Source organism: Zingiber officinale, chromosome 2B (genome assembly GCF_018446385.1).
Source record: "Zingiber officinale cultivar Zhangliang chromosome 2B, Zo_v1.1, whole genome shotgun sequence".
In the NCBI taxonomy this organism is placed as follows: domain Eukaryota; kingdom Viridiplantae; phylum Streptophyta; class Magnoliopsida; order Zingiberales; family Zingiberaceae; genus Zingiber; species Zingiber officinale.
The window spans coordinates 5,222,637-5,293,052 of NC_055989.1; the positions used below are offsets into that span (position 1 = coordinate 5,222,637).

At 42.1% G+C, this 70,416-nt stretch overlaps 5 protein-coding genes and 1 pseudogene across 10 annotated transcripts in view; 3 read left to right on the forward strand and 3 right to left on the reverse strand.

The window, feature by feature from the left end:
• Positions 1–393: 393 nt before the first annotated feature.
• LOC122045169 (AP2-like ethylene-responsive transcription factor ANT) lies at positions 394–4,133 on the reverse strand. The gene is made up of 9 exons (XM_042605269.1): positions 2,904–4,133; positions 2,210–2,789; positions 2,054–2,136; positions 1,942–1,950; positions 1,770–1,858; positions 1,627–1,700; positions 1,500–1,550; positions 1,357–1,433; positions 394–1,271 (listed from the first exon to the last, which is right to left on the reverse strand). Exons 1-9 carry the CDS (start codon positions 3,181–3,183, stop codon positions 694–696), a joined length of 1,821 nt encoding a protein of 606 aa, XP_042461203.1. The 5' UTR covers positions 3,184–4,133; the 3' UTR covers positions 394–693.
• A 25,089-nt stretch (positions 4,134–29,222) lies between these two features.
• Positions 29,223–32,131, forward strand: LOC122048114 (annotated as a pseudogene).
• A 116-nt stretch (positions 32,132–32,247) lies between these two features.
• Positions 32,248–33,933, reverse strand: LOC122048951 (probable transcription factor KAN4). Its single transcript, XM_042610456.1, has 5 exons — positions 33,209–33,933; positions 33,045–33,121; positions 32,924–32,972; positions 32,718–32,856; positions 32,248–32,621 (listed from the first exon to the last, which is right to left on the reverse strand). Exons 1-5 carry the CDS (start codon positions 33,612–33,614, stop codon positions 32,390–32,392), a joined length of 903 nt encoding a protein of 300 aa, XP_042466390.1. The 5' UTR covers positions 33,615–33,933; the 3' UTR covers positions 32,248–32,389.
• A 6,284-nt stretch (positions 33,934–40,217) lies between these two features.
• LOC122048952 (B3 domain-containing protein Os12g0592300-like) lies at positions 40,218–41,683 on the reverse strand. Of its 3 annotated transcripts, none has more exons than XM_042610459.1 (4): positions 41,523–41,683; positions 41,052–41,439; positions 40,795–40,985; positions 40,218–40,687 (listed from the first exon to the last, which is right to left on the reverse strand). In XM_042610459.1, the coding sequence occupies exons 1-4, from the start codon at positions 41,637–41,639 to the stop codon at positions 40,442–40,444; spliced, it is 942 nt and encodes a 313-aa protein (XP_042466393.1). In that variant the 5' UTR covers positions 41,640–41,683; the 3' UTR covers positions 40,218–40,441. The 3 variants fall into 3 exon arrangements, with proteins under 3 accessions (XP_042466393.1, XP_042466394.1, XP_042466391.1); XM_042610460.1 differs by having other exon boundaries at positions 40,218–40,673; positions 40,756–40,985; positions 41,523–41,682; XM_042610457.1 differs by having other exon boundaries at positions 40,235–40,687; positions 40,756–40,985; positions 41,523–41,681.
• A 3,888-nt stretch (positions 41,684–45,571) lies between these two features.
• LOC122045170 (nuclear pore complex protein NUP58-like) lies at positions 45,572–49,876 on the forward strand. Of its 2 annotated transcripts, none has more exons than XM_042605271.1 (6): positions 45,572–46,130; positions 46,484–46,598; positions 47,862–48,323; positions 48,502–49,042; positions 49,491–49,531; positions 49,625–49,876. In XM_042605271.1, exons 1-6 carry the CDS (start codon positions 45,796–45,798, stop codon positions 49,661–49,663), a joined length of 1,533 nt encoding a protein of 510 aa, XP_042461205.1. In that variant the 5' UTR covers positions 45,572–45,795; the 3' UTR covers positions 49,664–49,876. The 2 variants fall into 2 exon arrangements, with proteins under 2 accessions (XP_042461205.1, XP_042461206.1); XM_042605272.1 differs by having other exon boundaries at positions 49,497–49,531.
• Positions 49,877–68,720: 18,844 nt separating this feature from the next.
• Positions 68,721–70,416, forward strand: part of LOC122045171 (calcium-transporting ATPase 10, plasma membrane-type-like) — a 13,987-nt gene continuing 12,291 nt past the window's right edge. For all 3 annotated transcript variants that reach the window (XR_006129902.1, XM_042605274.1, XM_042605273.1), the window contains exons 1-3: positions 68,721–69,157; positions 69,587–69,641; positions 69,748–70,416. The exon at positions 69,748–70,416 is cut by the window's right edge and continues 1,280 nt beyond it. Coding sequence is in view for 2 of the 3 variants with exons in the window: in XM_042605274.1 (XP_042461208.1) it covers positions 68,981–69,157; positions 69,587–69,641; positions 69,748–70,416 (901 nt within the window). In the remaining variant the exon portion in view is untranslated. The remainder of the gene's footprint in view (positions 69,158–69,586; positions 69,642–69,747) is intronic.

Here is a 70,416-nt window from a genome sequence, read left to right on the forward strand (position 1 = left end):
TTTGTGCTCATGTAGCTAGGCAGTGGCCCAAGTGCAGCAATTCCTTGTCAGTTTTTAACTTTCAGCCGCTCAAATCGATCATTGAGTTGACCGAGTTAGTCGAGGCGAGTACGAGGCTTAACTCGCCGATGTCCCTAGACCAATCCATCTCTTGGGTGTGGTCCGTTTGGACATTGGTTTGGACATTGGTTAGCCGTAAAGAGAGTCAAATAAATGAACTAGATATGCAATTCATCTCACCTAAATCTATCAATTTGGTAGTTTCCAAACATGTAATGATAAAAAAAGCATAAGATTTAATTCCCAAATCGGAATGAAATGAGATAAAACCCTAACCATTAAAGAGTTTGTAAGGCATAAACCCTAAACCCTAATAATAATGAGAGACAAATATGGAAGAACCATAGCACACGCCAAATGTAAAAGATTGAACAATAATAGGGTTAGAAATTCACTAGCACTAAACAATGCAGTAGCTAATCTACCAGCTCCAAAGCCCCTGTAGTGCAAAATCCTTGCCCAAGTGACCCAAAAGAAATAATAGATCAAAAAAAAAAAACACTCTGTGAGCCACAAGAGAAGAACAGAGGCCAGGTCTCAGGGAATGATGCCATTCCCTCAACTACAAACAAGCTTGATTACTAACTAATGTTTGGTGCTACTGCTGCTGCTCTTGCAAGGCATGGAAGGTGCTCAGGCGTCTGCCCAAGCGGCAAACATTGGGAGGTGATCGAAGGACAGTCCCGGCCTTAGCTGGGTGGCCGGCATCCATGAGTTCACCGGGCTAGGACTGAGCTTCGGCGGGGTCTTGGCAAAGAACACGGAGATGTCGGCCCTATCAGGACTCCCTTCTCGAGAGTTGCTCAAGTCGGTAATCAGCGACAGCGAATGCATTCCTATTACAGTGCTCAGGTTCCCTGAATTCCCCGAATCATCGCCGATACTTTGCATCGAGCTACCGTCCATGCCTCCTCCGACTAGGCTGTGAAGATGGTTTGCAAAGGGCTCATCATTTTGGTACTCGGAGCTACTCGTGTTGTTGTTTCCGGCATTCAAATTGAGCTCTTGGTTGCTGCCACTCTGAGCTACCGGAGCCGCACTCCGGCGCTCCACGCTCTTGTTTCTTTTTGCGAGTTCGCCGGCCAGAAGGGTGCCGCTCGACAAGATCTTCTCCACATCGTACCTTGAGATGTCGAAGTTGGTAACAGCATTCAAACCGCGGAACTTGATCGCGGCAATGTCATATGCTTCGGCTGCCTCCTCTTGAGTACCTTAAGAAGAGGAAGAATGTTAGCTTTTGCTTCGACTTTTCGATTTAAAGATCAAGATCAAGATCGATCAACAACATGAACTTACTGAAGGTTCCAAGGTAAAGATCCTTGTTCCCTGAAACCCTTCCGATTCGAGCCTGCCACCTTCCATGCTGGTGATGCCTGCAGAAATCTCCACGAGTGTCTTTTAAACAAGAAACACAATCAAGGAGATCGAAAACAACAGACCTAGTCACGCCACGGTACATCGATGCTCCTCGCGAAAAGCCGCTGCTTTTCCTGTGAAGGAGACAAGTTCACATTGTAGATCATGTTGGAATTAAGAAACAGAGGGTTTCGAGTTTCGAGTTTCGACCTTCTTAGGTGAGCAACGTATTCCTGCCTCGTCATGTTCTTCATTTCTTCAATCTCGTTTCGGTAATCTTCCAGCTGATCCAAATCATCGATCGATCATCACACAGAAACATGTGTTTTTTGGGCGAATCTTCGACGGCTTACCTGGAAGTTGATGTGCGTGTTTACTCCCCAGTACTTCAACGCAGCCAAGTCATAGGCTCTTGCAGCTTTCTCTTCCATGTCGTAACCCCCTGCGATACACAAGGATCGAAAGGATGAATAGAATAGAGACTTGATCTCTTGAAATGGTAGAGAATGAGTGATGAGAGCTTACCCAAGTAAACTGGTTCCGACAAGTTCGCCATTAACGGAAGCATGCCCAACCAAGAAATCAACAGTTAGATTGTGGAATGGAAATAACAAGGTGTTTGGATGTGTGAACTGACCTTGCCTCCCTTTCCTGGTTTGCCCTTCCTTCTTGCAAGTATTATCCCAGAGATGAGCTTCGTATCTGCCAGTCCACCGGTGCCTGTGGCGAGTTCACCGTTCATAGCCATGAATATCGATCAAGAAGAACTGAGAATGAAAACTTGGGCACTGACCTTGTGACGCCCCTGTACTGGGACGTCCGCTGCCCGAATGTGTCAATCGACTTGCGATGAACAGGCTGCTTCCTGCCTCCTCCTATAGACGCTCGCTTTTTACAAGGTTCGGAGATGGCGTACTCGCCGGCAGTGGCCGGAGAGGCATGTTGCGGAGCGGTGACGCAGCTTGACTGCGAAACAGGGCTCATGGACAAGCTCAGGGATTGCAAGTCTCCGTAGCTCATCATTACACCGCCGTGAACCAAATCTTTGATCCTGCCGGAGGCTTCCTCGGCAAGCGGCGGCTGATACATCTCGTGGCTGGTGAGCAGAGAAAAGATGCCGTCTTGGAAGGGCGGCAAGTGGCCGTGGATGATGTCCGAGGGAGGGTGAGGGTGAGGGTGAGGGTGGGAGTGACGACCTCCTCCGCTGCCGTCTGCCTCTGCTTTGTGCCGGTGGTACGCGGTGCAGTCCAAACTTAAAGCCATCGCTGCCCCCCTGCTTCTGCCATTGCTGCCCCCGTACTGATGGGTCCCCATGTCTGGACCACAGCCTAAGAAGTCCTCGAGCTTGGGAGACGGAGATGATGCCGCCATTGCTTCATTTGCATGAATGCAACGATCCATGAAAAAGGAAGGTGGCACCTTGGCCTTTCAGATCCTTGTGGAATGAAGCTAAATAAAGAAAGAGGAGCCAGATTTTTGAGACAGACCTTGTTGTGATCTGGCGAGGGCTTCCATCAGGCAAAATGACCCACTGGACTTGAGTGGAATGGAGGCTAACTGAGAATAGTCGTGTCCTCCTCCTCCTCCTCCATTCTCGCTGACGCCATACATGAAACCAGAGCTGGTTAGTGGAGGAGAGATGAAGAAGCTACCAGGAGCCGAGCGAGATTGATCCGCAGCAGTAGCTGCCTCCATTTGAGGGGAAAGAGAGAAGCCCAACCAAGCACCGCAGTCGTTGCTCGTGTTCGTGCTGTATATGGACTTCATCTTCTTCGATTGCACCAGGGGCGAGGCAACTCAATCATCGAGCAGTACACAGCGTAATCACCCGACTCCAAGCTAAGTTAAGAAGCTCCATGGCCGAGACAAGTAGAAGTGATAGCAGGGAAGCAGGGAGGGTCTTAAAATAAGCAAAAAGAATGAGTCCAACGAGCAAATGGCGGATAAATTCCGGTGTTCCTCATAGGGATCTGTGTTCTGAGGGCCATTGCTTTACCTTTTCTTCCTTTCCCCTTTCTCTCTCTCTCTCTCTCTTTCTTAACACCCTGCTGAAATCTCTGCTTAAGGAAGGGGGCTTTGGTTTTCCGAGGAGAGGCACGTCGGAGCCTGCCATGCCTAAGCTACGAGCTTTGGGAAACACAGAAAATTAAACTGGGGTTTTGCTTTTTGCCGCTCTTGCTCTGCTTCTGTAGCCACGAGAGAGAGATGGAGAGGGAGAGGAAGGACTCCAAACATGTCACTTCGCCCCAGCTCTATTGAGCTCTCTGTCCTGCTATTTTGCGAATTCAAAGTGCATGCATCAAAAAGGATTTTCCTGCTTTAAGCACCTCAGCAGATCACCAAAAGATCTGCTCGGACAAAGAGGTGATTGAAGAAAGAGAATGGAAAACGTCGTCCAGTCCATAGGTTGCGATTAATTATAAAAGTAAGCACACTCGAAACTCCCTCTCAGAAATAAATTGATTGGTGTAATGATGATCCAGACCAGCAACTAGGAGCTGAGGAAGAAGGGACTCGTTCGATCGGGTCAAACGATTCTGCCCCCTCGTTCAATGTTTCAGTTAATGCTCATTATGCCGGCGTACAGTGCGACATTCTTGAAGGTCTTCCCGAGTCAACGATCGCAATGTTGTTACAAAACCGGACTCGACTTGGATCCTGCAGAGGCCGATTAAACAATCTCCAGATACTCAAAAAGAAACTCTCATGTCACTCACTCCTAACGCTGCATATCGAAATGGTGCACAAAATAGGGTTGCTGCCTTCTCTGAGCACTAGAAGGTCTCAGGCAGAAGCAGCAGCAGTAGCTAGCATCAAGTCCATAACGTAATTGGCAGACATTGTGATAGGGCTGTCTTGTGAGGAGCAAGGGCATGTGTAGAGAGGAGGGAAAGGCCGAGCTCATCTGTCCCCTCTAATACTGAGCAGATATGTTGGTGTTGTGACTGCAGAGATGGCATTGATATCAGACGTGTGCATGGACATATGAGGGCCCCAGGACTTCCACACTGCCACCTATGACATTATCATTCAATGTATCACCAGCTGCTCTCTTGTTTGCATGTCAAAAAAAACTTGGGTCTATATAAAAAGACAGACCGAGAGAGAGACTTAAGCAATCAACAGAATGTGCATCATGCTATATGCTAAGTTATCGACTCCTCCACAAATATAATTTAATTGTATGCCTCATAAATGATTCTTTCTGCTAGAATCAAAACTCATTTAACACAATTTAAAAAAAAAAAATTAACAAACTGAGCATTTTGCTGTCCCTTGTCAGAGTCCAAAATGCTTAAATAAGGGCCACGTTTGTCTGCTTATGGTCAGGTCAGCTACAATAAGGCACGTGAGTATCTAATGCAAGAACATGCAAAGTGCTAGATACTAATTTTCATAACAATAACAATAACAAAATGGGAAACTTATTTAGATATCACTAATATGTTGTTAAGGAAAAGTTCTTAGTGTGTTGAGTATAAGAATGTTTAGTTCCAAACTTAAAAGGAAAAGTTTAAAGAAAATCTAGCATTTTGGTCGGATCATGTGAGGAGGCAGATATCTTCTGCTTACCCCTTTACTTTGTGCCTTATTGCGGCACAGTAAAAACTAAAGACCAGGACAGGCAAATAAACATTGCGGTATATGGACTGACATGGTAAAAGGGAGAAAAAAGTTTAAGAGAAATAAAGCAAAAGCTCATTCCATTCAAGCCTTCTGAAGCAATGCAGAAGCTCAGTGACAAAGGACTTAAATGCTGGTTCTATCTTTCACGAGGGAACGAAACACAAGATCCGAACAAAATCCAAGCTAATTGCCAAACAAAGTGTGCAAAGGCCTAAAAGGGAAAGCTGGGTAAAGAGCCCCTCGACGGGAACTAAACAAGCATCAAAACAGCTGAAAAAAAACAGTAGAGAGAGAGAGAGTAGGAGGAGGAGGAGGAGGACCTGTAGCTTGGTCACATGGCACAACTCTCATTCTGCTCCCTATTGAAGGTCCCAATTAATTCTCCCTCCTTTCTCCCTCTGAACTAACCCTGTACACAATCAGATGTCGGTTAGTGCTTTTACCACCCTAAAACAATCTGTCACTGTTCATGAGCAGTCAACATCCAACGAGGGTTCAGTCGTGTGTGCAGATTAAGACTTGTCTCTAATCTTTTCATAAAAAAGCAACTAAGGATGCATATTAAATTTCCAAAGCAGCCAAGGGCAGGTTCCTGTAGTTGGAACAAGTTCAAAAGGAGATAACATGAATGCCAAGGCTAATGACTGGATGGTGGGGGCCCACTCTAAAGTTCAAGCTTGTTCATGCCCCTGCAACATTCTCGCCTGTCCTGTAATCAGGATTTAGCAGTGGTGTGGGAAGAAAGAGAGAGAGAGAGAGCTATCAGCGCAAAAAAGCTTCTCCAGAGCTCTGCTTTCTTTTTGTGTTTTTTTCTTTGTCATGTAGCAACAGCAGGCAAGCAGCTATAAATTTAGGACCTGCAAAGTTAATAACATGCGCAAAACAGTTTTGCCAAAATCATGCAATGGTCTTCAGGAAGCCGTAAATTTGAGTTCAGAATTGAACTAATAGGTGTTTCTTTATAGAAGACCAAACATCAGTTTGATGATCTTGAGAGTTGCAAAAATATTGAGCCTCCATGGCCAACATGCTATCAGATCATTCATGCATGGATGAGACAAGAGAGGACGAGAAGAGTGTCATTCCATGCGATCCTATGCAAATCTTTTTTTCATTGGATTTGGATTGGACTCCATTGTGGCAGAAACTTTATGACTGATGGGTTAATGGAGATGGATTGACATAGATGTGAGATGGTAAAATATATAACAGGAAAAAAGAAAGAAATGGAGAAGACCTATATATATTTCGTGTCCATCACATCACATCTGTCCCTGTGTTTGAATTTATGGAGCGAAGAAGACACGAACAATGAATGAGCTCTCCCAAGATAAACTGAAAAAGGATTTCTTTAGGCACAAATCCTACTAGTTAGAAAAGCAGAGGATTAAGACCTAAACACTGAGAAATCACTATGATGTCAGGATGAAAAAAATAAAGAAACGAAAAGAAAAGTATTACTTTAGCTTCAAATAAATCAGTTTCCATGTGAGAATGAATTTGAGAAATTTTATAAAAGGAATTGGAGAAATAAGATGAGGCTTGCTGAATGATGGCAAGGATACCCGTTAGCAAAACTCATTTGTGTCAACAAAAGTACTTCTTCAAGTCTTTGCAATTTTTGTTTTTTGTTTTCTGTTTTGAAGAGTTTTTTTTTTTTTTTGTCTTTGATTTTAATATAGTAGAATATTCATTTTACTTCTAAAATCATCTTCATATTTCAAGTACGCGAAGATAGTGCAGTGGTTAGAAGAGTTTTCCATTCAAGCAGTGGTAAAGTTAATCATATCATCACTTTTATCAAAATCAAAATTTAAATTTGACCTCATTGCATCATTTGCCAATTTGAAACAGTGAGCATGAAATAGAGATGGCTTCCCAGAATGTAGAAAACAAATTGAGATCAGTTGAATTTTTCCCACCTATTTACATATACGCTATTCCTAAATCTTGTTTAAATCGAACTAAATTGAGTTTGTTTCAGTCTAGAAATTTATTTGATTTGAAGTTTCCCTGAGACCAGTCAACCTAACTGTGGATAGATCTCATTGCAATTGGTCTGTAGTGACAATAAGACTATTTCCTGCAGCACAAATACATAAATAGCCCACAGTCCCACTGACAGAAAAGTCTTCATATTTATAAAGAAGAAAACACTTACGTATGCATGAAGCCTTACACCAAGAACAACTTAAAGAATGATTATAATTATTGTAGACCTGATGATAGCTCAACAGATAATAAAAGACAGTCATGATAATTCAATATTGGCCTCTTTATGATGGAGTTTACAATGAATCCCTCCCATCTTTGGGAATAATAATGAATGTTTGGTTCAGATTAAATATACAAAATCGATTGACTTCGTATACCAACAACTCTAGCTATATTCAAATTTGATTGGATGTTCCTTGCCTTAACTAAGCAAGGTTCATTTTTCGTCAAAGAAATAATTATGATAAATTTGAGTCTGACGGACAATTTCCTGTGGAGGGGAGGTAATGGAAGAAAATATGCCTTGAGAAAAGCTTCCCTAGCTAGGCAACATTCCCAGTCATTTTCTAGGATCGAAGCAGAGGGAGGGAGGGAGGGAAGGAAGAGGATGGAGTAATGTTTTTCTAATTATTGTTCATGCAATTGGCAAGGAAATTCAGCCAACATAATAATCTATGTAATTAAACAGTTTGTTTTAATTAATTTAGGTACTAAACTCGGGCCACGACGAAAATTTGATCATGGTCGGTTTTAAACCAGGATAAAAGAGAAAGATTACATTAAATTGTCATGTTAAATTATAAATTAGAAGGAAAAAAATCCTATCCTTTTCACTTTTCTTCCCTAGCTTATTTCACCTCTCAGAGTGGCCCCTAATAGTAGGGGAAAGGGCCACTGCTTTTAATCTGAGGTAGGAAGTTGTGGCCTATTGATTGGGAATTTCCAAGTTCAGATAAATATATTCTAAACTTTGGTGAGACGATTGGAAAAGAAAAACTTTAAACGAGATTGTGGAGCAATCTCACCAAGCAAGAACAATTTTGAAGATATATAAGGACCTTAGGTCATTATGAATAGATAAACTCCTAAAGAAGGGGTCATTTGAACCCAAATTAAGGACATATTGGTGGTTAAGGAATGAGAGATTTTGTTGGAGGAAATAATCGGTTGTCAGAGATTTATTGGATATTAACTGAATTTAAATTATACTGAACTAAATTCACTTATCTGCCGAGAAGATCTGAGCAGATAATCTCAGACTGTCAGCTGGGGTTGATTTCTGTCAAGTGTCAAACATAGACTGCGCAGTATCTGAGTGAGCTAAACGGGCGAGCGGGCAAAGCACCCGAGCGAGCAGAGGCCGAGTGATCGAGTGAACTGAGCGAGCGGTTGAGCGAATGACCATCCGAGCAAACCGAGCGAGCGGCCAGGCGTGTGAGCGGACGGGCCTACGACCGAGCGGACAAAGAGGCCGAGCGAGCGAATAGTCGAGCGAATGAGGGCCGATCGAATAAGCGGTCGGACGGGCGCGCAATCGATCGGACAAAAAAGGCCGACCGAGTGACCGACCGAGCGAGCGTGCAGCCAATCGAACAAAAAGGGCAACCAAGTTATCGGTCGAGCGAATGCAGAGACTGGGCGGAATTTCGTCGAGAGAAGGATTCAGCCGAGCAGAATTTCGCCCAACAGAGTGGCTGAACGGGCTATGAGGTCGGACGGGCGATGAGGTCGGGCAGGCGATGAGGCCAGGAGGGCGCTGCAACCGGGTGACCGATGCGAGCGGCCGCATGTGTGAACCAAGGCCCGCGATACGCAGTTTCCTTGAAACAAATTCGCCCCACCTCCGGCTGTGTTTCGAGGTTTCCTAAGGTCGTCTATTTCCCATGATACAACAATGAACCGTGATTCCCACCAAGTACTAATGGTCACGACGAATTAAGAGGTACCCGACTGCTATAAGGGCACTCCGCTGAGCAAGAGATGCATGACAAAGGAAAAGGGGAACACAGGTGAAGAGCTTCAACTTTTTGAGCATGTAACCTTTTGCCTATGTACACTGCCTCCTTATATAAGAGCTCAGAGCAATGAGCAGCGTTAATGATCGTTTAATGATCATTATTCGCCAGTTGTGAAACGCCAACGTTTCGCTCGGCTTCATTAATATTTCTTCAATGCATCTGTTACATAAGCAGCAAAAAGGTTTATGTGGTAAAATGTTAGTTGCTCCACTTGGACAAATTTTACCTCAATCGGTCTAGCATTCGGCACGCGCAGGTCATGCTCACACACGAGTCAAGTTGGTTCTGTGCAATCCAGGTCCAGATTTAATTTACACCCCCTGCGTACCCACGTGTGAGAGAGAGCATCTCCCCATGCATTTATTCACGTCATCAAATCATGTGAATCAATATAAACCAACCAAAATGTCTTAAAACTCCAAATGTATGACTAAAGTCTCATTCACATTGGAGTTTCTTCCCTCTTTCACCTCTTCTCCATTCACATATATGTAGGTCCCTTTGGAGGCCGGCAAGAGGGGAGGGGTGAATTGCCCTACAAAATAAAACCAAAAACCCTTCTCGGATATTCAACTAACTTAAAAGAACTTGTAATTTAAAAGGCAGAGACTAATTAAAACATAAAATAGACACAGAGGAATTACTTGGTTTGCAATCAGAGTATTGCTAATCCAAGGCAAAGAAAACGCACTAATTGATTCTCCTCTGGGCGGAGTAGCCTCTTACAGCGTTGAAAGCACAGAACGAAATAACACAAATGAAAGCTCTGGATTACAAGTAGTTGTTCTTAATTGATTATTGCTTCTGGACCAAGGCTATATTTATAGTCTTGGTCCGGGCGCCTGGAAGGGTTCCGGGCGCCCTGGGGGGATAAATTTTATCCCCCAACGGTCGGATCGAGTCAAAACTCGATCCTGTTGAAAAGTCGATTCCGGGCGCCCCGGTCGGTTCCGGACTCCCGGAATGGTTCCGGGCGCCCGGAATGGTTCCGGGCGCCCGGAGCCCTAAGGTCAACTTAAATTGACTTTTCGACTCCGGTTCAGCTCGTCTCGATCCAGCTCATCTCGGTCCGGGTCTGTTCGCTCCGGCTCCGTTTGCTTGGGTGATCTCGGTCTTCCGGAATAGGGCTCACCCGAACCCATGTTCCGGCCTTCTCCTCGAGCAGCCTTCCTTCCCGGTTTCTCGTCCCTCGAACGCCGCGCACGTTCTTCTCGTCCGCCGGTGTACTCTTCCGCGGTCACCTCGTCCCTCGGACGCACCGAGCCCGTCGGCCCTCTCCCCGTGCCGTCCTTCTCGTTAGCCGCGTCTTCCGCTCGACTTCCTGTGTTCCTAAGCTCCTGCACACTTAGACACAAGGGTTAAACAACGCAGGACCTAGCTTAACTTATTTGATCACATCAAAACACCTCGGGGTTCCAACAATCTCCCCCTTTTTGATGTGAGCAACCCAAGTTAAGCTAGGGTAAAACAGATGCAATAAAAACAATTTATTTGCAATTAAGTCCAAAGATATTTCATAAAAAAAATATTTATATACCTCCCCCTAGACTTAACATTCTTCTCCCCCTTTGATCACATTAAAAATAGGGGTTCTTTAAACAAGTCTAAGGTAAACAAAATTTTAAGGGAATTTTCATAAAAAAATTTCTAAGGCAATTAATATTAATTTGTAAGGCAATGTTTCAAAAGAGAATATCTAGTTTTTTAAAAAAAATTCTAAGTCAATATTAAGAAAAAATTTTAAGTTATTTTTTTTTTAAAAGATTTCTAAGGCGATTTTTTTAAAAAAATATATAAGACAATATTCATAGAAAAACTTCTAAGTTAATTAAAAAAATATCTAAGTCAATAATTTTCAGAAAATTTCTAAAAAAAAAAAAAAATTCCAAAAAAAATTATTATTATATAAATTAATTTTAAGTATTTTCTAACACAAATTGAATAACTCTTTTAAAGCATTAGGTAAATTAAATTAATGTTTTTTCAGTTAGTCAATTAAACTTTTCATTTCGATACTTGGCTTCCAGGTCGTGGCGAGGCACTAGGCCTTCTTGGTTATTGGAGCAACAACTACTTCCTTAGACAAAGCCTCATAAAAAAATTAGTTGTTTAATTTCCTTGCTGAAAATGCTAAGTCTGATTTTAATTTTAAATTAAATAGGTTTTTGGAACCCAGTAGAGGTTCCTACCTACAACAAGTATTTTCTAGGTATATAGATTTTTGATATATTTCTAATTTGACTTTGATGAAATCTATAATACCAATTTAAACCTCTATAATTTCTAAAAGTTGAAATATTTGAACCATTGGATTTTTTCAATCTTTCTATTTCTTCTTTTAGTTTTTCATTTTCAATTTTCAATTTTTCAAAATCCTCTATAAGACATGATTTTGCCAAAATTCTCTTTGTTTCTAAAATTTCATTTTCTAATTTGGCATTTCTATTTTCTAATTTATACATGGATTTAGTCATAGCTTTGATACCAAAGTAAAGTTCATCAGGGGGTAAGAGGCATACCTCACTTACCATATCAGACTTGAAGCCTGAATCTCCCCCTGCTTCGCTACTTCCATCTGACGTCGCTCCCCCTTCATCGATGCTGGGTTCTGATGTGCTTTGTCTTTCGTGGCTTGCCATCAGTGCAATCCCCGCATATTCTTGAGCTTCTAATTCAGATGAAGAAGTGTCATCCCAAGTTGCTTTTAGGTTGTGTTTCTTAGGTGTCTTCATTTTGACCTTCTTGAGTTCTGGGCACTCTTCCCTTAGGTATCCCTCCTTCTGACACTGGTAGCACCGTACCTTTCTTCTACCTTTTTGATTCTTTTGATTCTGCATTTTAAATTTATTAGATCTAAAAAACTTTTTAAAATTTCTTACCATGTATGCTTCTTGATCGTCTTCGGAGTCTGACTCGAGTTCATCCTTCTGGGTTGCGTTCAGCGCCATAGTCTGGGTTGTATCCTTTGTCGTTCCTGCACACCTGGTTCCATGCAATTCAAGAGTAGAAAACAACTCTTCTAAAGTACTTACCTCCAGGTCTTTTGAGATGTAGTAGGCGTCGACGATTGATGTCCACTCCGGAGTTCTTGGAAACGCGTTGAGCGCGTAGCGTATAGTGTCCCGGTTTGTTACCGTTTCACCAAGGTTTTCGAGACAAGTAACTAGTTCTTTTACCTTCGCATGTAGACCAGCTACTTTCTCACCTTTCTCCAGACGGATGTTCATCAGTTTGTTGCGGAGGATGTCCCTTCTAGCGAGCTTCGCTTCGGACGTGCCTTCGTGGAGTTCCAAGAACTTCTCCCAAAGTTCTTTAGCAGATAAATAGTTTTCGATGCGGTTGACCTCTTGAGGCGGTAACACGCTCAGCAGGTGATGTTCCGCACGGCTGTTTGCTACCGACTCATTCTGCTCCTTCTTTGTCCAATCGCTCTCTTCTTTTTCTTTTCCATCCTTATCTATTGGAGCTACAAAACCATATTTCATGATAAACCGAATTTCAAAATCTGTTTTTAGGAATACCTCCATACGACGCTTCCAGTCTGCGAAGTTCCCCTCGAATTTTGGTGGAACAATGCTTGGTCTGGCCATCTTTGTTGCTTCGATCGGCGGTTAGTCCTCCTGAAGCGCCTTGCTCTGATACCACTTGTAGGTCCCTTTGGAGGTCGGCAAGAGGGGAGGGGTGAATTGCCCTATAAAATAAAATCAAAAACTCTTCTCGGATATTCAACTAACTTAAAAGAACTTGTAATTAAAAAGGCAAAGACTAATTAAAACAGAAAATAGACACAGAGGAATTACTTGGTTTGCAATCAGAGGATTGCTAATCCAAGGCAAAGAAAACGCACTAATTGATTCTCCTCTGGGCGGAGTAGCCTCTTACAGCGTTGAAAGCACAGAACGAAATAACACAAATGAAAGCTCTGGATTACAAGTAGTTGTTCTTAATTGATTATTGCTTCTGGACCAAGGCTATATTTATAGTCTTGGTCCGAGCGCCTGGAAAGGTTCCCGGTGCCCTGGGGGGATAAATTTTATCCCCCAACAGTCGGATCGAGTCAAAACTCGATCCTGTTGAAAAGTCGATTCCGGGCGCCCGGAAGGGTTCCGGGCGCCCCGGTCGGTTCCAGGCGCCCGGAGCCCTAAGGTCAACTTAAATTGACTTTTCGACTCCGGTTCAGCTCGTCTCGATCCAGCTCATCTCGGTCCGGGTCTGTTCGCTCCGGCTCCGTTTGCTTGGGTGATCTCGGCCTTCCGGAATAGGGCTTACCCGAACCCATGTTCCGGCTTTCTCCTCGAGCAGCCTTCCTTCCCGGTTTCTCGTCCCTCGAACGCCGCGCACATTCTTCTCGTCCGCCGGTGTACTCTTCCGCGGTCACCTCGTCCCTCGGACGCACCGAGCCCGTCGGCTCTCTCCCCGTGCCGTCCTTCTCGTTAGCCGCGTCTTCCGCTCGACTTCCTGTGTTCCTAAGCTCCTGCACACTTAGACACAAGGGTTAAACAACGCAGGACCTAGCTTAACTTATTTGATCACATCAAAACACCTCGGGGTTCCAACAATATATCCAGCAATCCCCTACATGAATGGAGATAGGGTATGTGATAACATTCAGCAGTTGAGTCCAGTATAGAACGAGTAGATTTTACCCTTTAAACCTTCCCTTGTGAAGATCTGTTTGTTTACTACTAACAGTAGACACGATGTCCTTGAACTGTTTTGTCATATTCTATGTAAGCATTGACATATCTCACTCAAGACTCTCCCTGATACAACTCAATTTTCATGAGTGTGCTCATTCTTGGCCATGAATATGTCTGGTTCTATGAGAAGTTCTAAGAATTATGCCTCCAATTATTTTCGAAGCAGCCCCACTTCATTTTCACATAGTGATCTCTTAAGAGTATTCCACATTACTCTTCTTAGATCATTAAAAGTTGTGTGCTTATCCTACATCCTTCACTGATTTATTGGGTCGTTCCCCCACAATGACCAGTTTTGTCGGTACAATTAGGTTGCCCCTTTGAACCTAATTCTTGGGATCTCTAGCCTACATTGGTTGGGTTTTCTTTACACCAACATTTCTTATCGGGATCAAACTCATCACACGCGATGAGCTTGCAACTAACTCTCGGTTTAACCCCTTGGTTAGCAGATCCGCTAGGTTATCCTTTGACTTCACATAGTCAAGATAACTCCCATTGAGAGTAGTTGTCTAATGTTATTATGTCTACAATGCATATGCCTAGACTTACCATTATACGAATGGCTCTGTGCCCAACCGATTGTTGATTGACTATCGCAATGTATGCAAATTGTCGGCATAGGTTTCGGTCATCTCGGAATATCATCTAAGAATTATCGTAGACATTCAGCCTATTCACCACATTTGTCAAGAGCTACAAACTCAGATTCCATCGTGGATTTGGTTATTACCGTTTGCTTAGAAGATTTCCAAGAAATGGTTACACCTCCCAGAGTTAATATATATCCACTAGTAGACTTAGAGTTTTTTATATCAGATATCTAACTTACTTCTTTGTATCCTTCAACACAGTAGGATATCTCGTATAGTGCAGTTCATATTCATGAATATACCTTAAGTACCTCAGTACTCAACACTAGGATTACTCGTGTATCTACTCAGTTTACTTACTACATAGGCCAAGTCTAGTTGTGTACAACTCATCAAGTACATCAGACTTCCAATCACTCGAGAGTACTCTATCTGAGAGATACTTTCACCTTGATTTTTTAATAAATGTTTACTCATATCTATCGGTATTCGTGCCAACGTAGTATCACCTTTGGTAAATTTCTCAAGAATCTTGTCCGCGTAATGAGACTGACTAAAAACAAATCCTTATGTTGTTCTAATAATTTTAATTCCTAGAATCACATCAGCTAGGTTCATATCTTTCATGTCAAATCTTGAGTTCAACATATCTTTAGTGGATTTGACTATCTTATCATTACTTTTAATGATAAGTATGTCATCTACATATATGCACAAGATGACATAGTCATTCTCTGTGGTTTTCATTAATCTTGAATCCACATTACTTCATGGCATTATCAAAATTTTCATATCACTGCTGTGGTGCTTGTTTCAAGTCATATAATGACTTCACCAATCTACAAACCTTCTTTTTCTCTCTTGACACAGAAAATCCTTCAGGTTGCTCCATGTAGATTTTCTCTTCTAAATCTCCGTTTAGAAAGGTTGTCTTTACATCCATCTGATGTATTTCGAGATTCCCTAGAGCGACAATAGCCAGCAATATTCTAATGGAAGTTATCATCGAAACTGGAGAATATGTATCAAAGTAATCGAGGCTTTCTTGTTGTCAGTATCCTTTAATTACCAATCTAACCTTATACTTATCAATTATGTCATCTAACTTTATTTTCTTCTTGAAGATCCACTTGCAACCTAGTGTTTTACTTCCAGGAGGAAGATTCACAAGTTTTCAAGTGTGATTTTACAAGATAGAGTAGTGTATCTCATATGCAATTGTCTCTCTCTAGTGAGGTCCATCAGAAGAGCTTACAATTTCTGAGTAATTTCGCGGCTCACTTTCCAACATGAAAATAATAAAATCTGATTCATAGGATTTCTGTACTCGAGTTCTTTTGCTCCTTCTAAACTCAACCTCTACTGGTTCCTCATCATCATCTTCACTTTGTGTTTCATATGTCCGATTTGAGGAGCTAGCATCCTCTCGAGTCTTATACGGAAACACATGCTCGAAGAACAAAGTATTTCTCGATTCTATTATCGAGTTCTTATGTATCTCTGGTATTTGTGATTCATGCACAAAAAACTGATACACGTTGTTGTTCTATGCATATCTAATAAATATGCAATCAACGATCTTTGGTCTTATCCTAATCCTTTCCAGATCGGGCGCTAACACTTTGACAAGACACCTCCACATTCGTAAATATTTGTAGGACGGTTGTCTTCTATTCACAACTCACAAGGGCTCTTATCTATTTTTTTCGGAGCACCTTATTTAAAAGGTAATTAACTGTTAATACAGCTCTCCCCCCCCCACATGAACTCTGGCAGTCCAGAGCTCAATAGAAGAGTATTCATCATCTTCTTTAAAGTTTGATTCTTTCGCTCAACAACTCCATTTTGTTGAGGAATATAAGGAGTAGTAATTTCATATATGATCTCATGTTCAGCACACAACTCAGCGAATGGTGATATATATTCATCATCTTGGTCACTTCGAATCACCTTAGTTTTTCTATTAAGCTGGTTTTCAACCTCATTCTTATAAAGTGCAAATTTTTCTATAACTTCATCTTTACTTTTAAGAAGATACACATAACAGTATTTTGTATTATCATTTACAAAAATGATGAAGTATGTATTTCCACCATGTGTTGGTATACATTTGAGGTCGCACACGTCGGTGTGAATTAACCCGAGTGGTTTGTTGCTTCTTTCAATATGCTGAAAGGATGGCCTTATCATTTTTGTTTCAACACAAATCTCACACTTGTGTTTCAGGTCAAGGTGGAATGCATGTATGCTTTGCATATTTATTAATCTACGCAATATATCATAGTTAATATATCCTAGTTTACCAAGCCACAAACATAAAGACTCAAGCATATAAGTGAAAGAGCTTTCATTTTTATTTATCTTAGGCCTAATGGTCATTACATTAAGCTTAGACAGCTCATCAGATACATATTCCTTTCTTACAAACATTCCATTTTTGGACAATACAACTCTATTAGACTTAAAAATAATACGAAAGTCATGCTCGCTTAACAGTGATCCAGACACTAGATTTTTCCGAATCTTCGAAACATATAGCACATTGTTTATAGTAAGATCTTTGTCCGAAGTCATCTTCAGCACCACTTTTCCTTGGCTCATGATGTTTGAGGTTGTCGAGTGCCACATAAATCCTTTCACTCGACATCCATTACAACAAATAGCAAAAAGGTCCAACATTCGGTGTGGGCAGGTCGTGCCGCACACGAGTCAACTTGGTTTTGTGCAATTCAGGCATGGATTTGCACCCTCCCCCCTCCCCCACGCATCCACGTGTGAAAGAGAATTTCTCTCCATGCATTTGTTCGCATCTACCAAATCATATGAATCAATATAACTAATTAAAATGTCTTAAAATTCTTAATGTGGGACCAAAGTCTCATTCACAATAAAACTTCTTCCCTTTTCTATCTTTTTTTCATTCACATATATCCAACCGATTCCATACCACCGTCAGTTAACGCTTCACTACTTTATTTTTTTAGCTCAATATATACTTGGAAGTTAATGGGCTAATTTTCTCTTTAAATTTGAACGAGATAGTGATCGTGGCAAAATTGCAAAAGAAGACACTATATATTAGATACGATGAATTTTAGATGAACATGTGCAGAACTAATCATCAGAATTAGGAATAATAAATAAATAAAATGATGATTTCATAAAAAGAGATAATACTAAAGCAATTATTAGGATACATGAGGAATCACCAACCATGCATCCGTCGATGACAGGATTGGTGTCTTTGAGCGGGCGTCGATGATGGTCTTTCATCACCGTCGCTTCAACGAAGCCGAACTTTCCGAAGTGCGTCCCTAGGTCTCCGCCCTCATGTCCGAGTAAATTCCGCCGACGTAGAGCTTCTCCCTCCCGCGACTACAGGAATCAACGAAGGTGGCGGACGGATGACCCAAGGCGTCAGGCGGCGGAGGCGTTGACGGTGATGCGAGCTGCAAATCTGTTGCTCGGCCGGCAGGGATGGAATTAACGTATTTATGAATAATTTATTTATAATATATATTTATGAATATTAATTAATAAATTGAATATATCAGATAAACATAAATAAATATTTTTTAACCATAATAACCTGCTTCGCATCTACCGGAATGTGCTAATTGATATGAAGTATTATGATCTCCACGGATGGTGTGGCACCTAAAGTAAAAGTGAAATGATAGTTAGAGCGCTGTCCTTAACTGGGCCTAATTCCTAACTCAACTTCAGGGAAAGAGCTATATATGTCTTTCACCTCCATATGAAATTCTTAGCTTCGTCCTTATTCAACGCCACTCTCAACTGGGCCTAATTTCTCACAAAGTGCTAAGGCTTTTGATATAGGACGACCAGTCCAAGAGTTGGACAGACTTAAAGAACCTAGTGCTCCACTTGTAAATAGCCGGTCAGTATAAAGGTTGAGTGGACTTTCAATGCTACGGTACTCAGTATACAATTAGTTAGTCTTATAATATCTTAGTATATAACCGGTCGGCCCAATAATTGATCGGACTTCTGAGAATATAGCAAGTCAATTATAACAACGGTTGAGTGCACGAGACCAAGCTTCCCATTTTTGCAATATCACTCAGCTTACAAATTGTTAGGCATACAGTACAACCTTTAGTATAACTCCTGCTAGCCGACAGACGGTCAAACTTACAGAGTTGAGCTCCCTATTCTTCGAGAGTCAATCTCTCATTATACAATCGGTCGGTCCTAGCGTTGATCAGACCTACACGACTTATCTTCTCATTAGTTATTAGATTTTTAACATCAAGGCCTATAGGCATATATATATATATATATATATATATATATAGTCAACCGACCCTATGGTCGATCAAATTTATGGGATTCAGCTCCCCATTCAAAGGTACAAAACTCCTATTACATGAGGCCGGTTGAGTTTATAAGGCTATGTTCTCATCTCATATATGTATGTATACTCAAGGTAAGGGCATAAAGTCATTCTCATTACAAATCCAGTCATACATAGATCTAAGCAGGTCTCCAAATTCTAAAGCATTTCAGGGGCAAGTCTCATAACATGAGGCCGATCAGTCCAAGGGCCGACACAGATATCCCAGGGCTCGGATCCCCACTCTGCTAAGACATACATCACAGTATATAACTGGTCGGCTAAAGATGTGGCCAGGCTACCTCGTTTGGCTAAAGATTTGGTCGGACTATATCTAGGAGACAACATTGTCAGAGAATCGCAATAATTTTTCAGAAAATAATAACTATTCACAGGGAATATTTTGATATCTAACATATATATGTGACAGAACCTTCTTATGAAGGCGGCTATACAATTTCTATTATTATTGTAGAGGTTACAAAAGACTATGCATATACATATAATGAAAGATTCATTGAAGGAAGACTGTACACTTTCTATTATCCGATATCTTTTGACACCGAATATTTCTTGTCGACTCATTATGCCAGAGGTTATAAGAGATAATATAAAAAAAGATTCTCTTTATTGTCAGGTACGTTCTCACACGTACATCCACATATTTACTATATAACTACTCTTTATCTTCTCCAACTTTCACTCAGTCACGGTACTGACTTGAATGTCGAAGGATCTGCACGAGAAACCTCTTCTCTGATCTTTACTATAACATTCTCTTTAGTGTGTGCACAGAGAAAGGAAGTATCCAGTCTTTTTTGCTCCGATTCACGATCTTTTCTCTAGTTTAGAGTATTCTAGTACCATCTACCTAGCATATACCTAGCGTGTCATCTTTTTCAACCAAGATCATTGATGAACACTTGAATGCATTGATGAGACATTCACGGACATAGTTAGCTGAGGTGATAAGTAGCTGATTCTTTGCCATATGTGATTTTGAGGTTGCATCTAAGGCAGAGGCCGATGGAACTCAAATTTCTGCATTTACTCATAAAGCTTAATATTTATCACTTCAAATTCGCTCTATTTAAACATTTGAGTGTGTTCATGGAACACAACCACATGTGTATTTCTTGTATGAATAAAGAGGGCTATATATTATATATAACAATATATATTTTTCATGTTGAACCAGGAGCACGAAGTAGATCTGCCCAGGACGCAGCTCTTCCGGCGCTCGCACCTCCGGCACCGACCCCTTCGATCTCCATATCACCCGGCGACGCGCACGAGGAATCGCACTCCAATCCGCCCCGCGCCCCCTCCCCCAACGCGCGCGGGTACTCGCGGGCGGAGGCGGCCGTCAGGGAGAATCAGTGCAATCGCCGTCGCATTTCCGGACATCGCGGCCGCCGCATCGCCTCCGGGAGGGTGCCAGGAGCCAGGCGATGATCCGGAGGGGTAATTTGATAAATTAGTTGTGAGATATGTCGTGTAGCAATGATAAAAGGGGTAATTTGGTAAATTAGTTTCAACAGTGAGTGCTTTGCCTGATAGACTGACAGTGACGACCAGGTTGGCATCAGCATCTCAACCACGAGGAACTGATGTTATTGCTTAATTTACCTCGTCTACAACCATATGTATAATCGTATTACAACACTGTGCATACACTAATTATCTATCTGATCAGGGGAAGGCGAAGCCAGCGTCGAGCCACGAGTAGCACGGCGCCCCCTCGACGGCGTTCCCCTTCGCCTCCCTGCCTGCGGAGGAGGGTGGCGCCGCCGGCTTCAGCAGAGTCTGAAGAGAGTTCCGGAGCCAGTAGACGCGCTTCCGCCTGCGGATCCGCCGAAGCACCGCCTCCCTGTCGAGCGACCTCTTTTCGCCAGCCGCCGCCTTGAGGTAGAGGCACATGCTCACTGCCGCGGTCGGAAGACTGAGCTTGCTCTCGCCGCTGTCAGGGGAGGGAGGGGGCTTGTGGGTGGTTAAGGCAGCCATGGTTTAGATTTATAACGACGATTAGCGGAATTAATTGGGGTTAGGAGAGTGAGCGAGCGGATGGACCGGGTTTATATAGAGAAGAGGAAGTGTTTGTGGGCAGTGAAAACCGGGTTCGGGAGCACGTGGTTTTTTTTTACTTTGCTAGGCGCACAAAGTATTGGTTGACGGATTATGCAAATCCGTTAACCCGTTTCTCAGTTTTCAAGACCCGATATTAAATTTTGGATCTTGTCTAGCGAATCAACCTTTCCGTGGAGAGAAAAAAAATTGATTAATCAGGTTGGGTAACGTCTAGTTTGGGGTGATCGGTTTGGTCCCACAGAAATTTTTCATTGGTCATCAGGATAAATCGGGAAGCGCTCGTAATGGGCAGTGCAGGAGCTCAACATCATTTAGTTGTGTGTCTCATTTGGAGGAAAAATTCTTATAAATTTGTCATAGCTGGGGCTCAAACCGTGAATACTTGGATGACAATCTAGATGCTCTGCCGCTGCACCATAACCCCGGGGTAACCTTTCCATATGGAGAAGCACGACGGTGTCAAGGAGTTAGGGCAAAATATCAATATGATTTCTCTCACAGAATGGATCGTTAGGTAAATGCGCCTTGTAATTTATCCTTTTTCATAAAAAATGGGTTCATGAAGATGATTGTTCCGACTAAATTATTATGGATGATTGAGCCGGTCAATAGATAAGCTGAGGTGTGCTTGTTCCGAAGATTGTCATTGAAGGAGATGAACATTCTTGAAATATACTTTCAAAAGAGGGTTAGACGCTCAAGTTAGGATTTTATCTAAATAACACGTAAAAAGTAAGATAGGAGAAATGAGATAGAACTTGGTAGAATTTCTAATAAAGATGTAACATCCCTTTGTTTTTTTTTTCCTTCGTGAGTGCTTGTATGCTCCTTCGAAGAACTTCTCCATGTCAGTCGGAATATCATCACAGGGTCAAAGAGGATATTAGATCCGACAATCGTTGATCGCACCCACTCACACAACATCATGTGTTAGCTAGGTGAACATCTAGGAGATCGAGTTTGACAATCTCGTAATTACCAGGTAATTTTTCGAATGTCACATGTCTGAGAATATTGTCCTGTCATTCTTAGGATGCTGTGTGTTCCTGTCGGGAATCTAAGAAGACGAAACTGCCGGAACGGCGTGTCTGGAATGTTGACTGTATTTCCATGACATAGATGGTGAGCTGTCTTCTGTGTTGACCGAGTCGCCAGAAGTCTTTCGGTCAACAATACCTGCAGCCAGCGACCGGGTTGCCCCGGTCCTTGGTACCCCGATGCTCGAGGCGGGTCCCACAAATGTATAAGCAGACGAATAATAGCAGAACAATGAAATAAATATAAGATGAGTACAATGGCGTACCCTGGCCTCAAGGGGGTGCTGGCCCCAAGGGGCCCTCGGATGGATCGGTGAGTTGGTCGCGATGTTGATCTAGTCGTCGTGATCCGGAAGGGTAGATGAACGTGTCAGCTGAGAAGCTGGATCTACCTGGAGCCGAGCGCGACTCGGGTATGGAGCATGACACGCCGGCCGAGAGATAGTAGCGACATGTAGGTCGAGAGATGACGTCGACATGCAAGCGGGGAGATGACATCGACGTGCAGGCCGGGATATAATATCGGCACGCAGGCCGAAGCACAACAACAGTGGCTCGAAGGCTAGATCAGTGCCGAAAGCGCCCGTCGACGTGGATCAGATACCGGCTCGGCGTCAAAACTATATGGCAGTGCGGATCGTAGGAAGACAACAGCTGTGAAATCAACAGGGGCGGTGGATCGGTCGATGGATGCCACTAGACGCGACGGCCGAGAGGGGGACGAGGACGAGAAACACAATCTGGCAGCTGGCAAATGCAGCGGAGTGGCTAGCCGGGAGCGGTGCCGATGGTCGGAGGTTGCTCGCCGGAGGCTGTAGAGAGGACGACAGCGCTGGGAGGCAGGGGTGTGGTCAGCGGTGGCGCCCGCTGGCAGTGCCCACTGAAGGTGGGGGCGGAGGTGCCTACTGGAGGTGTTGCCCACTGAAGGTGACAGCCGCGGGGGTGCCTACTAGAGGTGCTGCCCGTTGAAGGTGACGGTCGTGGGGGGCGCTAGCCACTGGAGGCGGCGGCGACAACCGCGGGAGGAGGTGGCAGCGGCTGTGAGGGGCAGAGGCACAGTGGGTAGAGGAAGCTCACGTTGGCACAGAGCGCGAAGGCGCCGTAGCCATGGAACGCGAGGCGATGGATGAGGAACTCCTCGGCGACGGCGAACACCCACGATGAACCAGTCGAAGACGACACCGTCGGGGGCGGAGCTCGGCGAAGGCACGGCAGAAGGAATCTTCCAGCACGTATATTCCCTCAAAGTAGGTCGTGTACTGGCGGAAATCGGCGTTGGCGAGGCTCCCATGGCCAGGTGGGAGGCCGACGGCGGCGGACGGGAAATGGATGAGGCGGAGGTTGATGGAGACGCCGTCGACGGCGAGTTGGAGGAGAAGGAGGGGAGTTGGTGGCGCTAGCACCCCCCCCCCCCCCCCCCCAAGCTTGCCCCTTTTTGGTCGGCGGCGACGGAAAACAGAGGCACCGGAAAAAACCTCTCCTGCGTTCATGAACAGTGTCACCTTTTAACACAAAACCCTACTCATGCCAAAAGACCAAACTACCCCTCTCCCTTCTCCTAATTACTCCTATGCCATTAGCTACCTCCGCATCACAAGCCTCCCCCTCAAGTCTAGTCGAAGGAGGCGCAAGTTCGATTGACTAGATAGTCCATCGCAAAGGGCTGAACCACTCTCGATATCAAAGTCAAATCACTGAACCCATCGTATAATGACACGCGAGCGGTTGCTGTCGTAATGGTGTCGCACGGGAGATGGCAACGATGCTGAGCAAACTATGAAAAAATAGTACCGAGTTACACAACCGGCCACGTGCCGAGTGGGCGGCACAATGTCAAGTGCGATGAGTAAAATGATAGTCGACCGAGCGACACGTGAGATGCCGAGCAGACCGAGCGCGCGACCACGAAGATGCCGACCGAACGATCGGAAAATGAGCCCCGAAAAATGTCGGCCGTGTAGGACCGTTGGGCCGGCTAGAAGGGTTGGTAAATAACCTGTCAATTAAAAACAGACAACCCTTCCTCGAACGATTAAGCTAACACTTGTAAAATGAATTAAGCAGATAAATAAAAGCATAAAAGAAAAGACGAGGCACCAGATGTTTACTTGGTTACAACCGATGTGGTTGTTAATCCAAGGAAGATTAAGCTCAAAAACTCCTTCAGGCGGAGAAGCATCTTACAGCGTTTAGGCACAGAAAACAGAAGCTTAACTACAACTAAAGCATACAAGTGTTTGGAAATAGAATGATCGTGATTGTTGAAAAGCTTATGGACCAAGGCTATATTTATAGCCTTGGTCGGGGCGCCTGGAAGGGTTCCGGGCGCCCTGGGGGGGATAAAATTTATCCCCCAACTGTTGGATCGAGTCAAAGCTCGATCCTGTGAAAAAGTTACTTCCGGGCGCCCCGGATAGCTCCGGGCGCCCCGGACAGCTCCGGGCGCCCCGGACAGTTCCGAGCGCCCTGGAGCCAAAAGTCAACCCAGTTGACTTTTGGTTCGTGCTCTCTTCTCATGTTCAGCTCACCTTTGGTCCGAGTCTTTCTGCTCCGGCTCCGCTTACTTGGGTGATCTCTGACATCCGGAATAGGGCTCACCCGAACCCATCTTCCGGTCTTCGAGTGTGCTTCCCTCCGGCTTATCGTCCCTCGGAATTGTCGGGTGTCCCTTCTCGTCCACCAGCGTACTCATCCACAAACTTCGTCCCTCGGTCGCACCCCGTGCCGACCTTCGCGCTAGCTGCGTCTCTTGCTCCTCGAGCAATCTTTCACTCCGGCTTTCGTACCTCGGAACCACCGCGTGCACTTCCTTCTCGTCCGCCGGTGTACTCTTCCGCAACACCTCGTCCCTCGGACGCACCGCGTGCCGTCCTTCTCGCTAGCTGCGTCTTTCGCTCGAGTACCTGTGCTCCTAAACTCCTGCACACTTAGACACAAGGTTAGAAACAACGCAGGACCTTACTTAACTTGTTGATCACACCAAAACAACATTGGGGTTCCAACAGGCCGGATGGCTGTAAAATGTGATCGGGCGATCTCGAAATGCAGACACGGTGACCGTAAAATGCCGACCGGGCGACCATAAGGATGTGTGATGATACAAGCGAGTAGCTAAGTAGACGGTTGAGCGAGGGATTGGGCGGCCACGAAATAATCGCCCGAGCGGCAGAGAGAATGTCAATCGTTTACTCGAGTAGTTCAAACGTGTGGTCGAGCGATCGACCAAGCGATACCAGTCGGACGACTACGAGAGTGCTGATCGAGCAGCCCAGAGAATAGCCAACGGACGATCGTAAAATGCTGATCGGATTGTCGTAAAATGCGATCGGGTGATCGAAAAATGTCAACCAGGTGACCATAAAATGCTGACCTGACGACCATCAAGATGTAGGGCAAAACAAGCGCGTGGCTAAGTGGACGATCGGGCGTAGAATCAGGCGGCCCAGAGAATGTTGACCAAGCAATGAAAAATAGGGTCGAGCGGTTGTCAGGCAAGTTATCGGGTGAACGTCAAGTGAGCGCCTGGACAAATACCGAGCGAGAGACGAAGCAGTGCTGGGCAGGAGTGGAGCCCGAAAACTGAGCAGGAGCATAGCCCGTGAAATCGAGTGCGCAGAGACGAAAGTCGTGAGCCGAACGGACGCAACACACGTGAACTGGAGTGTACCCCATGAGTCAAAGGCGCATGGAAGCAAAAGTCATGAGCCAAACGGTTGCAACACACGTGAACTTAACTGGAGTGTAGCCCATGAGTCGAAGGCTCATGGAAGCGACAGCCGTGAGCCGAACGGGCGCAGAACCTATGAGATATCCTGATCCGAAACCAGTGGAGATACTCTTATCCGTGACCATCGTTGATAGCTCGACCCCGAACGGGGGAGATAGATGCTCTGATAAGCTGGTCGGTGAAGATACAGATTTAAGGTCGCCGCTCGACTGCTGGTGGAGACCTGGGTTTAACGTCGTCGCTCGACGGTCTTCTAAGGTGGGGGTTTAAGGTCGCCGCTCGACGGTCTTCACAGGGAATTATAGTTGACGCTCGACTTTAGGGTTTAACGTCGCCGCTTGACGGTCTTCACAAGGGTTTATAGTCGTCGCTCGACTCTGGGGTTTAACGTCGCTGCTCGACAGTCTTCTAATATAACTCAAACTTGACCGATCGACACGGGAGTCTTCAACGATGAGCTCATGACTCAGATAATATACACCCGGCCGATCGACATGGGAGTCTTCATCAATGAGCTCGTGGCTCAGATAATATACACTCAATCGATCGACACGGGAGTCTTCGTCAATGAGCTTGTAGCTCAGATAATATACACTCGGTTGATTGCCACGGGAGTCTTCGTCAGGGAGCTTGTGGCTCAGATAATATACACCCGGTCGATCGGCACGAGAGTCTTCGTCAATGATCTCGTGGCTCAGATAATATACACTTAGTCGATCAACATGGGAGTCCTCGCTCAGGAAACTATGATAGACTCTATGACCGAAAAAAAATATAATGGAAAAACTGACCTGCTGACCAGCAGAGAATCTGACTCAATTTCTCGACTCCCGAATACCCATGGAGTAAGGAGAATATGATATACTTGTCGAAACCCATCAAGGTTATGAATACGGTAGAATTTTCCAACGTCGTCCATCTTCACGTTCCAGATCAGGTGTGTTCCCACAGACGCCACCAATTATGTTCCTGTCGAGAATCTGACTCAATTTCTCGACTCCCGAATACCCATGGAGTAAGGAGAATATGATATACTTGTCGAAACCCATCAAGGTTATGAATACGGTAGAATTTTCCAACGTCGTTCATCTTCACGTTCCAGATCAGGTGTGTTCCCACAGACGCCACCAATTATGTTCCTGTCGAGAATCTAAGAAGACTGAACTGCCGGAACGATGTGTCTGGAATGTTGACCGCATCTCCATGACCCGGATGGTGAGCTGTCTTCTATGTTGACCGAGTCGCCAGAAGTCCTTCGGTTAACAATGTCAATACCTGCAGCCAGCGACCGGGTTGCCCCGGTCCCTGGTACCCCTATGCTCGAGGCGGGTCCCACAAATGTATAAACAGTCGAATAATAGCAAAACAATGAAATAAATATAAGATCAGTACAGTGACGTACCCTGACCCCGTGGGGGGGGGGGGGGCGCCCTCGGATGGATCGGTGTGCTGGTTGCGATGCTAATCTAGTCGTTGTGATCCGGAAGGGTAGATGAACGTGTCAGCTGAGAAGCTGGATCTACCTGGAGCTGAGCGCGACCCAAGTCCGGAGCATGACACGTCGACCGAGAGATAGTAGTGACACGTAGGTTGAGAGGTGACGTCGACATGCAAGCCGGGAGATGACATTAGCGCGCAGGTCGGGATATATTATCGACACACAGGCCGAAGCATAACAACGGTGGCTCGAAGGCCAGATCAGTGCCGAAAGCGCCCGTCGGCGTGGATCAAATACCGGCTTGGCGTCAAAACTATATGGCAGCACGGATCGTAGGATGACAACAATTGTGACGACAGGGGCGGTGGATCGATCGATGGATGCCACTGGACGCGATGGCCGAGAGGGGGACGAGGACGAGAAACACAATCTGGCACCCGACAAAGGTGACGGAGTGGCTAGCCGGGAGCGGTGCCGATGATCGGAGGTTGCTCGCAGGAGGCTGTAGAGAGGACGATAGCGCTGGGAGGCAGGGGTGTGGCCGGCGGCGACGCCAGCTGGCGGTGCCCACTGAAGGTGGGGGCGGAGGTGCCTACTGGAGGTACTGCCCGCTGAAGGTGACGACCGCGGGGGTGCCTACTGGAGGTGTTGTTCGCTGAAGGTGACGACCGCGGGGGGCACCAGCCACTGGAGGCGGCGGCGAAAGTCGCGGGTAGAGGCGGCAGCGGCTGTGAGGAGCATAGGCACGGCGGGTAGAGGAGGCTCGCGTTGGCGCAGAGCGCGAAGGCGCCGTAGCCATGGAACGCGAGGTGATGGATTAGGAACTCCTCGGCGACAGCGAACGTCCACGGCAGGAACCAGTCGAAGACGACAGCGTCGGGGCGGAGCTCGGAGAAGGCACGGCGGAAGGGATCTTCCAGCACGTATATGCCCTCGAAGTAGGCCGTGTGCTAGCGGAAGTCGGCGTTGGCGGGCCGACGACGGCGAGTTGGAGGAGAAGGAGGGGAGTTGGCGGAGCTCGCACCTCCCAAGCTTGCCCCTTTTGGGGCGGCGGCGGCGGAAAACAGAGGCACCAGAAAAAACCCCTCCTGCGTTCATGAACAGTGTCACCTTTTAACACAAAATCTTACTCATGCCAAAAGATCAAACTAATTACTCCTATGGCATTAGCTACCTCCACGTCACTGTGTTTTTGGAATATAGTTATCGCTAATGAGTTGATACAGAAGGTAAATATATTGTGAGGGTAGAGAAAGTTATATTAGTACGAAGTGATCTTAAAGAAGATGGATTATAACTTCACTTGAAAAGGAAGTTGTCGGCAGTTGAGGCTAAGGTAAAGTTGTCACCTGGGGCTACAAGATAGACTGAGATGACGTTTGATGTCGAGGTGGAGCTTGACGTCGAGATGGAATCTGAGATTAAAATAGAGTCTTTGATCAAGATGGAGCTTGAGATCAAGATGAAATTCAGGATAAAGATAACGTCTGATCTAAGATGGAATTCAAAATCTAATTCAAATTAGGTTGGCCTATAAAAAAATTAGATTCGGATTGTATATTTTTATGTTCAGATTGGATTCAAGTTGGATTTAGATTGATCCAGATTTTGATCCGAATTTAGGTTTTAATAGATTTTTTAAGATTAAATTAAATTTTATTTTAAAAATTAAGTTATTTTTATATATATTAATATAATGTTAGTATGATAATAATAAAATATTAAAATAAAAATGAAGAATTTTAAGAAAAATAAGTTAAAAAATTAAATTAGATTCCGAATTATTCAGATTAGATTTGAATGGATCAAATTTAGAAGTTTCGTATTGAACTCTGATTGATACGGGTCATATTCGAATTGAATTAAAAAAAAAAAAAATCCAATTCGATCTGAATATGATTCAATCCATTCGCCCACCCTCGTCGTTAACTCAAGCGACCAAAGTGGCTCTCACCTCTTCCCCTCTTCTCTGCTCTTGCCCCTCTGTCTCACTCTCGCGCGTGTACCCGAAGGTGACTGCCGCCTTCTACCCTTCCTCTCCTCTTCGCTTGATCCGCCGACTGATTCGAGGCCAGGGTTAGGGTTCCGCTGCGCTACGGTCATGCTCCACCATCCCCGGCGCCCTCCGCAGTTCGATTCCCTCCTTTCCGCTCCTGCAATGGCCTGCCGAATCATCAAGGCGCCGCTGCCTGCCGTCGAGTAAAAGGGTCGCCCCGTACCCTATGACCTCCCCCGCTCTTTCCCCATCGTCCATCCACGTCAACTTCATTCCCCTCGCCGCTGTCTCCCCGCTTTCTGCCGCACTTCCGGATCTTCCCATCGTTCGCCCGCTTCCCTCCCCTTCATCTCCCATTGCGAAGCCGCCTCAGTTACTGCCGCAGCGGACGGAACCCGCCATTTGAGCCGCTTCCTCCGTCTCTGTCGTTGAGATTCGTCCGGTTTGGTCGACCCTTCCTCGACTCAGACTTCCGACGTCGTCGACAGCTCTGGCGCTGTTGGATTCTCCGACGAGTTCGGCTCACGACATGGTGCCAGTCTACTATCAGCATGGAGTTTGGCTTCCAGTCGTCTGCCTCCGAAGACGAGAAGGATGAGGTGGTCTCTGTGCAAGCGAAAAAGACGTTGTTTGTGTCCTTTCAGGAATCAGGTCAGTCCAGTTGTTCATTGTCCGCGACAATCGTAGACTGTCCTCAAGCAAGGTCGGAGGAAATGGAGGTAAAAATTTAAAAAAAAAAAAAAAATCGCTTGCTGTAAGTGTTTGAAAGGAGAAAGAATTTTGCTTGGTCTGCAATGCTAAGTACTGCAGTGGATGCGTGTTGAGAGCCATGGGATCCATGCCCGAAGGGAGGAAGTGCATTGCCTGCATTGGTTCTCCAATCCTGGAATCGAATATGGAAAGACTGGGAAAGAATTTCCGCGTGTTGAAGAAGTTGCTCAGTTCCCGGGAATTTCAGCAATTGATGAAGATTGAATAGAGCTGTGAGGCAAACCAGCTACGGCCAGAAGATATTTGTGTCAATGGAAAGAAACTCTGCATGGGCGAGATGATCCTCTTGCAGAGCTTCCGTTACCCTCCAAAGTTGGAACCTGGATTCTATTGGTACGACAAAGTATCTGGTTATTGGGGCAAGGTACTTTTTAAATTATGCTCTAGATGCAGCTCTGTTTGTTTATGGAAATCTTTTTGCTTTCATTTTTTTCATACTATCATGCATTTTGAAGCTACATCCACTCGCTCCTGATCATTGCATTTTAAATTTTATTCTTAACTAAGAATTCCACAAATCCATTTTAGCATATACATCTCTGCTAGCATTATTTTTTTTCATGCATTGTTTACTAACAATCCGACACTCTTAACTTCCATTATAGCCCCAGGGACTCAATATCAACGAGGCATGTTGATCATTATAATTTATGATTTAAATCTTTACATTGAAGAATTTCAAATTGTATACAAATATTGAGAAAATCTGAAACCATATTTACAGTCAATGCAGTTCAAAGAGATTTCTTCTATTCAGTATAATGGGCAAAAACTTCAGTCTTATGTTTGACAAATGAATATGCTATTAATCTTATGAGATTGAATAGAGAGCAACACAAGAAATTTCATTGGAAGCTAGAATAATTAATCAAATGAAGAAATTTTCATTAGGGCCGCGAGTAACTTGTTGAGGATGTCAATTCAGCAGAAGCTTAGTAGGAAAGTTTGAGTCTATTATACCCATCTTAATGTGAATGTTGAATACTATAGGATGTACTTTTGTCCTTGTATTCTGAATGGCAATACAACAAAGAGAACCCAAACCACCCTTTTTGTGGCATGCTGGAAGTTGTGTTAGGGACCAATTTTAACTTCATAGTCAATGTTCAATTTATTAGTAATGATGGTGCTGGGAATTCTTCAGGTTGTTGGTACGTCAAGAGTTGATTTCAAGCCCTCTGATACTGATATCTTCTATGCTGCTGGAATAACTTCCTCCAATGGATTAATGTACATGGACTTCCAGTTTCCTCCATCAGCTTATGCTGGAAGTGGTCTTGATGATGACGAACAGCAAGAAACCTTGTCAAGGTCAGTACCAACTGCATTGGCTGTTGCAAGTATAACCATGTAAGGTAATCAAGATATTTAAAATTAATTTCCATAGCACTTGGTAAGAAAATTATGGGCACATAATGTAAGGGAAGAAGAGGTAGTTTTAGGGTCTAATTGCTGGTTGAAAGATTATGAGAGAGGAGGCAATGTGATAAAAACAATACATAAATGATGCAGCTCCTATGTATTCTCCGCTTTCTCTTATATTTTTCATTACATTGTATGGGGAAACAAGTTTTCTGACAAAATTAGATGAAGCAATAAAGATGTTTTCTATCACCTTATTTCCTCCTGGGCTTGTTTCCCTCATAAGAAACACACTTTGTCTGAATTTTCAAACCGTCCTACAATTGTGTTTATGATGGTTCCTTTCTTGCACTTGTTTTGTGTGTGTGTGTGTGTGTGTATGTGTTTTTTATAAATAGTTAGTCCTCTTAGAGTATGTTTAGAACAACTATTGTCTCACAAGCTTTTGCCATAACTCCACATCCGCTGTAGGTGCCAACTGATCAGAATTCACACCAAAGGCCTCGGAGAAAACTGCAAGTGTCTTGGCATGTTTGAAGATGTTCACATTGTCATTTTCTCTATTGCTATAACAGACTACAATGAATACCATGAAGACACTGACGGCATGATCATGGACCGGATGATGGAGAGTAAAAGGCTCTTTGAATGCATTGCCAGTCATCCATCATTTCAACATACATATTCCCTTTTTATACTTAGTAAATTGATTTGCTTGAGCAGAAGTTAGACACAGCACCTCGCTGGGCATAAACCCTACAGCACTTGAGTATGCCAAAGAGATCATCAATTGGGAAGATGAAAGTATGGCACATGGCACATCAGAATCCATGTATAGCACAGAGTTAAACTCCTATTCTTACTGATACTTGCAGGAAATGTAGCTGTAAATACATGGCCTGCTCCATTTTTTTCCTCCCTTTATCATGTTGATCTAAAATGTCTTCCACTGTATGTAAGATTCATTATTCTTAATAGTTCTTCCAAGGAAAAGAGAGCTCTCTGGGCTGGTATGCAGAAAATAAAAACTCAGTTGGCACAGGTATCTACTAAATCTGTCCATTGATTGCTCTACAATTCTGAATAGGAGGTTGTTAAGATTCATGGGGAGGAGTTATTTTCTTATCAGTCCCAAAGAGTTAATCATCATAAAATCATGAGTACAAATGCATACACCATACAAAAATTTAATCTCTAGCCAGATTTTGTCAGGACTAGATTTTACATGTACAAACTCTAACTCCCCAAATGCAACCCTAACTCTTCAAACATTCCAAGTAATGCTATTTCTGTGACTTGATAGGCACTTGAGAAGGGTCCTCTCTTCAGATACATCCTCATGCTGCATTTGCCAACTCTGTCTGCCTAATGTTATTTCAAGGTCAGGAAATGCTCTTCCACCATCTACTGCAGCAGAGAAAGTGTCGATATTTGCCTCCTCTTCCCTCTGCACCTGTCTGTCACTCTTCAGCCAATGATCCCTTCTCAACTCAGCACTGACAATCAATTAATGCCCAATATTAAACTACATGCAGCTCTTAAATCGCATCTACAGGCCAATAATAATTTTTTAAGGAGAGAAGACAGGAGACCTAGAAGAGCAGTGGCAATGGCTGATCTGATCGTATTGCCCAGCTTTATCATATGCCTGCAGTTGTCCTCCCTCCACTTCTAGTTCTGCTGCTTCCACCTCTCTTCCACTCCTCTGAGCAACACTATTCATCCCCATTTCTGCACCTCGACCATTAATATATATATATTAAGGAATTAATTTGTTGATTATGGAGAATCCAAATACCTCCTAATTGTGCTCCTCCTCTGTCAGTGCTCTTCACTGTTCTATACATCTGCATCATTAATGGACAGCAATTAACCACTCTAATTAGTCTTTAGGCTTAATCTCTGTGTGTGATTTGTACCTGGAGATGGCTCTTGACGTGAGCTAGGGTTAGATCCTTGACGTTCATGAGTTCCAGAACCGATTTCGGGGTTGCTCCTGCAGCAGCATGCAATCGGTTACCATGCGATGAATGGAAATTAATATATATTATTTGAGACCATGTGGATCTCCAACTGTGCTTACTCTCATGGCCGCCGAGGAGTTCGACGGCATGGACAAAATGGGCGTGGAGTGTGGTGGTCCACCTCATTCTCGGAGCTCTGATGCTCCTCTTCCTCGCATGGCCGGCCGGCGTGCGCTTGAACCCGTGCGCCGCCTGCCGGTGACTGAGACGGCGCAGGAGTTGATCATGGTTGATGCTGTCGTACTGGTCGAGCCCAAGGTGCAGCGTCGGCTCGCAGCCGCCGTGCCGGACTCGATGATGGTGATGAAACGCCTTCAGTCGTTGCTGTTCTCGCACAAGGAGGTCATGGCTCAACTCGCTCCCGCTGCTGCCACTGGAGTTGGATGCCACCGCCGCTGCCGACACCGCCAGGGCGGCCGACGGCGGACAGATGTGGAGTGAAAGATCAGGGTAGACGGTCGCCATTTGATCGATCCACCTCCACTCCAATCCCAGCTCAAGATCAAGATCAAGATCAAGATCAAGCTAAGCTTGCAGTTGCCTTTCTGGAGGAAGGAGAAAAAGCTAAGTGCATCTAGAAAAGCAAAGGAAGGAGAGAGATAAATAGAAGTGCTGGAGTGATTAGGTCATGAGTAGGTTATGATTTCTCTGGGTGCATAATAAAGAATAATAATAATTAAGGAGGAGAATAAATGGTAAATTGCAGTGCCTGTGGTCAGGCATATTGACTGGAAGGGAGGTTATATGTTTTGAGGAAGATGAGGAATAACACCTAGAGAGAGAGAGAGTCGAAGAATAATAATGTAGCATCTCTTTCCTCTTCCATGAAAGGGTAAGGAGATTTAAGGGCACTGTCCCTGACCCTGTTCATGACTGCAGCATGCATGGACAGGAGCAGGAAGAAAGTGAGAGGAATAGGCAGGAGTACTGTTTAATTTATTTGGCACACTGATTCATTCAGACCGAGCCTTGTGTGAGCTGGTGCACTTGCGTTGGAGCTAGTGAGGAAGCTGCCATGCAAATGAACAGTTGAAAAAGAAAAAAGAAGAGAAGAAGAAGAAAGAGTAATAGTCGTCAAGTAATTAATTATAATGGATTAACTAAAGAGTTTCTTTGAGCTAGATATCTGAGGATCGAAACATTTGATTAATTAGGGCAGAAGAAAGAAAGAAAGAAAGAAAGAAAGAAATATGCATGGAGATGGTGTAGCTGATTGGTCCCCTGCTGCCTGGCCCTCACAATGTGACAGCTTACAGGGACATGGCTCCTACTAGTTTCTCCTTTCAAGCTTATCGAGACTGCTTTTAACAACTATGCATATGTCATGTCGCATTTCTACTTGGGCCATTTACTCTTTGAAAAGTCATTTTTTGAGTCGTAAAAATAGTTACTTATAATGTAAAATAGATAAAATTATATACAGTGGACTCAATGATCTAATCTAAGACGTGTAAATAACTTCTCTTGTCATTTTATATTGTTCTCGAATGACTAAAGACTAGTGTGCACTTGCTAATTATCACCTCTTGAAAATTTAGGTAGTGTTTAGGGATTAAGGAATAAGTTTCGTTGATAGGAATGAAACTAAAATTTTGAAATGGAACCTAAAAATTTGGGTATTGATAAAATTCACCTCCTCCATTAGATTTTGCTGGGAATGAAAATGAGAATTAAGTTTTTGACAGAAATATCTTTAATATATTTGTTCAATTTCTTTTTCATGACATACTTTTTCTCTTCTTATTTTATAATCATACTTTCTCTTTTCTTATGTTATCTCATCATACTTTCTCTCTCTTTATCTATCATCACACTTTCTCTCTACCGTACATTATCTCCCATAATATTTTCTCTGATCTCCTTATGCTTTCTTTGATTCTCCCATCACACTCTCTTTCTTCATTTTTTTTTCATCACACTTTTTCTTTCATCATAATTTCTCTCTTCTCAATCTCTCCCATCACACACACTTTCTCCTCATTTTCTCTCATCACCCTTTCTCTCTTCATTCTCTCTCATCACACTTTCTCTCCAATCACATTTTCTCTCTCATCATCTTCTCTCACAATGTTCTCTCAAATCATACTCTCTTTTTCTCATTCTCTCATCACATTTTCCCTCTCTTTATTCTTTCTCATCACACATTCTCTCTCATCGTATTTTTTTTTTCATATTTAATTTTTTTCTCTTATTTTCTTCTAAGAATAAAAAAAATAAAAGTTTAGTTTATTCTGATAAAAAATAATTTATTAAATATTATTTTTAAGAATGATATCTATACTCATATCTATTACCATTCCATAATACTATAATTCTCATTTTTATTTTAATTCCTATAAAAAAACCAAACAACATAGTTAGTTGATAAAAAAAAAATATATCATTTGAATCTTTTGTGAATTCTAAATGAAGTGATCCTTTTACACCAACTTTGAACCTTTTAAGGGTTATATATAATATAATTATTAAACATATAAAAAATAATAAAAAATTGATAAACATGTGGTTTAATTACAATTAGTGACTGACACGGTGGTCAGCATGTCCGGGAACACCGGAGCCGGGCGCCCACGTGCATGGGATTGGGCGCATCCTGGCCCCACGTTGGGCGCAACCGACGGCTACCATTTGTCGGCTTCCCTAGATGTACACCAACGCCACTTAATTCCCTCCGTGTCCAAATATTCTCGAGCCCCTCGAGGCCACGTGGCGCACAGTCAGCTAGTTTCCGGGCTCCTCCACGTGCTCCTCTCACGTGACCATTCATTTATTAATTCTCCTTCTTTTTCTTTTTCCTTTTTAAAAAATATTATTAATAATAATTATATGGCTTGATGTAGTTTATTCATTTATGGAATATTACTCGATCTAAATGCATTTAAATTCTTCATTCTACCATTTCAAGAATTTGACTTATCACCCGATCGACCTAACTCCCCCCTCAGAATAATATTTTCTTTTTAAAAGATTTCTCATACTTAATTTCACCTTATGCTTTTTAATTACTTTTCTTCTATATTTCATGTTCTAATCATTGAGCAACAAAATTCAAAATTCACTTATGGCATCTCCAATGATTAAAACTTCATATAAAATTTTTTTAGTCTTCTATATGTCACTTTAATATCACATCAAAAATATAAAAATCTATCATTATTTCCATTATAAAAAAAATCTCCTTATATTTTTTTTTGTGAATCCTATATTATTAATATTTTTATACATCATTAATTACTGGTCTCACCCGTATTGTTAATTTTAAGGTGAAAAATAAAGTTTAAAATTTCACTACCACTCTTAAGTACAAATCACAAACCTTACATTCATAATAATTAAAACTTTTTTTCTTCAATTAGGCTCACTAGCCGTTTAAGTTAGGCAATCAATAAGGACATCTTGAAACCCTAAACAATTCTTCAATGATTAGTGCTAAATATTTTTAAGGTTTGGAGTTTTAGTTTGTTAAAAATATTTTTTTTGAAAATGATATCCATTATAGCATATTTTTTTTTAGTCTATTGTGGGTTCTTTGTAACATTGTGAGTCTTTCTATATATTTTTTCATTTTTTTCCAATTTTAACTAGCTTGTTTCTATATAATAAAATTAATATATGAATTTAAAGTAGATGTTCCCAAGAGCATTTTAAGTTGTTTATGCCTTTATTTTTTAATTTTAATAAATTTAAATATATATATATATAGTAGTTTTGATTAAAAAAATCTATTGTATAGATGTAAACCATTAAATTTTAAAAATGATAAACTTAGTGTGTTCCTTAAAACCTCAAAATTATTATTATTATTATTATTATATTATGAATCCCTTAATTAATCAAATTTCAAAATTGACACTTCTAGAACCGTACCTTTAAAGTCCTAACTTTTTCAAGTAATTCTCATGAGCTTTAAAAACATTATCTCCCTCTCTTGCCGACAAAAAGAAATTACAACTGAAAAGTTTGATTGATGGTGAAGAAACAAACCACAATGCAAAAGCTTCACCAAAAGTAAATCTAGAGCATTATTGACACTTGTCACCAACTTGCTTGCACCTTTTATATTTATTTTTCACTTTTATCTATTGTGTTTAAACTCCATATATCCAAGAGTATTAAAAAATTTTCTCCAATATTTATTATTTCTCTCTTCTAATTATCAAAAAAAAAAAAACTAAACTTTATAATATATCAGATATAATAAACTTTTTTTGCCTTGGGAATGCATGCATGGTGTAAGTAGGTGGCTAGATTTATTTATTTAATTAATTAAGTCCAATTCTTTTAGTGGAAGAGAAGTCAGCGGAAGCAGACAAGAAGAGGAAGAAATTAAGGAACATTTCGAGCAGAGTGGCAAGGTTTAACTAATCAATTAACCCACTAATTAATACTCTAATTAAACTGTTCATGGATTCCTCCAACACCTTTTACCTCCTTTTCCTCTTTATTATCACTGTTTTTTATTTCAACTAATTCAGGAGACGCTTATTATTATGCACATTCGACAATGAAGTACCCACCTCTACAATATTTATTTATTTTGAATCTTGATTCTTTGAGTATTTTTACGAGTGTTTTAAATTACCACATCATTAATTATGGCGTCTCGCTGGCTTCCTTCTCCTCGAATGAGATGTTTTTAAAGAGATTTTGTGAGATGAAAAATTGTAGGAAAAAAAAACCTCTAACTATTATGAATACTTTGAGATTTGAAATAGGGAAAGATGGTGCGCGAGTTGGTGACTCTGATATTAGCTATGAGAAGACTATGAGCTAAAAGTTGAAGGCTCTGAACTATCATGTGTGTCAAAAAGAAAAATAGGGAGAAAAAAATGTCAGCAATCATATCAGGGAAGGGTCCCGACACAGACATTCTGATGCTCAAATTAAACAGGTGGCTGAGAGGAAAAAAATATGTAATGAACAATAGTGAAGAAAAGCGAGCTCTGAGTGTGTAATGTTGACCCCTTATATAGTGTTAGTTTTCCTATCTGCACGAATCTCAATGCATTATCAAAAAAGATTAAACCTTTTGATATTCTGACAGCATTCCGAAAATGGATCCACCATCTTTGTGATTTGTATAGTAGAAGCTTCCTTTATAAAGAATGCACAGGGAATATTTCTTTGACAACTATTACACAAAACATCAAAAGATAATATTAGGTCGTTGGGTTGATGGACCCTTAATATGTTTCGCTGGCAAGCCGACCGAATCCCCTGTATAGTCTAATCAGATCTTGTTTATAAACGCGGTTGGGCCGACTTAAGGAATAATGCCACTTTTTGACGATTCAGCCTCCGCTCGGTCTGTTCACTTGACCAAAGAGTCTACTCCGATCGAGTCGCGTGCCTAGCATGTCCGATCGGACCTATGATTCAATCGGCCAAACCACTCGGCAGAGATATTGACTCGGCTCTGAATGACACTAATGCAACTCGAGGTTTCATCGGTTCTGAGAGACTCATAATCCAATCGAATCAACAGTCCGATCGGCTAGACCACTCTATCGAAATAAGTGACCGTATTAGTCCTAAGTGTTATCTCTTCTTTAACTTTGATCGCCATCTCAACCGACTTCTCTAACTTTGACCCTAATTTCAAAGGCCCTACCCCTACATTATTGATCGTATAATATATTTGAGACTAAAAAATCATATAACTTCTAATAATAATAATTATTATTATTATTATTGGAGATGCCCTAATTAATTTTTCATGGATTCCGAAGCCGCAGCCAGCAGCGGCAGACGCCGTGATTCCCAAGGGGAATTCCATCCCTTTTTGCTTTTTTTTTTTTACTCTTTATTATCACTTTCTTCCAACCGACAACGTCCTTGTGTTTTTTCAACAATTTATCAAACCACACACACATATTTCCTACTCAACATTCTTATTTATTAAGTAACATAATAATTTTCAATTATATCTCTATTTTAATCAGTCGTCTACTATGCAACAGTATAGCTCACCTATCGATTTTAAAATTTACGATACCCCATTTATGATCAACAATCGTCTTCTTGCCATAACTCATCAATCGACTACTATGACCTAGATTAAGATCGAGCTTCGACGATTGAGCCAAATTATGTTAAGATTATGAAGATTTTGAAAATTCACAATAATCCAAATCAGAAAACATAGTTACACTCAAGATGATCATTTCATTTCAATTAAATGATATCTTGAAAAGAAAAGGAAAAACAAAAAAGAGAGAAAGAAATGATGCATATCGTCAGTCAGTCAGTCGATCGTATCTATGATCTATCAGACTATCATCTTTAACTTTGCAAACAAAAGATCTTCCAATGCCGTGGAAGCTTTTTTGACAGGTTCACTTTCTTCCTTTCTTTTTTTCCTTCCATGAACAGTTCGAAATCTCTATCTGAGAAAGCAACAGCAGATAGTGTTTTCTGCCTCTGTCACCTCTTTTCTCTACCCACAGGACACTATTTGGTCAATCCACCATCTATTGTTCTCTGTCACCCTTCCTTTTACTTCTCATTTCCACACCTATAGCTAACTACAACAATATAATCAAACATATATATCAATATATACACAGATCAGTTCTTCCGCCTCCTCTCAAATTTTAAGTATAAGAAGTGTATAGGGTATAGAAATAGGAGATGAAAGAGAAGCGAATAGGTTGTCTTCCCTCAACGTAAATATATACATTTCGCCCCCTCAATATGAAATTAGAATAAAGATTAGTTATTAATTGGGAAACCTAATATTATAGTCAAAACTCCCATCGAGCACTGATCAATAATTGAGCTCAAAAGCTTGCTTCTTTTTTGCACCATCACATCCTTTTCTTTTCACCTGCCTCAACTTAGCCTTCTCAAAGGCTTCACAAAATTCTAGGGTTCCGAGCTTTGAAGTCACGCATGCTCGTTCATGCAAGGACACATGCTACGTAAATACACACACTACACACACATCTTTATTGTTCTTTCTAAGTTCTGACACCCTAATTCTAGATACATTACAAAAGTTCAGTTCATTTCTCATCAACATGAGCAACCATCAATCACTCTCTTCTAGTAACTTCAACCGAGAAGCTAAAAGTAATTGTTAAACAGAGGCAAGACTACAGATTATCTGAAGAAGTTTGTGAAGAACCATGGCCATTGGATGTTTTTGCTAGATCCTGAATCCCTTATATATACACATATACATATAGTTTAATTAGGCTTGCAAAAAGAAGCACTGGTTCAGCAGCCAATACTGTGTCTCATGGCACAAAACATGTACACCAACCAACTCAATTGCCACTCCATACACAGAATCAAGTTTCATGCTTGGCGATGTGAACCATCATCTTGGCACCTTCAGCTTCAGTCAGCTCAAAGGCACAAACATCCCCTTCCTTCAAGTTGTTATCGTCGACGAATCTCTTCCATGTCACTCCGCCAATCGACTTTCGGGTCTTCGCGATCTTTACCATCCATCTTTTTGCTCTGGTTGGGGTTTGGAGAGTAATTTGTGAAATATCTTTGCGAAGATAGGCTTTCCGGAAACTGGCAGGGATGGTCTAAGGACAAAATTATTTATAAACTGATTGAAACATATGGAAGAATGATCATAATTTGCTTGGCTTACTAGTAAAGGTTGTTCTGAAACATTCAAATGCCGCATTACCGCCACGAAATTCGGATGCTCCTTGGGAATTCTGAGAGATAATTTGGAAGCTTTCTTGAGTTCACTGAGTGATAGTTTAGTCTTCCTTGAGATAAACAGGGAAGGAGTATTACTAGTAGTAATCCCCACTTGCTTTTGCTTTTCTTTTCCAACCTGTTCTTCCTTAATCTGAACCTGATGATCCTTTTCACCTGAAATTAATTTCTCAATCAATCACTCACTAAGAAAATTTAATCATAATACAGATTTTGATAAACCTTTATATGAGCTGCTTGGAGAGCTGATTTCTGCAAGGGTTTTGCCATGAGGAGAAGATGCACACAAGTTTAGTGCTTGTGCAGAATCATCTGCCTTTTCTCTTCTCTTCAGATTCCTTTTCTGATTAAGAAAACAAGTAGCTTTCTCGCATCCATCCCCACCAAAGATCAACACATCAAAGCAAGAGTCTCCGTCGTATCTAAACACCAAAACGTCAAATTCCTTAATGTGGTGATCTTTGACAAAGTTCTTCCAACCAGCTCGGAAACATAACTCAGTCTCCATGTTGGTCGAGCCAACCCTCCATATGCTGCCAGATGGGCCTTTCAAGGTTACATCTTCAGATATGTGATCTTTGAAGTTTTTGACAAAGTTCTTTGGCAGTTTCTGAGGAAGTAAAAAACAAATTTGCAGGTCGAAGGTGAATGCATAATAAAGATGGTGTAGTATATATCAGATCAGATGAGCACCAAGCGTTTGTTGAAATCTCCAGCCATGAACTTGAAGAAGTGTATCCTTCTCTTGTCCATATGGTTCCAGTAGAAGTGCTTCTCCCACTCCTCACATCCCTTGCATCTTCCACTCATCTTTTGTTGAAGCAGGGGAAGAGGATGGCAACAGGAGTGAGCTGAGATGGTAGGCAGGTGCAGGCAAAAGGAGAATTGATCAGATTAAATGCTCATTAATGTTGTCAGTTGGAAACACAAACAACTGGAGTAATGGCCGAGTTCATGAAGAAGCACGAGTCAAACAACAACACAACCTTGGCAGAACTTTTGTTGAAGGATAGCATTTAATAGAGAGACAGAAGGTTGTTGTATCAATTTGTGCCGGCAAGAACACAGTTGGATCTCTTCCTTGCGAAATGAATCTTTTACCTGTCCATTTTTGTTTCTGAAGATATATAGCGGCAATGATAGTCAACTAGAATAAACATGAACAGTTTGGTCTGGTTGACTGAACATTCCTTGAAGTCATTCTGAATTTATTCCAGCAAAATGAATAGCAGCAGTTTTGAGTTTTGATTTACTCGAGAGGTATTTGATCTTTACTTGCAATCAGTTAATAATGGAACCGACCAAGCGGTATAAATCGACCGTGTAGAGTAATTATGGAATTAAAGATTTTAAATTTCTAATTTTGATTTGGGCATAATCGAATTCAATTTAACAAGTCTTTATTCTTTAGGGTCTTAGACATACCATAAACCTTGGGCAGGCTTGCGTTGAAATTTAACCGACCCATGTAGATGTAAAATTATAAAACGTTTCAATTTGATAAGCAATAGAGATGATAAAATTTTACTCATATTTGGATATCATTAGGAAATATTATTCCGATTGATTAATATTGATATTATAATTATGTATAAGTTTATTATATATCAAGTTGTTTTATACTAAAATGATATTAAAATAGTGAATTACTTAAAAATTTTAGTACTAATTTAGTGATTGGATCTAAATAATAAACTTTAGTATGCTAATTTTAGCGAATATAATTTTGATTGTTAAATTAGTAATTAAAAAATTAAATTCGATCACTAAATTAGTGATAACAACGGAATTGAAATGTTCGACCGCTAACCATTAGCGATCAAAAATATAACAACTGACTAAATTAATCTATAAAAGAATTTAGGAGGCGTTTGGTTCTTTTATAGAAATAGGAATCGGAATAGGAATCATTGTATTATGGAATGAGAATGGGAATGAGTATGAATATCACTCTTAAAAGTAATGTTTGGTTAGTTGCATATTTTCTATCGGAATAAATCAAAATTTCCCTTTTTACCCTTAAATGAAAATAAGAGAAAAAAATTAGATGTGAGAGAAAGATGAATGTGAGAGAAAAATATGATGAAAGAAAATGATGAGAGAGAAAGTGTGATGAGAAATAATGAAGAGAGAGAAAGTGTGATTAGAGAAAATAGAAGAAAAGATAGTGTGATAGGAGAGAGCATGATGAGAGAAGATGAGAGAGAAAACATGATGTGAGAGAAAGTATGGTGAGAGAGAAAATGTAATGAGAAAAAAATGAGGAGAGAGAGTTTGATGAGAGAGAGAAAATATGGTGAGAGAGAAAGTATGATGAGAAAAAAAAACCGTGAATGTGATGGGAGAGATTGAGAAGAGAAAAAGTATGATGAGAGAAAAAGTGTGTTGAGGAAAAAAAGGAGGGAGTGTGACAAGAGAGATTGAGGAGAGAGAAAGTGGGATGAGAGCCAAAGTGCGATGAGACAAAAAAAGATAAAAAAGAGTGTAATGAGAGAGATTGAGGAGAGAGAAAGTATGATGAAAAAGAAAGTATGATGAGAAAAAAAGAAGAAAGGGAGTGCAATGGAAGATATTGAGGAGAGAGAAAGTGTAATGAGAAACAAAAGGAAAGAGAGTACGATAGGAGATATTAAGGAGAGAGAAAGTGTGTGATAAAATGATGAGAGAGAAAATATGATGAGAGAGAACAAGTAGAGAGAAGTGATATGAAAGAATAAATAAATAAATAAATTTTGATATTTGATATTAAGGGAAAAAATTTTAGTTTTAGGTCAAGGGTATTTTTTGAATAAGAAAATATTTTGATTGATGAAAATAGAGTAATGACTCATTGAAAGGGAGGTACATGAGAATGAGTTATTACCCAAGTTCAATGATTCATTCCCTTATTTGTATTCCTATTCCTATAATCAAACATTAACAATGACAATGATTCACATTCTCATTTCCCACTCTTATTCCTCTAAACTAAACACCCCCTTAAAGATCACGATAAAATCAGTTATAAAATAATTTTTTATAATGTTTGATCTTCCTCCCAACCGACTTGGTATATGTTTGATTTGTTATCTGATTAATTTATGTTTATTTGAGTTTTAGTTTTAAAATCATTTGTTCATCCTCATGATTCACATCAAATGATAATTTATCCAATAAAAAATAAATTGTAAATAGTAATTCTTAATTCTTCATGTGTATTTTGATATACTGGATAATTTTAGTTATTCATCAAGGTTGATCCGATAGTAAGAGGGAGTCCTGAACAGATAGGGTCAAGGTGGTCAACATATAGTGTTGGCCGGGCAGGAGGTCACTTGACCGAGTGGGAGGCTACTTGGCCGAGCATCCACATCAATACTCGGGTCGGCCCAGAGACAACTCGACTGCAGATCGGGTTTCCGACGCTCAGGGGTCCGCTTAAGAGAGCCGATGCGCCGAGCAATCGGGCCGCTCGGCTAAGTGACAGATTAACAACTTGTCAGCTCAGACGAATAGTGCACCAGCAGTGGACCAGCGGAGATGACATGCCCGTCCGAGCTTGAGGCCGAGCCGACAGTCCACTCGGTCCAATGTCTGTCCCTCCTGGACGCTAGTATGACCGAACGGTTTTCTCGCTCGAAGTAGTAATAGACAGAAGGTGTAGAAGAGTACAAAAGGGACAGCTAGAGATATCCTTCTCGAGATATGTGTCGCCGACAGACATCATGGTTGGTGGCCGGATCAGACAGAGAATCGTACGGTGGAAGTTTCCACTGTCATGTCAGAGATATGCTCGGACGGTTGCGGTATGGCGTCAGGCGTGCTTTTCTGACATTTCCATTTTGAGGTAAGCTTGGGGAAGTGCACACGCGTCGATGAGCGTGCACGCGCCTCCCCGGGGGCCCATATAAGGACCCCCAGACTTCGATGGAGGTATGCAATTAACTATACTGTAGCTACAGTTCTCCTTATTTTGTTTCAACTTTCTTCTCGCCTGACTTGAGCGTCGAAGGGTCGTCCGAGAACCCTTTCCCGCCTCGACTTTGTTGCAGGTTCGTCGGAGGTCCACCTCATCTCGACGTCTACGTGGAGCCAGCAGAGAGCGTCACGTCCCCAGCTTTCATCAACTCACAATTCGGACAGGATCAAAGGTTATTAGCAAAAATATTATTTGATTTAGTAAAATTTTTTTTATCCAAAATATCCTCCTATATTTACACTTTGGTATAAAAATAACCTTAAAATTGTTATAATGAAAATTCTATTTTAAATTACAAAAATTTAAAAAAAATAGGAATATATGATATTTTATTTTAAAAATAAAATTTTATTCTTTGATATATATATATATATATGTGTGTGTGTGGGGTTGCTTTTGTAATCAAGAATAATATTGTAAAATATTAAATTGAGTTATAGATTAAAATATCTAAATAAATAAATTGTTTTAATACAGTCAAAAAATAAGGCATAAAAATATATGATATTTTATTATAAAAAAATAGTATTTTTGAAATATAATATCTATGTATACACGGAAGTTAAAAAAAAAATATTAAAAAAACGTAAAGTTTAAAAGGAATGTAAAGTTATAAAAGAAAAAAAATAAATAATATGTACGATTAATTTTGTAATCGGGAATAATACTAAAAATATTAAACTAAATTATATCCGGTAATCACATATTTATATAGATTTTCGACGAGCCATTAACCTAGACGGGCTAAAACGTCTTAATTTGGCGGGCAATATAGTCTTTTTGACGAAGCAGAGTTGGGCTCGCCGTGCTTAATTCGAACCCCCCTCTGTCGTTAGGGTTTGCAATTTCTATTTATCCTCCGAAGCTCAGCGCTTCTCCCGCTCTAGTCGTCTTGCAAATTGATGCCAATCCCCAATTTGCCAGTTTGATCCCGGTTTCCGTCTCTACAGTCGCCGGCTCGCCGCCAATCAACGGTGGTGGTGGAAGCGTTGGCCTTCGGAAGAGCAAATGGCGTTCTCTTTTCAGACTCCTCCGCCCCAACTACAGTTGCCGCAGCCTTCGCCGTTCCAGACCCCACAGCAACAGTCTTCGCTCTTCCAAAATCCTCAGATTCAGCAGCAGCAGCAGCAGCAGCAGCAGCAGCTATCTCAGCAATCGCCATTCCAGTTCCAGCCGCAGCCGCAGCCGCAGCAGCAGATCCAAATACAGCACCAGCAGCAGCCTGCAAGTACTGTCCCGCAGCAGCAGTTTTTGCTTTATACAAAGGATAGGGCGCCGGCAGGATATAATACCAATTGGGAGGATCTGCATCCTGACTCACAGAAACTGCTTCTGCAAATTGAGTATGCTTATATTGCCCCCTTGTTTTTTTTATGTCTCTTTTTGTTTTTCTTGTTCGGTTGTTTCTTTTATTAAAAGTATGGTTTTTTTGTTCCGACTTGTTAAATTTTCTAGCTTCTTACTTAAGATTTACTGCCTTTCAGAAACGAAAAGTGGATTCTTTTTTATTTAACCTTCACAGGATTATGAAATTTTGAGTTGCCTTTCATTCAATTTTGGTTAATCTTCCCTTCACTAATTTACTTCGTTCTAACTACCTGCATATCTATTTGGTTTAGACATCCTTTTTCTACTGATTCAGTGTAGGTAATCTTTGCGTCTGTGTTCTTTATCATTATATTTTTTTACCGTGTAGGGAGCGGATTCTGGAGTACAAGCATGAGAGCCAAAGGTTGGATCAATGCAGTCGGCTTTACGATTCATCTGTATCAGGTGACAGTTTCGAGGCTAATTCCAGTCGAATCATTCAGGTTTGAGTCTTTTCTTTGCTGCTTTGTTCTCTTTCTGGTTCTTCAGTCATTTTGTAAATGCCTTTACATGGCGCTAATTTCTTCATTCTTTCTAAACTTGCAAAGTTTAAATTCCACAAAGAAAAAAAATATGTACTTTCTTTCTCTCTTAAATAGAAAGGGATTTGAGCTGTTATTGGACGTCACAAGCACACCATGTGCTTGTCTGGTTCCTAGATATAAGTTCCGGCATGGTATCTCACAGGGATGACAAATGAAAGTTATTACATCCAAAAATTTATTCCATATTTAGCTATCTTTAGTTATCTTAAACAGCTTTTCTGCTGTCAGATTGTAATTATTTTACAATTGGGGTGATGTCTGGTTATTTTTCTCATTAAGGGAAATTGTGAAGTTATATGATACCATTATATAGTAATTTGATCATACCTTTATTACAATTACCATGGTCATTGGATCATCCCCTAATTGGGTGAACTTTGCAATTGGTGCGATTTCTATTAAGTTACTTGTTAGTTTTCTCATTAGACAAAGTTATTATGTGACACCATTATTTAATAATTTAATTATACATTGATAACAAATCACCCTGGTGATTGGATCATCCCCTGTAGGGTGATTTGTTGGCTGTCAAAGGATGGTGATTCCAATGCATCCCAATGATTTGCTCCATATTAAATTATTTGGTCAAACAAATCTTTATTTGTTGCATCATCTTCAGTATTGCAGGACATTCCTAACAGAGATATAATAAACATCTTTGTGTCATACTTGAAGTTTAAATCACCACAGTGATTTTATCACCTTCACCTACCACTTAATAATCTGTAACATAGACCTCAAATTGAATTGTTATTACCATCTGATTCCAATGCAATATTCTACATGGATTGCTGCTATCCTTAAGTAGATGAATGCCATTGTATTTTTTATATTGCATTTTGAATTCTTTTGCCTTTTTTTTTCTTTGGTTTTTTCATTAAGTTTTAAAATTCCTTCCATCCATAATTGATGTTGAAGGTGGCCATGATGGGAGAAATAGCATGTATAGAATGAAGATTAGCTTACCTTGCACATGTCCAACATCTTCTGGCTTGATTTTGTATTTCTATTTTATCTTGAAGTCATAGCACCATGCATCTAGGTTCAATTTCTGACAAGCAATGTGCTCTGCTTATGTATGTTAGATTGTCTATTAGTACTACTGTACTTATCATACTTGTGCATCAATTAATGCATAGTGGGTCTTATTTTGATATTTAGGAGCTTGGGCTTATCACTGCTGCAATGGAAAGGGAAAAAGTTTCTGTCCAAGATCTAATGGCGTCTGCAAATAAAATGATGTGGGATACTGAATTTGCCATTCGCTCATATATGATGTTAAGGTCAAGCTTTCTTCGTCAGAGTGTCCCAACCTCTTCAAATGTGGCATCTGGAAGCCCAAATACAGGATATGGAACCGCTTCAAAGCAAACCAATCAATTGGCTTCTGGCTCGGTGGCACCAGTTTTTGATTTTTATCGTGGAATACCTAAAAGGCCATCTCTCTTCATGGAACAAACAGCTGCCAGATTTGAGAAGTATCTCACTGAGTGTTACCAATGGATTGAAGAAGTAGAACAGCTAGTAATGTTGGATAATAAGAGAATGAGTTCAAATTCTCTCGATTCTTTGCCACAAGTGGTTTCCAATGTCCATGATTTTTTTATTCATGTGGCTGCCAAGGTTAGATGATTAATTATTCCCTACATAGTTAAAAATTCCTCATCATTATGAGGATTGCTTTTAATTTTTAAAGGGCAATTTTTTATTAGTTTCTTTTGGAATTTGAGTAATTAGTCTCTTCGTATGCTAGTAGTGGATATTTTTGCCTTTTGCTATCTAATTATTGTTTGGATTGCAGGTGGAGAATCTTCACCAGCATGTTGAATCAATGAAGACAGCATATCTTGCTGATCAGCGCCGGCAAGGCAATGTGAATGATCCATTTCTTGAGGCTAACAGAAGAGAAGCAGCTCAACAGGAAGCTGCTGCCAAAAGAGTTCATCCAACGTTGCATTTGCCTGCAATATCTGCACAACCAACTAGCCAAGTTTCTAGTGCATTTACTAGTTTGGTGGCACCCTCAACAAGCTCTGTGCAGCCATCTGCTGGACCTTCAGCAGCATCTTCTGGAAGTGGATTTTCATTATTTAGTACTCCATCCTCAGCTCCTACTGCATCTTCCTCTTCTTCTTTCCTCTTTTCAACCCCCACAGCACCTTCTCCTACATCCACCTTATTTGGTTCCTCCGGATTTTCGCTACAGTCGACACCATTTGGTACTCCTTCTACATCTCTATTTGGTTCTACTCAAACTCCCTCAGGACTGGCAATTAATACTTCATCATTTGGATCCACTCCGGTGGGTAGCTCACTTTTCTCGACACCGCTCGCTGCGGCAGGTACATGTACAATATTTATTTTATTGTATTTACCCTTATCAAACTATTTACCCATGATAGAGTACCCATGTTTTTTTTGTCTCATGTTTATTTTTTTGTTTAACAGAGGCAGCTTTATGGGCTGCTAGAGTTAAGCTTGTCGCTCATAGAATATGAATACAATCATCCTTAGAGATATTGAACATATGATTGCTAAACATGTTACATGCCTCCCACACAACCGCTTACCATCATCGTCGGCCAATACATATTTATGTTGGTCTTGGATTTCTCGTATTCACTCTTAGTCTTCATGCTTTCCTTCTTAGAGGCGAAGACATGTAACAAACCTTTTCTCTCTAATGATTGCATTACGACGATTAATGTTAAGTCGACCCCTTCAACCGCAGAACCTAGTCCATAAACATTTGTGTTATAGTTCTATGTTTAACAAGGTTGTTTTGTTTAGGTGCAGGAACTGGTGGTTCGGGTGCTAGCTTCGGACCATCTGTGAGTTTATACATAAACTTCTCTGTTTTTTTTCTTAAAATTTGTATTTGGATACTCACAAAATCATCACACACCATCACCTCTCTTTTGCAGAAATCATCGAGGCCAAAATCTCGCACCAGCAGGCGTTAGTCGTTCGACCAGTTCATCTGCTTTATAACTTGCAACCAAATGGGGATTCTTATCGTGCCAAGTGACCGCGCCCGCATCTAATTTAGAGTCTAAAGAGCATTTTCTATTAATTCGTGGTGTTCGACCATGTATGTAATCTAGAAACAATGGAGTTTTAATATGGATCTATTTATTTCTGAGTAGATTTATCGAAATCAGACAGTTACGATGACAGTAATTGTGCATTTCACCAATTTGTTTTGTATTTTGCTATTGTTTACAGAGGTGCCAAATGACTGGCAGTTCAGGTCTGGCATGATATGGATCGTTTCGTGTCCAGCCGAAACCAGACTGGCATGGTCAGATTGGCACCAGATCAAATTTTCTGTCCCCAACTTTCTCTGTCACCGTGTTCCCTGCCGATCAGACAGATTAGATTACATCTTAAGGTATCATGACATCTTTAAGATGTGTGCAATATCCTCGTGATGTGCAAGACGTCCTTGAGATGTAATCTGGTCTGTCTGATCGGTAAGGGGACACGGGGACAGATAAATTTGGGGACAGAGGATTTGATCTCGATTGACACCCACCCGGCCTGTAGGCCGAGTTTCAGTTCCACATCATCTGGGGCATGACATTAGTGGGTAGAATCGTGATCTTAACGGAGAATCTATTTAAAGTTAAAATTATATCGGTCGGGATTAGATTATACGATCCTATTAATATATATGCAATTAAAATTAACATGTATTATTACGGGTATAAATTTAAATTAATGAGCGTCGACAAAACACTTAGGATGCGTTTGATTATGGGGAATAAAATATAATTAAATGTTGTTTGGTTCAATTTAGGTTGTTTAGTTCAATTTAGATAATATAACAAAAACATGGTTGTTTGAAAATTTTAATGATATTTTACTATATTACCCTTAATTACAAAATCAACTATACATAATAATAATAATATTATTATTATTATTATTATTTAAACTCTATTATATTTTATTATATTTTCACGTTTTTTTTATTATTATTATATATTTAAACTCTATTATATTTTACTATATTTTCATGTTTTTCTTTATTTTTATATTTTTCTATTTTAATTTTTTTTAATTTTTTAAAGTTTTTTTATTTTTTTACTTTTTTATTTTTTAGGTTTTTTAAAATTTTTAGGTTTTTTTTACATTTTTCTATTTTTTTTTATTTTTTAATGTTTTTTAACATTTTTTTATTAATTTTTACCTTTTTTTAAAATTTTCACGTTTTTTCTATTTTTTTATTTTTTATTTTTTGTTGTTTTTTAAATTTTTTATGTTTTTCTATTTTTTAATTTTTTTATTTTAAAAATTATTTTTTAATGATTTTTTATTTTTTTAAATATTTTTATATATTTTTTATATTTTTCATTTTTTCTTTTCATTTTACTTTTTTTGTCACATTTTTCTGTTATCCGACGATATTGTAGATGCAGCGGAGGCCGGCAAGAGGGAGGTGAATTGCTTCTGAAAAATTAAGACGATACCCTCCTCGGATCTTTCAACTCAAAAATAAAGCAACTATAATAAAATTAAGAACAGAAATAAAAGGAGACATAAATTTAACCTGGTTACAACCAAGAGGGTTGTTAATCCAGTGCAGTAAGAAAAGCGCAGTAGAAGATCTCCTTTGCTGAAGGCGGAGAAGCCTTTTACACACTTAAAACACTCACTAATTGCTAGAAAAGACTACAGAATTGATTGCTTGAGTTGTTGTTTCTTTCTTAGCTCCAGGGGCCTTTATATACTCCTGGAAAGTCTATCCCGAGGGTCCAAGGTGTTGGAGCAATCCCAATGGTCCGCGGGACCATGTGTTTTGGTGTTTGGGCAAAGGGTTTAAGTTAGGTTCACCCTTGTATTTGATATGTGTATTTGAGTTGTGCAGGTTTGCAGGATACACATATGACTCAGGTTGATGGCTTCGGGTCCGGTGAAGGATGGAGCATCCGAGGGACCGTGGACAAGGCAGCGAGGACAAGGGCCGAGGGAAGCGACTTCGAGGCATACGCGAAGGATGGCATTGGGTACGAGCCGCGGGCTTGAATGCATCCGAGGGACGAGAGCCAAAGGAAGTAGGCTTGAAGGCAAAAGGTCAAAGCTGCAAAGGAAGAATCAAGTGAGTCATAAGGGTGAGGGTACGAGTGCACGAGAGATTGTACTCGGAGTAAAAATCCTAGTTTTTAGGGTTTTACTGTAGCAGTACTGTAGCGCTACTGTAGCAGTACTGTAGCAGTCGACTGCATGTTTTGGCAGTCGACTGGTGCAGTCGACCGCGCAGATCGGTTAGTGTGAAATCGAGCCGTTGGGATGTAACGGTCGAATTTCCACAGAGGGCAGTCGACTGCATGTTTTAGCAGTCGACTGGTAGGCGGGGTTTTCCAACCCGTGGCCTATAAAACCAAAGCTTGGGAGCTTGGTTTGAGTTGACGAAATAGAGGTGGTTAATCTCTATTAGTAGTCTACTTGTGCCCTAGCGTCAAAAGAGCTCTTGTGAGGGTTGTGGTGAGGTTTCTCCACCCACAAGGAGGTTTGAGCTAGCTGGAAGTTTTCCGGGGAGTAATCCACCGAAGGATCGGGATCGTCCACCTTACGGACACGCCGTGGAGTAGGAGCTTTATCTCCGAACCACGTTAAACGAACGTGTCATTGGTTTGCTTGTTCTTTCCTTGTCTTTAGATTAGCTTTAGTATTCGTATTTGTATTCTTTGTATTCCGCTGTGCTAACGAATACGTAGGAAGCAACGATTTGGGGGCGCCGTCTATCCAACCCCCCTTCAAGCCGGCCGTCCGATCCCCAACAAGTGGTATCAGAGCGAGGCCGCTCTCCATTGGACTAACCGCCAAGGAAGCAAAGATGACCGGCTTGATTGAACCGCCAAAGCTTGAAGGTAGAAGCTTATGGGACATCACATATTGGATGATGAAGATGGAGGTCTTCTTCAACACGGATTGGAACACCATGATGGTGGTCAAAGAGCCGTTTGAAGTCCCGAAGGACAAGAAAGGGAAGAAGCTCCGACCACGACATTGGACGGAGGAGCAAACCTCTCGGTCAAAGGCAAACGACAAGGTAATATCTATATTAATTGATATTTTGCCTTATGACGTAATGAGCCTTGTAGGTAAATACGAGAATGCTCACGATTTATGGAGCAAGATAAAGAAGGCTCAATGGGAAGAACCTATGCATACACAAGAAGAAGAAAAATCCGAAGAAATGGATGTAGAAGCTCAAGTAGAGGAAGATCAACAAGAAGTTGAGAAATGTTCAACATCCGAGGAGGAGAAGATAGATGAAGTGGTCCAAGAGGAGAAGAATGACCATTTGGATGTGGAGACCAATTCAACATCAAAAGAGGAAGAGGAAGTGAATTCTATCACATCCAAGGAGAAGGAGGATGAAGAAAGGCCATCTACAAGTGTGGATAAGGAAGATGAGGCATCATCAACATCCTCAAGAAGTGAAGAAAAATCCAAGACAAGTGAAGAGGATGAAGAAGAGGTCTTGGAAGTGGCAAACATAGCAAGCACCTCCACCGAAGTGAAGTCAAAGAATAACATAATTTGCTTCGGTTGCAATAAGAAGGGACACTACAAGAGTAGATGTCCATTGGGTAAGAAGAAGGTATCTCCTAAACTCAATTCAATCTCTTTAGAATCTAATTTGAGTTGTAGGAAGAAGAAGGAGAAGAAACACATTAGATGCTTCACGTGTGGAGAACTTGGACACTACCACACAAGATGCTCAAGGAAGGGAGAGTTCAAGAAGTTCGAGCATCTAAAGAAGTGGGAGAAGAATAAGAGGAGCTCAAGTCAAGGGGGAGCTTCAAGGGTAAGGGAGGTATACCCTAATTTGAAGTGTAATTCAAATTCAAATTCTTATGTTCCCATGCATGTTAAGAAAAATAATGTTAATCATTATATGCCCATGCAAAATTTTGGATTTAGATATCATGATCGGAATAGGGTAAATGTGGATCATAACCCTAGGAAATCTATGCATGATAAATTTAGAAATGGTAGACCTAAGGAGACCCAAGGCATTAATCCCAAGAAGGGGAGACATATGCCTAGAAAGGGTAGGTCTAGGAATGTCCAAGGTGGACATGTTGACTCTAGGGTTAGGAACCTAGAAAGGGAGAATCAAGCTTTGAAGGCAAAGCTTGATGGTTTAGAGAAATTCCTTAAGAGATTCACTATTGGATCTAAGGGATTAAGTATGGTGTTGGGTAGCCAAAAACCCAATAATGATAGATCGGGCTTGGGATACCGATCTAGTCCCTCCAAGGCCAATGAGAGTTCATATGCTAGGGTGGCAAATGATCATGGCAAGGGAGAGGTCTCCAAGGCTAAGGGAAAGTCTTATGCTAGGGTTGCATATGACTATAGCAAGGAGAAGTCAATTAATGGCAAGGGAAAGTCATTTAATGGTCAGAAGAAATTAACCAAGGACAAGGTGTCCAAGGTTAAGAAAGTTACGTTTGTAGGCCAAGTGTCACCGGGGGTGGATCGATGTGGCCTAGCCATTGTGGAAGAGTCACCTAGGGAGGTGACTAAGGTAAAGAGCTCTAGGGGGAGCTCCAAGAGTCAATTTGGAACCCATGGTCAATGGATCTCAGGTGGGTTCTACTTGGGGGTCTAGAGGAGCCATGGAGTGTGCCAAGTGGTTTAGAGACGGACTTGAGTCTCAAACCTAGGAAATTGGCACACATGGTTTATGTTTCATGCAAGAAATATGACAATTGGGGTCATATTGCATGATAATTGGTTTTGGAAGTATAGATACCATATAAACCAATGCTAGGGATGCATTGTGGGTTGGTATGGGTAAATACATCAAGAGGAAGCCAAAACTAGGACTTTAGGTCAAGGTTCAATTGAACTTTTTAGCTAGTTTTGTGTTTTGTGTCAATCTTGGGATTGGTGATAGATATATTTTTATATATATTTTTCCCAAGTAGATATTGATATAATAGACCTCTCCACAAAATTTAGGGATTTTTGGAGGTCTGTGGAATTTCTGGCGCATTTCTGAAGTTGACCAGAAAAGACTGATTTTTTCATGAATAGTGTACCAGTCGACTGGTAACACTGTTCATGAACACAGAATGTCTCTGTAAGCTCATTTTCATGGGGGCAGTCGACTGGTACTTCTTGCAGTCGACTGATACCAGTCTGAAAGTGTTTTCAGCACTGGATTTTGACCGGGTCAGCTCATATAGATGTATGGGATCCATGGGTGATACATACATGAGTTTAGGGTCATTTGGATGACAAGTTTTCAATAATTGGGATATTGTTGGAGAACTTTTTGGATGTTAGGCAAAGGGGGAGAAGTAAGGTTTAGTTAGGAAAACCTGAAAGTACCTTTGTGTAGGGGGAGCCTTGGGATAGGTTCTTAAAAAGCCCGTTGTAAAAATCCTAGCTCAATGGAGAGCTTAGGTAAAGGGGGAGCCTTGGGATAGGTCCTTCAAAAGCCTTATGTGGAAAATCCTAGCTCAATGGGAGCTTAGGTGTAGGGGGAGCCTTGGGATAGGTTCTTAAAAAGCCCTGTGCATTGTTACGGCGGTTGCCAAGTGTGTAGCCTTGGCAACGTAAGTCCATTCGGCAGTGTAAGTCCAAGTGTGTAGCCTTGGCATCGTAAGACCATTCGGCGGAGTAAGTCCAAGTGTGTAGCCTTGGCATCGTAAGTCCATTGTATGTATTAGCATGTTTATTTGCTATTTGTTTTCCCTAACTTAAACGTATTGCCAAACACCAAAAAGGGGGAGATTGTTGGAGCAATCCCAATGGTCCGCGGGACCATGTGTTTTGGTGTTTGGGCAAAGGGTTTAAGTTAGGTTCACCCTTGTATTTGATATGTGTATTTGAGTTGTGCAGGTTTGCAGGATACACATATGACTCAGGTTGATGGCTTCGGGTCCGGTGAAGGATGGAGCATCCGAGGGACCGTGGACAAGGCAGCGAGGACAAGGGCCGAGGGAAGCGACTTCGAGGCATACGCGAAGGATGGCATTGGGTACGAGCCGCGGGCTTGAATGCATCCGAGGGACGAGAGCCAAAGGAAGTAGGCTTGAAGGCAAAAGGTCAAAGCTGCAAAGGAAGAATCAAGTGAGTCATAAGGGTGAGGGTACGAGTGCACGAGAGATTGTACTCGGAGTAAAATCCTAGTTTTTAGGGTTTTACTGTAGCAGTACTGTAGCGCTACTGTAGCAGTACTGTAGCGCTACTGTAGCAGTACTGTAGCAGTCGACTGCATGTTTTGGCAGTCGACTGGTGCAGTCGACTGGGGCAGTCGACTGCATGTTTTAGCAGTCGACTGGTAGGCGGGGTTTTCCAACCCGTGGCCTATAAAACCAAAGCTTGGGAGCTTGGTTTGAGTTGACGAAATAGAGGTGGTTAATCTCTATTAGTAGTCTACTTGTGCCCTAGCGTCAAAAGAGCTCTTGTGAGGGTTGTGGTGAGGTTTCTCCACCCACAAGGAGGTTTGAGCTAGCTGGAAGTTTTCCGGGGAGTAATCCACCGAAGGATCGGGATCGTCCACCTTACGGACACGCCGTGGAGTAGGAGCTTTATCTCCGAACCACGTTAAACGAACGTGTCATTGGTTTGCTTGTTCTTTCCTTGTCTTTAGATTAGCTTTAGTATTCGTATTTGTATTCTTTGTATTCCGCTGTGCTAACGAATACGTAGGAAGCAACGATTTGGGGGCGCCGTCTATCCAACCCCCCTTCAAGCCGGCCGTCCGATCCCCAACACAAGGCACCTCCAACAAGGTCCAAGGCGCCTCCAACGAGAGAGAGGATAAAACTCTATCCAAACAGCTCAACGTTCACTTTTACCAGGTCCGAGGCGCCTTCAATAGGGGTTGAAGGCTCCCTCAAGCTGGAGGCGCCTCCAAGCCTGATGGAGGCGCCTCTAAGCTGGCTGGCAGCTTTTCCAGCTTGGTTGCTTCTTTGCTTCGTCTTCCGAAGTCTCGTTCTTTTGGGTGATTCCGGCCAACCGAAATAGGGCTCACCCGAACCCAATCTCTGGCCTTCTCCTCGAGCAGGCTTCCGTCCAGCTTCTCGTCCCTCGAACGCCGCGCACGTTCTTCTCGTCCACCGGAGTATTCTTCCGCAGCTATCTCGTCCTTCGGACGCACCAAGCCCGTCGGCTCCCTTCCCGTGTCGTCCTTCTCGCTAGCTGTAACGCCCGAAAATTCTCAAAATAATTATTAGAAATATCCTAGTAATTTTCTGGAATTTTAGGATATTTTTACAGCATTTTTAGAGTAGCCGAAGTAGCAAAAATAAATAGAATAGCAAAATAGTCTATGCGGGAATTGAACCCGAGACCTATTGGGTCCTACGACTTATGGTGGACTCTAGTAACCAAGTGAACCCAGCAGAGCCGTGCTGAAAGAAGAGGGAATTAATTATATTTATGATTGAGTTGGGGTGAAATTTAATCACTTAATATAAATAGGGAGGTTAAGTGAGGAGTTGTTTTTTAACGCAATTTTCTTTTCTCTCCTCACCCTAGTCATGCCGCCCCCTTCTTTTCTTCCTCACTCGGCCCACCAAACCCCAAGGGCTAGGGTTTCGTCCCAAAGGCTCCAAGAGCACCTTCCGGCGATAACTCCGACACGAGGACGCTCTCCACCACGAGAGGAACACGTAGACGCAAGGAGATCGCCGAAGGGATCTTCTCCACCAGAAAACTAGCGACTAGAATCGTAAGAAATCTAGCGCAGGAGGTAAGGAACCCCTCACCTGCAGTATAAGTAGCTCCTTTCGAGGTTTTACGCATTAGTTTAGTTGTATGCAGAATTTTGGTATGTGGGGTGTGAACTAGTACACACCATATGTTTGATAAAATGTGTAGCTCAGTTAAATGCCACCATAGGCATTATAATAGCTCAGTAAACGCAATAGAAGCATTTTTTTCCAGCATGTTCAGTCTTGTTTCAGCTTATATGGGACTACGGTCCAATGGGTGGGCTCCCACAGTCGCCTCTAGGTTTAGACAACCTAGTTCTAGGTTCAGATAACCTAGAAATAGCAAGATAAGAAAATTCAGCTATAACCAGTATTTTATTTTCAGCAGAGGCAATGTACTGGACTAGATGTCCATTGGGTTGGGCTCCTATAGTCGTCCCTAGGTTTAGATAATCTAGTAAACCCTACTAGATTCGGAATTTACAACCCCAGGTTTAGTTAGGGATGCGCGCATAGCAAGTACGGTTGTCGGGCCCATCAGCAGCATAATTAGTACTTTGATCTATTATTATAAATAGTTTTTCAAAATCTCACAATAAGTTATGTGAACATGATTTAAATTCAGTATTAGCTTAGTTTAGTTCAGCTCAGTGTTATATCAGTTTAGTTTTTTTTTCCATTGATACATGTGATAGTTTCATGCTTAGCTCTTGATATTCCATGACTAGTTTTGATGCCATGTTTTAGTATACATGATTAATAACTTCAGTATTTATATTTTGGCATGTCAGCATGTATTTCAAATAGCATGTTTTAAAAGTATGATTCCATCGTATGCATGTTTTGTGAGGTAGATGGTTTCTTACTAAGCGAAAGCTTACAGATACTTCTTTTCCTTGTACTGTAGATAAGGGTAAAGGAAAGATGGACTAGTGGAGGCTGGAGGGCAATGCAATGAAGATGTGTGTGGAATAAGGAACTTGGAATAAAGATGCTTGGAAACTAGCGAACTTGAAACTTAGCATTTCTAATTTTAGTTACTTCTCTACCTTTTAGACTGTTTGAGTAGTATGAATTGTGTAGTATGCATTCAGTTTGATATTAGATAGCACTCCATGAGTAATGTCATGCGTAGTAGTTTTATCTCATGTTTATAGAGTTGATGTATGTGATTTAGGCACGAATCAGTGCTGAAATCAGAGTTCAGCTGCGAAATCAGAAACCCCCAATCGATCAGCCGATCGATTGGAGGCTTCCCAATCGATCGGTTGATCGATTGGGTAGCTGTTATTCGCAAACAGAAGGTCTTAGGATCGATTAGACGATCGATTGATTCAGTTTAATCGAACAGCCGATCGATCGGGCCTGATTCCAGTGAACAAAACCTTGCTGAATCGATCCTCCGATCGATTGGTAAGCCTGGATCGATCAGCCGATCGATCCAGAAATTCCTTCGTGCACAGTAGCGTGCTGAATCGATCACTGGATTGATCAACAAGTCTAGATCGATCAACTGATCGATCCAAACAAAGTTTTCGTATACAGTAACCATCTGAATCGATCAGTGGATCGATCCGGCCATTCCAATCGATCCACTGATCGATTGGGAGGCCTGATATCAGCTGCAAACCCCTATTTAGATTCCTTGACCATAGGGGATGTAATAGATGCCATGTATATCTTAGATTACACCCCTTAGCATATGTCTGATAATAAAATTCCGAATTTAGTAGCAGTTAGCAAAGATTTTAATTGGTACAGCTTTCCGCACCTAGACTTAGTGATGGTCATGGATATAGCTTAGCACAGCATAATGTAACCCCGCCCTTATAGCTTAGCCAGTAGAAGGCGGGTCGTTACACTAGCTGCGTCTTCCGCTCGACTTCCTGCGCTTCTACGCTCCTGCACACTCTGACACAGGGATTAAACACAAAGCAGGACCTAACCAACTTGGTTGATCACATCAAAACACCCACGGGGACCAACAATCTCCTCCTTTTTGATGTGCATCAACCCAAGTTCAAGTTAGGGTAAAAATAGATAGAAAAGTAATTTTAAAAGAAAATTACTAAACTAATATATTAAGCACCAGTTTGCAATAAATAAAATTGCAACTACTAAATTAAGAGTTAACCAAAAAAATATTTTTAATTTTAAAAATTTCCTCCCCCTAAATATGTACTTCTCTAAACTTGTACCTTACTCTCCCCTTTTGATCACAGCAAAAACGGGGTAACAAAAAAAAAATTTAGCATAAATTTTTAAGTTAAAAAAAATTCTAATTTAAGATGAAAAACTCTCTAAGTAAGCTGAAATTATAGAATTTTCAAAAATAGAAATTAAAAAAAAATCTAAGTCAAATGAATTTTTTGGGAAAAAAAATTCTAAGTAAAATTTCTAAGTGTCAAAAGAATTCTAACTTAAAATGATTTGTTTGAATTTTTCAAAATAATTTTTAAGTAAAAAAAATTGATTTTTAGAGAAAAAAAAATTCTAAGTAAAGCTTTCAAGAGACATTTTTCTAGATAATAAAAATGAATTTCTAAGAAAATATTTAAAAACTTTTCAAAGCATTATTTAATTCTAATTTTAATACTTTTATCAGAAAGTTAATTAAATATTTTTATTTCGATATTTCGGCTTCCAGGTCGTGACGAGGCACTAGACCTTCTTGGTTATTGGAGCAATAACCACTTCCTTAGACAAAGCTTCCATAAAGAAATTCAAAGTTTAATTTTTCTTACTGTAAGCTTTTAATTAAACAAATTAATTTAGCACATATTTCGGAACACAATAGAGGTTCCTTCCTACAGGGTTATTCAAAAATTTTGGGGTACATAGTTCTTAGGCACTCTTCTAAGTTGACCATGATGATTTCTAATGTACCAATTCAATTTTCCATAAATTCTAACTTTTGATTTTGGAAATCTATTTAAGCATGCATCATTTTTAAAATTTTTAATTTTTAATTTTAGATTATCATTTTCTGATTTTAGTTTATCGTACATCTCAAGTGGACATGCTTTTACTAATTTCAATTTCAATTCAGCATTTTCTTTTTCTAATTTGAATAAGTCTTTAGAAAGACACTTAATAAAGCGAAAAGACTGAGTTGGGGTTAGATTACGTACTTGACTTACCTGACTTGGTGACACTCCCCCTTCATCGTCGCTTTCTGCTGATGATGTTCCTCCCTCTTCATCTATGCTCATCTCTGAGCTTGACTCTTCTTTTATCTAATGGTTAGCCATTAGCGCTAACCCCGAGAAGACTTCGATGTCTGATTCGGAAGACGGCGAATCTAACCAAGTGACCTTCAAGTTCTTGTGCTTGGAGGATTCTGGCTTCTTGTACTTGACCTTTTCTTTTTGCTTGCTCTTTAATTTCGGGCAATCCTCCTTGGTGTGTCCTTCTTCGTTGCAGTTGTAGCAACGAACTGTTCTCCGTTTTCGCTCATGCTTCTGCGATCTAAATTTGTTAGATTTAAAAAACTTATTAAATCGTCTTACCATTAATGCAGCCTTTTTTTCGTCAATCGAGGCTTCGGAGTCAGAACCGTTTGTTCTTGCCTTCAAAGCAATGTTCTGACTTGTCTTTTCTACTCCAATGGGATCTGCAACTCGAGATTCGTGAAGTTCAAAAGTTGGAAATAGATTTTCTAGAGTACTTACCTCGAAGTCCTTAGAGATGTAGTACGCATCTACTAAGGATGTCCATTCTTGAGTTCTCGGGAAGGCGTTGAGCGCGTATCGGATCGAGTCCCGGTTAGTTACTTCTTCTCCAAGATTAGTTAGTTGCGTGATCAGCTCTTTGATCCTTGCTTGGAGTTGCGCTACCTTCTCGCCTTGGTTCATCCGGAGGTTCGTTAATTGGGTCCGGAGGATGTCGTGCCTCGCTAGCTTAGCTTCTAAGGTACCTTCGTGAAGCTCCAGGAATTTTTCCCAGAGGTCTTTCGCGGAGGAGTAGCTTCCGATTCGACTTACCTCTTGTGGTGGCAGCACGCTCAGCAGGTGGAATTCTGCCTTTCCGTTGGCAACAAACTAAGTCTGCTCCTTCTTGCTCCACTGATGCTCTTCTTTGTCTTTCGAAACTTTAAAACGATATTTCATAGTTAGTAAAATATCGAAGTCGGTTTTAAAGAATACCTCCATCCGGCGTTTCCACGTCGCGAAGTCTCCGTCGAACTTCGGGGGATGAATATTCGCTCCGGCCATCGTCTTGATCGTTTGTGCTTCAGTCGCCGGTTAGTCCTTCTGAGGCGGTCTGGCTCTGATATCAATTGTAGGTGCAGCGGAGGCCGGCAAGAGGGGGTGAATTGCTTCTGAAAAATTAAGACGATACCCTCCTCGGATCTTTCAACTCAAAAATAAAGCAACTATAATAAAATTAAGAGCAGAAATAAAAGGAGACAGAAATTTAACCTGGTTACAACCAAGAGGGTTGTTAATCTAGGGCAGTAAGAAAAGCACAGTAAAAGATCTCCTTTGCTGAAGGCGGAGAAGCCTTTTACACACTTAAAACGCTCACTAGTTGCTAGAAAAGACTACAGAATTGATTACTTGAGTTGTTGTTTCTTTCCTAGCTCCAGGGGCCTTTATATAGCTCCTGGAAAGTCTATCCCAAGGGTCCAAGGCGCCTCCAACGAGAGAGGGGATAAAACTTTATCCAAACAGCTTAACGTTCAACGCCACGTGGAAGTCAAAAGGTCAATAGGCCGATCGGAACTGGGTGGACCTACCGGACGACCGGGGTCTAAATGAAAGCAAAGGCACCCCGGCGGGGAGTCGGGGTTCCGACGCTCATGTTGAACAGGATCGTATGGTCGAGTGGGTAGCTCGCTCGGCCAAAGACATAAAGTAGCAACACTGCGAACAATCCACAGAGCACACGACCGAGAATCTCCCGAGTGGACCAGCGCATACGACCGGCCGGACATGAGGGAACTGCCGACCGGCCGGACGCTCGGTATGGGGTAAAAGGAGAAAAGGACAAGGGAACATCTTCTGACAGCGGGTATGTTCGACGATCAGGCCATACGCAGGATCTTATGACAGAAGGTTCCGCTGTCCCATCAGAGATGTGCTCGGACTGTAGCAGTATGGTGTCAGGTAAGCTTTTCTGGCAAGCCCATACTGAGATATGGACTGAGGATACGTATTCGCCTCGGTATGTGTGCTCGAGCCCCTTCACAGCTCTATATAAGGAGCCTCACACTTCGCCGGAGGTACGCGTTCTTTGATATTCGAAGCCACCTCGTTGTTGTCCACTTGCCTGACTTGAGCGTCGGAGGGTCGTCGTCGGGAACCCCCTCCCGACCCGACTTCCTTGCAGGTTCGCCCGAGGTCCAAGCGACCGGTCGAAGATCTACGTCAGCAGTTCGGAGAGCGCCACGTGCCCAGTGTCCGTTGATTCAGCGTTCGGACAGGATCAATTTGGCGCCGTCTGTGGGAAACGCTCCTGCATCCGATCGGAAGCAATGAACGAAGCTGGACGACCGCACTCGGTGATGCTCCCCACAGAGGAGCTCGACGCTCTGATCGAAACCAGAGCAGCCAAGCTAGTGGAACAACAAAGGCAGAAGTCGCAAGCCGAGCGGATGGAGCAGCAAGCGACGTCCGCATCGGGAGGTCGAGCGGAAACACCCGCGACCACGGTTCCGTTTCCTCGGGCCCTATTCCGCACGCCTCCTGAAGCCGCAGCAGTTAATCGTGATCGAGGATCTTCATCAGACGAAGTGCCGATACGAGACAGCAGAAAGGGCAAGGCCCCCCGAGCGGACGCCTCCCCCGAACGGATCAACCGTCAATTTTCGGAGGCCATCCTATGGGACCCTCTGCCAAAGCACTATGTGCCCCCGTCGATCGGTGAGTACAACGGAACCACCGACCCGGATGATCATCTGGGTAAGTTTGACAACACGACCACCCTTCATCAATACACAGATGGAGTAAAGTGTCGGGTATTCCTTACCACTCTCTCGGGATCGGCGCAACGGTGGTTTCGAAGGTTGTCGGACGGATCCATCACAAGTTTCAAGGACTTCCGCACGGCCTTCCTCCACCATTTTGCAAGCAGTCGGCGTTATCATGAGACTAGCGTTAGCCTATTTGCCATCAAGCAAGAGCCCCGAGAGTCGTTCAGAGCTTATATACGGCGATTCAACCAGGTGGCCATGGACATTCCAACGGCCACCTCAGAAACGATGATGAATGCGTTCACGCAAGGCCTCATGGACGGGGACTTCTTCCGCTCGCTCATTCGGAAGTCGCCCCGAGACTACGATCATATGCTACACCGAGCCAATGAATACATCAATGTGGAGGAAGCCCAAGCTGCCCGAATGAAGGAAACTCCAACCGAGCGGGTGCCCCTTGCTTAACGAAAGCCGCACACTGCTCATCAGCCGCCCAGAGGACCGCGAGCTGAAGCAGCCCACCCCCAGCAACATGCAAGATCCCACGCCATTCAAGAAGTATCTGCCGAGCGGCCCAAACCTAAAAAGAAGGTATGGACCCCAATGTTTTGCTCATTTCACCGGACAGACACTCATAATACAAGAGATTGCCAGAGCCTTTCCCTGATTGCCCACCCCGTGCACCGGGGTGGCCACCGCCGATCGTCATCGTCCGACAGGCGACAGCGCCCTCATGAAGCCGATCGGATGATATCCGACAGGCGACAAAGACAGACTCCCGAGCGGCACCATACTCCGAGGCGTGAGGACAATCCCCGGAGGTCTAGGGAGCAGCCTAGGCCGTCCGCTCGGGAAGAAGAAAATAGAAGTAACACTTCCCGAGGCGAAATCAATATTATCGCTGGGGGGCCGACCAGAGGCGACTCCAACAGAGCAAAGAAGGCGAGCGTCAGACAGCTTCAGATCCATGCGGTCGGCTGCAGCCAAGAACGGACGAGCGGTCCCGAAATCAGTTTCGGGCCCAAGGACTTGGAGAGAGTCGAAGTGTCACATGACGACGCTCTCCTCATTAAAGCGGTAATAGCTAACTATACTATTCACCGTGTTTTCATCGATACAGGAAGCTCGGTCAACATCATATTCAAGAAGGCCTTCGACCAACTGCAAATAGATCGAGCCGAGCTGCTACCCATGACAACCCCCCTCTACGGGTTTACGGGAAATGAGGTTCTGCCGGTCGGACAGGTCCGACTGGCTATTTCGCTGGGAGAGGAGCCGCTCAGAAGGACGCGGACTGTAAACTTCGTCGTGGTCGACTCTCCCTCAGTATACAACGTTATCTTGGGGCGACCGGCGCTCAGCGAGTTCCGAGCGGCCGTCTCCACCTTCCACCAGAAAATCAAGTTCCCGGTGGAAGATAAAGTGGGAGAAGTACGAGGAGACCAGCTGGCAGCTCGGCGATGCTACCTCGAGATGGTCCGAGCTGAATCCAATTCCGCTCGGAAGGCGCCCTGGATCGAGGTAAACGCCATTACTGAAAAACCACCCTCTTTGGTTTATGAAGAAAAAGAGAAAGTGCAGATTCACCCGACCCGATCGGAGGCCACCACATTCATTGCGGCCAATCTGGAGGCGAGCCAGAAAAAGAAAGTAATCAAATGTCTCCAGAAAAACTGTGATGTCTTCGTTTGGTCGACACATGAGCTGCCCGAGATTTCGCCAAGTATAGCGCAGCACGAGCTCCATGTCCGACCGGACGCTCGGCCGGTAAAGCAAAGGAAGAGGGACTTCAGCGCCGAACAAAATGCCATAATCCTAGCGGAGGTGGAGAATCTCCTGGAGGCCGGCCACATACGCGAGGTTCAGTTCCCGAGCTGGCTGGCGAACGTAGTACTAGTCTCCAAGCCGGGCAACAAGTAGAGAGTTTGCATCGATTTCCGGGATCTCAACAAAGCATGCCCATAGGATTTTTATCCTTTACCCCGGATCGATCAACTGGTGGACTCCACAGCCGGCTACGAGTTGATATGCATGCTCGACGCCTATCAGGGATACCATCAAGTGCCGCTCGCCCGAGAAAATTAAGAGAAAGTTAGCTTCGTTACAGCCGACGGCACGTACTGCTACAATGTGATGCCGTTCGGACTGAAGAACGCGGGAGCAACTTACCAACGCTTGATGAACAAAGTGTCCAGGGAGCAGATCGGACGAAATTTGGAAGTATACGTGGATGATATTCTCATCAAGTCCGTCCGAGCGGCCGATCTCTTTAAAGATATGGAGGAGATTTTCCGAACACTGAGGAAGTATGGAGTTAAGTTGAACCCTCAAAAGTGTCTGTTCGGAGCAAAAGGCGGGCGTTTCTTGGGTTACATAGTGACCGAGCGGGGCATCGAGGCAAATCCCAGCAAGGTGAACAGCCTCTGGCCCACGGAACAATGTAGGCAAGGGAAGTCGGCAAGATGGATCCGTATGCCGCCCACGCGACCAGTCGAAGATCTACGTCAGCAGTTTGGAGACCGCCACGTGCCCAGCGTCCGTTGATTCAGCGTTCGGACAGGATCACTAACTATAGATATTTTAGCGAAATTTAATTTGATATATTATAGTTATCATGGTTCAATTAAAGTTAAAAATTATAACCTCTTTAAATATAAATCCGCTATATTAATGGTCCCCTAGTGCTGACTCCATGAATATGGAGGGAGGTACATACGGTACATAGGCGCCAGATGTATGATGGAGTAAACCTCAAATCGTTAGTTTCTGAGAATCGAACTCTGTCCATTACGTCAAAGATGCTTTAAGCGCATGATGAGGTAAATTCAAGATCGTGAATTCCTAAGAATCGACCGATAATTATTACATCAGAGATATTATGCGCACATCATCTATACTAAATCATAAGGAGAAAATATAAGCTCTAAAAATCTGATCCTGTTCCGTTCCTATTTATTCTATTCGGATTTTACTGATTTTACTCAAATCCTACTATAAAAATTAATTCTACATAATTTAAAATTTATTTGTGCTTTCACATCGTAGAATATGATCCTATCATATGGGAAACTATGCATGACACGACTTCTAGGTTGAGCCGGACACCGCTTGCTGGCTGAGCCTGATGCAACACGGAATCTGTCATAATTTTAAATATTTTTTAAAAATATTTTCATTTTAAACAACGTTAATGAATTTATATTCCTTTAAAACGTGCATCATGTGCACTTTAAGTATTTTGTATTTTGCAGTGATGAATGCAGATCTACTCTGCGATTTTATTCGAATGTTTAGATAAATAAATAATCTAAGATGGAATTATCCTAACTATTCCACAAAGGCGAATAAGTCAGTCCAATAAAATCATTTAATTGTCGTATTAAAATTAATCACAAAATTAAAAATTAATTGAAGGGAGAACAACAAAATTATTTGGTGCGATGCTTTAGCATCAAAAAGAATATTTTAATTTTTTATTAAAAGGCATAAATGGTGCCGAATAACTTTTAACCAATAAAGATTGATTCGTACGAAGCCGGGTGGAAGCATCCGACTAATCGCAAGTCCTTTGTCTCTTCACGCCAATTGAAAGAAAACTGACATACAAGCTCCTTAGGTGCAGCGGATTGCAGTATGTTCGGAAAGACATTGAAATTTTAATATAGTATATATTGTATCAAAATATAAAAATAATATTAATTTTATAGTATATTAAAAATTTTGGTATAATATAGTGTTGTATTAAAAATTTTTAATATTGCTATCGGTATAAAATTTATCTTATAATTTTATTATATATTAAATATTTCATATATAATATTTATCCTGTATGAACCTGAAAAGTTAGGAGATGACGATTTCGCTGATCGAATTTCGACTTTGTTTCGCTCTGCAAAACATATAACATCAATGTCAGATCAAAGAAGGGGTCTTAGTATTGAGCCTTTAATACTCAAGTCAATTATTAGAATGTAGAGAAAAGCGGAGCGATAACAGTAGCAACAGTAGAACTCAAGAATAATGTGTATCTCTGTTAATGAAGGACTCTCTTTATATAGAGCCCTTGTAGACAGTGTATGCGCTTTTCGAGGCAGGGCGCGCTCTCTCATGTGTTCCATGAAAGAGTATTGTCAGGAAAGTATCTCTAACACCATATCTTAACAGGATATGCATATCCCTGATGCGATAGTAGAAAGTTCCATCGTATGATCCGTCTGTCGATCATATCTCGGGTCAGCGACATTATCTCCCAAAAAGATGTCGAGCGATACTACAGTGGTCTCGCTGCTTGACCGAGCGGGGTAGCTTCTTGACCGGGACTCTGCTCCGTCCATGGCCAGGTCCCGTTACTTGGGCGAACAAGATAAACGCTCGGTTTGGACTCCTCCGTTCTGTCAGCTTCCGTGGTTCTTCTATATAGTGATCGTGTAGTAACATATCTTCCCTTTTCAGACCAGCTATGCAGTCTTCCGTGGTTCGAAGTCAGTGATCGGAATGTGGAGAAAAGCGGAGCAACAACAGTAGCAACAGCATAATTCAAGAATAACGTGTACCTCCGGCATTGAAGGACTTCCTTTATATAGAACCCTGGTGGATAGCGTGCATGTTTCTCAAGGCAAGACACGCTCTTCCATGTGCCCCATGAAAGAACATTGTCAAAAAAGTACCTTTTACACCATACCTTAATATGATATGTATATCTCTAACACGACAATAGAAATTTCTACCGTACGATCCATCTGTCGACCATGTCTCGTGTCAGCGACACTATCTCCCAAAAGGATGTCGAACAATACTACAGTGGCTCCACTGCTTGGCCAAGCGAGGTAGCCTCTCGACCGAGACTCTGCTTCATCCATGGCCAAGTTTCGTTGCTTGGCTGAACGGGATAGATGCTCAACCTGAACTCCTTCGTTCTGTTGGCTTTCGTGGTTCTTCTATGCGGTGACCGTGTAGTAACATATCTCCCCGTTCAGACCAGTTGTGCAGTCTCCCTCGACGTCCTACTGTTCCGTATTGCACATAGATGGTCCTGCGTATCATCTCGATCCGAACTGGGGCTCTGCTCGGACCCTTCTCCTACCGACAAGGGCCTGACCGATCGACCGACCATTGTAATGATCCTCCGTTCTATCCTTTGACACTCGGATATTGACCATCTTGATTTTAACCTCTACCCTGATAGTCGATCATGTGTCAGGTAGACCTCCCTCCTCTGCCGCATCAATTATAATTATTGATAATTTTGAGATATCATTTTATAAATGATAAATTTGAGACGTTGGAGACCGTCCATTACAAATACGATCTACATTCTGGATGAGAAATTTTAGTAGGACCTTAAACTGTCTAAAAAAAAATCTGGCAAACACCAAAAATGAAAAAGAAATGCTCCAATTATATTTGGACACGCAATAAACAGGAAGAAATTCTTCTCCTACTCTCAATCCTGAAGTTGACTCCGCTTGTTGCCTCCATGATCTCTTCCATTGTTCATTGTTGTCGCCCATTACTCCTTCCTTCTGCAGATCTAGTTTTTGCCTTCAGTGGAGTAGTTTCTTCCATCTAATTCAGCTTTGGAGCGCTGGAAGTTGGAAAGTTTGCATTTTTTTCTGCTGCTTGTCGCTGGTTAGGAGCCGGAGTCTGCTTCCTGTTTGCTGCGTTGCCGTGGGATAAGGGGGATGGAGAACTACCTGAACGAGAACTTCGGGGGAGTGAAGGCGAAGAACTCGGAGGAGGAGGCGCTGAGGCGATGGCGGAAGCTCTGCAGTGTCGTCAAGAACCCCAAGCGCAGGTTTCGTTTCACCGCCAACCTATCCAAGCGCTCCGAGGCCGAGGCCATGAAGAAAACCAACCAGGTCGGTCCCTTTTTCTTCTCGGCGTGCCCTGGATCTGTTCTACTGTTTCTCTAATTGGTAGTTCCCCGCTAGGATCGGATTAGGGTTTCGATCTCTGACCAAAAAAAAAAAAAAAACAAAAGGATTCTTTCTTTTGCGAACTGAAAAGTGGAGAACTCAAGCTTGGTGAACAACGACCAACATCGGTTTCTTCATCATTTGATGCGTCCGAAAATTTCCATTATTTTCTTGTGGTTCCTCAACAATAATTGCTCATCTGCTCGATGTTTTGGTCTTCCGGTAGTTTACCCTACCGATCCTTGACCTTCCTCCCCATGGCAGAATCTGCTTCATTAGAAGCTTGAGATCTTACTGCACTGCTCAGCTCAGCTCATATGGCTTGTTTGAAATGATAAATTAGCCATTAAACTGACTAGTTGCATTTAACAGGAGAAATTGCGGATTGCTGTTTTGGTTTCAAAAGCTGCACTTCAGTTCATACATGGTGATTTATAATCTCACTTCTAATCTGTGTTTAGTCCATCTATCTAGTTGGTTGATAAAGTGATATTTTTGTGTTTCTCAATATGTAAACACAATCTACGTTTCAGGAATTGCTTTACGAAGTGAATATGTAGTACCTGAAGAGGTCAGTGCAGCAGGTTTTCAGATTTGTGCTAATGAATTGGGATCTATTGTCGAAGGCCATGATGTGAAGAAGCTGAAGATGCATGGTGGTGTTGAAGGGATCATAAATAAGCTTAATGCGTCTACGACTGACGGACTTTCTACCACTGGCAACAAGTTAAAGAAGAGGCAGGAGATTTATGGTGTAAATAAGTTCACTGAAAGTGCAGTTCGGAGTTTTTGGGTATTTGTTTGGGAAGCACTTCAGGACACTACATTGATAATTCTTGCGGTGTGTGCCTTTGTCTCTCTAATTGTTGGAATTGCAATGGAAGGATGGCCAAAAGGTGCCCACGATGGCCTTGGAATCGTTGCGAGCATCCTATTGGTTGTGTTTGTGACTGCTATTAGTGACTACAGGCAGTCCTTACAGTTCAAGGATTTGGATAAGGAGAAAAAGAAGATTTCTATCCAAGTGACACGAGATGGTTTCAGACAGAAGATTTCCATTTACGATCTTGTTCCTGGTGATATTGTGCATTTATCGATCGGAGATCAAGTCCCTACTGATGGTCTTTTTATATCTGGATATTCCTTGTTGATCAATGAATCAAGTCTAACAGGTGAGAGTGAACCTGTTTCTGTTAATGCAG

Excerpts from the sequence above, each read along its gene's own strand:
- LOC122048952 (XM_042610457.1), bottom strand. The coding sequence starts at position 41,639 with ATGAGTGGAAGATGCAAGGGATGTGAGGAGTGGGAGAAGCACTTCTAC. Across the intron at positions 40,986-41,051 it reads TCCAAGCAGCTCATATAAAG|GTGAAAAGGATCATCAGGTT; the intron begins GTTTATCAAAAT and ends AATTAATTTCAG. Across the intron at positions 40,688-40,755 it reads TTTCAGAACAACCTTTACTA|ACCATCCCTGCCAGTTTCCG; the intron begins GTAAGCCAAGCA and ends TTTTGTCCTTAG.
- LOC122048951 (XM_042610456.1), bottom strand. The coding sequence starts at position 33,614 with ATGGCGACCGTCTACCCTGATCTTTCACTCCACATCTGTCCGCCGTCG. Across the intron at positions 32,973-33,044 it reads ACGTCAAGAGCCATCTCCAG|ATGTATAGAACAGTGAAGAG; the intron begins GTACAAATCACA and ends TTAATGATGCAG. Across the intron at positions 32,857-32,923 it reads AGGAGGAGCACAATTAGGAG|AAATGGGGATGAATAGTGTT; the intron begins GTATTTGGATTC and ends GTCGAGGTGCAG.
- LOC122045169 (XM_042605269.1), bottom strand. The coding sequence starts at position 3,183 with ATGAAGTCCATATACAGCACGAACACGAGCAACGACTGCGGTGCTTGG. Across the intron at positions 2,790-2,903 it reads CCTCGCCAGATCACAACAAG|CAATGGCGGCATCATCTCCG; the intron begins GTCTGTCTCAAA and ends ATGCAAATGAAG. Across the intron at positions 2,137-2,209 it reads CAGTACAGGGGCGTCACAAG|GCACCGGTGGACTGGCAGAT; the intron begins GTCAGTGCCCAA and ends AACTCGCCACAG.
- LOC122045170 (XM_042605271.1), top strand. The coding sequence starts at position 45,796 with ATGGCGTTCTCTTTTCAGACTCCTCCGCCCCAACTACAGTTGCCGCAG. Across the intron at positions 46,131-46,483 it reads AAACTGCTTCTGCAAATTGA|GGAGCGGATTCTGGAGTACA; the intron begins GTATGCTTATAT and ends TTTACCGTGTAG. Across the intron at positions 46,599-47,861 it reads ATTCCAGTCGAATCATTCAG|GAGCTTGGGCTTATCACTGC; the intron begins GTTTGAGTCTTT and ends TTTGATATTTAG.